The sequence below is a fragment of the Platalea leucorodia genome, assembly GCF_965183815.1.
Source record: "Platalea leucorodia genome assembly, chromosome: 12".
In the NCBI taxonomy this organism is placed as follows: Eukaryota; Metazoa; Chordata; class Aves; order Pelecaniformes; family Threskiornithidae; genus Platalea; species Platalea leucorodia.
The window spans coordinates 11442755-11513211 of record NC_138834.1 but is presented as its reverse complement, the minus strand read 5'-3'; the positions used below and the strand labels follow the sequence as shown (position 1 = coordinate 11513211).

Below are 70457 nucleotides of genomic sequence, written 5' to 3'. Positions count from 1 at the left end.
CCCGGAGTGTTTTCACCTCAGCTGAAGGGACCTGAGACCCCAGGTAGCAGCCCCAGACTCCTCCAAGGAAGCTACCCGAGAGGATTTTCCCTTTCTGGAGTAAGCTACCCTCTGTGGGATCTACCCGAGACTCCTCCCAGGCACCTCCCGCAGTATTTTGACCCCATCTTTAGGGACCTGAGACCCCAGGTAGCAGCCCCAGACTCCTCCAAGGAAGCTACCCAAGAGGATTTTCCTTTTTGGGAGGAAGCTGTCTCCTCAGGGATCCACCCGAGACTCCTCCCAGGCATCTCCCGGAGTGTTTTCACCTCATCTTTAGGGACCCGAGACCCCAGGTAGCAGCCCCAGACACCTCCAAGGAAGCTACCCAAGAGGATTTCACTTTGTTGCAGGAAGCTGTCTCCTCCGGGATCCACCCGAGACTCCTCCCAGGCATCTCCCGGAGTGTTTTCACCTCGGCTGAAGGGACCTGAGACCCCAGGTAGCAGCCCCAGACTCCTCCAAGGAACATACCTGAGAGGATTTTCCCTGTCTGGAGGAAGCTGTCTCCTCCGGGATCCACCCGAGACTCCTCCCAGGCACCTCCCGGAGTATTTTGACCCCATCTTTAGGGACCTGAGACCCCAGGTAGCAGCCCCAGACTCCTCCAAGGAAGCTACCCAAGAGGATTTTCCTTTTTGGGAGGAAGCTGTCTCCTCCGGGATCCACCCGAGACTCCTCCCAGGCACCTCCCGGAGTATTTTCACCTCTTCGTTAGGGACCTGAGTCCCCAGGTAGCAGCCCCAGACTCCTCCAAGGAAGCTACCCGAGAGGATTTTCCCTTTCTGGAGGAAGCTGTCTCCTCCGGGATCCACCCAAGACTCCTCTCAGGCATCTCCCGGACTGATTTCACCTCATCTTTAGGGACCTGAGACCCCAGGTAGCAGCCCCACACTCCTCCAAGGAAGCTACCCGAGAGGATTTTCCTTTTTGGCAGGAAGCTGTCTCCTCCGGGATCCACCCGAGACTCCTCCCAGGCACCTCCTGGAGTGTTTTCACCTCATCTTTAGGGACCTGAGACCCCAGGTAGCAGCCCCAGACTCCTCCAAGGAAGCTACCCGAGAGGATTTTCCCTTTCTGGAGTAAGCTACCCTCTGTGGGATCTACCCGAGACTCCTCCCAGGTACCTCCCGGAGTATTTTGACCCCATCTTTAGGGACCTGAGACCCCAGGTAGCAGCCCCAGACTCCTCCAAGGAAGCTACCCAAGATGATTTCACTTTGTTGCAGGAAGCTGTCTCCTCCGGGATCCACCCAAGACTCCTCCCAGGCATCTCCCGGAGTGTTTTCACCTCATCTTTAGGGACCTGAGACCCCAGGTAGCAGCCCCAGACACCTCCAAGGAAGCTACCCAAGAGGATTTCACTTTGTTGCAGGAAGCTGTCTCCTCCGGGATCCACCCGAGACTCCTCCCAGGCATCTCCCGGAGTGTTTTCACCTCGGCTGAAGGGACCTGAGACCCCAGGTAGCAGCCCCAGACTCCTCCAAGGAAGCTACCCGAGAGGATTTTCCCTTTCTGGATTAAGCTACCCTCTCTGGGATCTACCCGAGACTCCTCCCAGGTACCTCCCGGAGTATTTTGACCTCTTCCTTAGGGACCTATACCCCAGATAGCAGCCCCAGACTCCTCCAAGGAAGCTACCCGAGAGGATTTTCCCTTTCTGGAGGAAGCTGTCTCCTCCGGGATCCACCGAAGACTCCTCCCAGGCATCTCCCGGACTGATTTCACCTCATCTTTAGGGACCTGACACCCCAGGTAGCAGCCCCAGACTCCTCCAAGGAAGCTACCCAAGAGGATTTTCCTTTTTGGGAGGAAGCTGTCTCCTCAGGGATCCACCCGAGACTCCTCCCAGGCATCTCCCGGAGTGTTTTCACCTCATCTTTAGGGACCTGAGACCCCAGGTAGCAGCCCCAGACTCCTCCAAGGAAGCTACCCAAGAGGATTTCACTTTGTTGCAGGAAGCTGTCTCCTCCGGGATCCACCCGAGACTCCTCCCAGGCATCTCCCGGAGTGTTTTCACCTCGGCTGAAGGGACCTGAGACCCCAGGTAGCAGCCCCAGACTCCTCCAAGGAAGCTACCCAAGAGGATTTTCCCTTTCTGGAGGAAGCTGTTTCCTCCGGGATCCACCGAAGACTCCTCCCAGGCATCTCCCGGAGTGTTTTCACCTCATCTTTAGGGACCTGAGACCCCAGGTAGCAGCCCCACACTCCTCCAAGGAAGCTACCCAAGAGGATTTTCCTTTTTGGGAGGAAGCTGTCTCCTCCGGGTTCCACCCAAGCCTCCACCATGGTGTCTTGACGAATACTTTCTCCTCTGCACTAGGGACTTGAGACCTCAGGTATCAGCCCCAGACTCCTCCAAGGAAGCTACCCAAGAGGATTTTCTTTTTCTGGAGGAAGCTGTCTCCTCCGGGATCCACCCGAGACTCCTCCCAGGCACCTCCTGGAGTGTTTTCACCTCATCTTTAGGGACCTGAGACCCCAGGTAGCAGCCCCAGACACCTCCAAGGAAGCTACCCAAGATGATTTCACTTTGTTGCAGTGAGCTGTCTCCTCCGGGATCCACCCGAGACTCCTCCCAGGCATCTCCCGGAGTGTTTTCACCTTGGCTGAAGGGACCTGAGACCCCAGGTAGCAGCCCCAGACTCCTCCAAGGAAGCTACCCGAGAGGATTTTCCCTTTCTGGAGTAAGCTACCCTCTCTGGGATCTATACGAGACTCCTCCCAGGTACCTCCCAGAGTATTTTGACCTCTTCCTTAGGGACCTATACCCCAGATAGCAGCCCCAGACTCCTCCAAGGAAGCTACCCGAGAGGATTTTCCCTTTCTGGAGGAAGCTGTCTCCTCCGGGATCCACCGAAGACTCCTCCCAGGCATCTCCCGGACTGATTTCACCTCATCTTTAGGGACCTGAGACCCCAGGTAGCAGCCCCACACTCCTCCAAGGAAGCTACCCGAGAGGATTTTCCTTTTTGGCAGGAAGCTGTCTCCTCCGGGATCCACCCGAGACTCCTCCCAGGCACCTCCTGGAGTGTTTTCACCTCATCTTTAGGGACCTGAGACCCCAGGTAGCAGCCCCAGACTCCTCCAAGGAAGCTACCCGAGAGGATTTTCCCTTTCTGGAGGAAGCTGTCTCCTCCGGGATCCACCCAAGACTCCTCCCAGGCACCTCCCAGAGTGATTTCACCTCGGCTCAAGGGACCTGAGACCCCAGGTAGCAGCCCCAGACTCCTCCAAGGAAGCTACCCGAGAGGATTTTCCCTTTCTGGAGGAAGCTGTCTCCTCCGGGATTCACCCGAGACTCCACCAAGGTGTCTTGCCGAATCCTTTCACCTCTTCATTAGGGACCTGAGACCCCAGGTAGCAGCCCCAGACTCCTCCAAGGAAGCTGCCCAAGAGGATTTTCCCTTTCTGGAGGAAGCTGTCTCCTCCGGGATCCACCCAAGACTCCTCCCAGGCACCTCCCGAAGTATTTTCACCTCAGCTGAAGGGACCTGAGACCCCAGGTAGCAGCCCCATACTCCTCCAAGGAAGCTACCCAAGAGGATTTCACTTTATTGCAGGAAGCTGTCTCCTCCGGGATCCACCCGAGACTCCTCCCAGGCACCTCCCGGAGTGTTTTCACCTCGGCTGAAGGGACCTGAGACCCCAGGTAGCAGCCCCAGACTCCTCCAAGGAAGCTACCCGAGAGGATTTTCCCTTTCTGAAGGAAGCTGTCTCTTCCGGGATCCACCCGAGACTCCTCCCAGGTACCTCCCGAAGTATTTTCACCTCTTCCTTAGAGACCTGAGACCCCAGGTAGCAGCCCTAGACTCCTCCAAGGAAGCTACCCGAGAGGATTTTCCCTTTCTGGAGGAAGCTGTCTCCTCCGGGATCCACCCAAGACTCCTCCCAGGCATCTCCCGGACTGATTTCACCTCATCTTTAGGGACCTGAGACCCCAGGTAGCAGCCCCAGACTCCTCCAAGGAAGCTACCCAAGAGGATTTTCCATTTCTGGAGGAAGCTGTCTCCTCCGGGTTCCACCCAAGACTCCTTCCAGGCACCTCCCGGAGTGTTTTCACCTCAGCTGAAGGGACCTGAGACCCCAGGTAGCAGCCCCAGACTCCTCCAAGGAAGCTACCCGAGAGGATTTTCCCTTTCTGGAGTAAGCTACCCTCTGTGGGATCTACCCGAGACTCCTCCCAGGCACCTCCCGGAGTATTTTGACCCCATCTTTAGGGACCTGAGACCCCAGGTAGCAGCCCCAGACTCCTCCAAGGAAGCTACCCAAGAGGATTTTCCTTTTTGGGAGGAAGCTGTCTCCTCAGGGATCCACCCGAGACTCCTCCCAGGCACCTCCCGGAGTGTTTTCACCTCATCTTTAGGGACCCGAGACCCCAGGTAGCAGCCCCAGACACCTCCAAGGAAGCTACCCAAGAGGATTTCACTTTGTTGCAGGAAGCTGTCTCCTCCGGGATCCACCCGAGACTCCTCCCAGGCATCTCCCGGAGTGTTTTCACCTCGGCTGAAGGGACCTGAGACCCCAGGTAGCAGCCCCAGACTCCTCCAAGGAACATACCTGAGAGGATTTTCCCTGTCTGGAGGAAGCTGTCTCCTCCGGGATCCACCCGAGACTCCTCCCAGGCACCTCCCGGAGTATTTTGACCCCATCTTTAGGGACCTGAGACCCCAGGTAGCAGCCCCACACTCCTCCAAGGAAGCTACCCGAGAGGATTTTCCTTTTTGGCAGGAAGCTGTCTCCTCCGGGATCCACCCGAGACTCCTCCCAGGCACCTCCTGGAGTGTTTTCACCTCATCTTTAGGGACCTGAGACCCCAGGTAGCAGCCCCAGACTCCTCCAAGGAAGCTACCCGAGAGGATTTTCCCTTTCTGGAGTAAGCTACCCTCTGTGGGATCTACCCGAGACTCCTCCCAGGTACCTCCCGGAGTATTTTGACCCCATCTTTAGGGACCTGAGACCCCAGGTAGCAGCCCCAGACTCCTCCAAGGAAGCTACCCAAGATGATTTCACTTTGTTGCAGGAAGCTGTCTCCTCCGGGATCCACCCGAGACTCCTCCCAGGCATCTCCCGGAGTGTTTTCACCTTGGCTGAAGGGACCTGAGACCCCAGGTAGCAGCCCCAGACTCCTCCAAGGAAGCTACCCGAGAGGATTTTCCCTTTCTGGAGGAAGCTGTCTCCTCCGGGATCCACCCAAGACTCCTCCCAGGCATCTCCCGGACTGATTTCACCTCATCTTTAGGGACCTGAGACCCCAGGTAGCAGCCCCAGACTCCTCCAAGGAAGCTACCCAAGAGGATTTTCCATTTCTGGAGGAAGCTATCCTCTCTGGGATCCACCCGAGACTCCTTCCAGGCACCTCCCGGAGTGTTTTCACCTCAGCTGAAGGGACCTGAGACCCCAGGTAGCAGCCCCAGACTCCTCCAAGGAAGCTACCCGAGAGGATTTTCCCTTTCTGGAGTAAGCTACCCTCTGTGGGATCTACCCGAGACTCCTCCCAGGCACCTCCCGGAGTATTTTGACCCCATCTTTAGGGACCTGAGACCCCAGGTAGCAGCCCCAGACTCCTCCAAGGAAGCTACCCAAGAGGATTTTCCTTTTTGGGAGGAAGCTGTCTCCTCAGGGATCCACCCGAGACTCCTCCCAGGCATCTCCCGGAGTGTTTTCACCTCATCTTTAGGGACCCGAGACCCCAGGTAGCAGCCCCAGACACCTCCAAGGAAGCTACCCAAGAGGATTTCACTTTGTTGCAGGAAGCTGTCTCCTCCGGGATCCACCCGAGACTCCTCCCAGGCATCTCCCGGAGTGTTTTCACCTCGGCTGAAGGGACCTGAGACCCCAGGTAGCAGCCCCAGACTCCTCCAAGGAACATACCTGAGAGGATTTTCCCTGTCTGGAGGAAGCTGTCTCCTCCGGGATCCACCCGAGACTCCTCCCAGGCACCTCCCGGAGTATTTTGACCCCATCTTTAGGGACCTGAGACCCCAGGTAGCAGCCCCAGACTCCTCCAAGGAAGCTACCCGAGAGGATTTTCCTTTTTGGCAGGAAGCTGTCTCCTCCGGGATCCACCCGAGACTCCTCCCAGGCACCTCCTGGAGTGTTTTCACCTCATCTTTAGGGACCTGAGACCCCAGGTAGCAGCCCCAGACTCCTCCAAGGAAGCTACCCGAGAGGATTTTCCCTTTCTGGAGTAAGCTACCCTCTGTGGGATCTACCCGAGACTCCTCCCAGGTACCTCCCGGAGTATTTTGACCCCATCTTTAGGGACCTGAGACCCCAGGTAGCAGCCCCAGACTCCTCCAAGGAAGCTACCCAAGATGATTTCACTTTGTTGCAGGAAGCTGTCTCCTCCGGGATCCACCCGAGACTCCTCCCAGGCACCTCCTGGAGTGTTTTCACCTCATCTTTAGGGACCTGAGACCCCAGGTAGCAGCCCCAGACTCCTCCAAGGAAGCTACCCGAGAGGATTTTCCCTTTCTGGAGTAAGCTACCCTCTGTGGGATCTACCCGAGACTCCTCCCAGGTACCTCCCGGAGCATTTTGACCCCATCTTTAGGGACCTGAGACCCCAGGTAGCAGCCCCAGACTCCTCCAAGGAAGCTACCCAAGATGATTTCACTTTGTTGCAGGAAGCTGTCTCCTCCGGGATCCACCCAAGACTCCTCCCAGGCATCTCCCGGAGTGTTTTCACCTCATCTTTAGGGACCTGAGACCCCAGGTAGCAGCCCCAGACACCTCCAAGGAAGCTACCCAAGAGGATTTCACTTTGTTGCAGGAAGCTGTCTCCTCCGGGATCCACCCGAGACTCCTCCCAGGCATCTCCCGGAGTGTTTTCACCTCGGCTGAAGGGACCTGAGACCCCAGGTAGCAGCCCCAGACTCCTCCAAGGAAGCTACCCGAGAGGATTTTCCCTTTCTGGATTAAGCTACCCTCTCTGGGATCTACCCGAGACTCCTCCCAGGTACCTCCCGGAGTATTTTGACCTCTTCCTTAGGGACCTATACCCCAGATAGCAGCCCCAGACTCCTCCAAGGAAGCTACCCGAGAGGATTTTCCCTTTCTGGAGGAAGCTGTCTCCTCCGGGATCCACCGAAGACTCCTCCCAGGCATCTCCCGGACTGATTTCACCTCATCTTTAGGGACCTGAGACCCCAGGTAGCAGCCCCAGACTCCTCCAAGGAAGCTACCCAAGAGGATTTTCCTTTTTGGGAGGAAGCTGTCTCCTCAGGGATCCACCCGAGACTCCTCCCAGGCATCTCCCGGAGTGTTTTCACCTCATCTTTAGGGACCTGAGACCCCAGGTAGCAGCCCCAGACTCCTCCAAGGAAGCTACCCAAGAGGATTTCACTTTGTTGCAGGAAGCTGTCTCCTCCGGGATCCACCCGAGACTCCTCCCAGGCATCTCCCGGAGTGTTTTCACCTCGGCTGAAGGGACCTGAGACCCCAGGTAGCAGCCCCAGACTCCTCCAAGGAAGCTACCCAAGAGGATTTTCCCTTTCTGGAGGAAGCTGTTTCCTCCGGGATCCACCGAAGACTCCTCCCAGGCATCTCCCGGAGTGTTTTCACCTCATCTTTAGGGACCTGAGACCCCAGGTAGCAGCCCCACACTCCTCCAAGGAAGCTACCCAAGAGGATTTTCCTTTTTGGGAGGAAGCTGTCTCCTCCGGGTTCCACCCAAGCCTCCACCATGGTGTCTTGACGAATACTTTCTCCTCTGCACTAGGGACTTGAGACCTCAGGTATCAGCCCCAGACTCCTCCAAGGAAGCTACCCAAGAGGATTTTCTTTTTCTGGAGGAAGCTGTCTCCTCCGGGATCCACCCGAGACTCCTCCCAGGCACCTCCTGGAGTGTTTTCACCTCATCTTTAGGGACCTGAGACCACAGGTAGCAGCCCCAGACACCTCCAAGGAAGCTACCCAAGATGATTTCACTTTGTTGCAGTGAGCTGTCTCCTCCGGGATCCACCCGAGACTCCTCCCAGGCATCTCCCGGAGTGTTTTCACCTTGGCTGAAGGGACCTGAGACCCCAGGTAGCAGCCCCAGACTCCTCCAAGGAAGCTACCCGAGAGGATTTTCCCTTTCTGGAGTAAGCTACCCTCTCTGGGATCTATACGAGACTCCTCCCAGGTACCTCCCAGAGTATTTTGACCTCTTCCTTAGGGACCTATACCCCAGATAGCAGCCCCAGACTCCTCCAAGGAAGCTACCCGAGAGGATTTTCCCTTTCTGGAGGAAGCTGTCTCCTCCGGGATCCACCGAAGACTCCTCCCAGGCATCTCCCGGACTGATTTCACCTCATCTTTAGGGACCTGACACCCCAGGTAGCAGCCCCAGACTCCTCCAAGGAAGCTACCCGAGAGGATTTTCCTTTTTGGCAGGAAGCTGTCTCCTCCGGGATCCACCCGAGACTCCTCCCAGGCACCTCCTGGAGTGTTTTCACCTCATCTTTAGGGACCTGAGACCCCAGGTAGCAGCCCCAGACTCCTCCAAGGAAGCTACCCGAGAGGATTTTCCCTTTCTGGAGGAAGCTGTCTCCTCCGGGATCCACCCAAGACTCCTCCCAGGCACCTCCCAGAGTGATTTCACCTCGGCTCAAGGGACCTGAGACCCCAGGTAGCAGCCCCAGACTCCTCCAAGGAAGCTACCCGAGAGGATTTTCCCTTTCTGGAGGAAGCTGTCTCCTCCGGGATTCACCCGAGACTCCACCAAGGTGTCTTGCCGAATCCTTTCACCTCTTCATTAGGGACCTGAGACCCCAGGTAGCAGCCCCAGACTCCTCCAAGGAAGCTACCCAAGAGGATTTTCCCTTTCTGGAGGAAGCTGTCTCCTCCGGGATCCACCGAAGACTCCTCCCAGGCACCTCCCGAAGTATTTTCACCTCAGCTGAAGGGACCTGAGACCCCAGGTAGCAGCCCCATACTCCTCCAAGGAAGCTACCCAAGAGGATTTCACTTTATTGCAGGAAGCTATCTCCTCCGGGATCCACCCGAGACTCCTCCCAGGCACCTCCCGGAGTGTTTTCACCTCAGCTGAAGGGACATGAGACCCCAGGTAGCAGCCCCAGACTCCTCCAAGGAAGCTACCCGAGAGGATTTTCCCTTTCTGAAGGAAGCTGTCTCTTCCGGGATCCACCCGAGACTCCTCCCAGGTACCTCCCGAAGTATTTTCACCTCTTCCTTAGAGACCTGAGACCCCAGGTAGCAGCCCTAGACTCCTCCAAGGAAGCTACCCGAGAGGATTTTCCCTTTCTGGAGGAAGCTGTCTCCTCCGGGATCCACCCAAGACTCCTCCCAGGCATCTCCCGGACTGATTTCACCTCATCTTTAGGGACCTGAGACCCCAGGTAGCAGCCCCAGACTCCTCCAAGGAAGCTACCCAAGAGGATTTTCCATTTCTGGAGGAAGCTATCCTCTCTGGGATCCACCCGAGACTCCTTCCAGGCACCTCCCGGAGTGTTTTCACCTCAGCTGAAGGGACATGAGACCCCAGGTAGCAGCCCCAGACTCCTCCAAGGAAGCTACCCGAGAGGATTTTCCCTTTCTGGAGTAAGCTACCCTCTGTGGGATCTACCCGAGACTCCTCCCAGGCACCTCCCGGAGTATTTTGACCCCATCTTTAGGGATCTGAGACCCCAGGTAGCAGCCCCAGACTCCTCCAAGGAAGCTACCCAAGAGGATTTTCCTTTTTGGGAGGAAGCTGTCTCCTCAGGGATCCACCCGAGACTCCTCCCAGGCACCTCCCGGAGTGTTTTCACCTCATCTTTAGGGACCCGAGACCCCAGGTAGCAGCCCCAGACACCTCCAAGGAAGCTACCCAAGAGGATTTCACTTTGTTGCAGGAAGCTGTCTCCTCCGGGATCCACCCGAGACTCCTCCCAGGCATCTCCCGGAGTGTTTTCACCTCGGCTGAAGGGACCTGAGACCCCAGGTAGCAGCCCCAGACTCCTCCAAGGAACATACCTGAGAGGATTTTCCCTGTCTGGAGGAAGCTGTCTCCTCCGGGATCCACCCGAGACTCCTCCCAGGCACCTCCCGGAGTATTTTGACCCCATCTTTAGGGACCTGAGACCCCAGGTAGCAGCCCCACACTCCTCCAAGGAAGCTACCCGAGAGGATTTTCCTTTTTGGCAGGAAGCTGTCTCCTCCGGGATCCACCCGAGACTCCTCCCAGGCACCTCCTGGAGTGTTTTCACCTCATCTTTAGGGACCTGAGACCCCAGGTAGCAGCCCCAGACTCCTCCAAGGAAGCTACCCGAGAGGATTTTCCCTTTCTGGAGTAAGCTACCCTCTGTGGGATCTACCCGAGACTCCTCCCAGGTACCTCCCGGAGTATTTTGACCCCATCTTTAGGGACCTGAGACCCCAGGTAGCAGCCCCAGACTCCTCCAAGGAAGCTACCCAAGATGATTTCACTTTGTTGCAGGAAGCTGTCTCCTCCGGGATCCACCCGAGACTCCTCCCAGGCATCTCCCGGAGTGTTTTCACCTCATCTTTAGGGACCTGAGACCCCAGGTAGCAGCCCCAGACACCTCCAAGGAAGCTACCCAAGAGGATTTCACTTTGTTGCAGGAAGCTGTCTCCTCCGGGATCCACCCGAGACTCCTCCCAGGCATTTCCCGGAGTGTTTTCACCTCGGCTGAAGGGACCTGAGACCCCAGGTAGCAGCCCCAGACTCCTCCAAGGAACATACCTGAGAGGATTTTCACTGTCTGGAGGAAGCTGTCTCCTCCGGGATCCACCCGAGACTCCTCCCAGGCACCTCCCGGAGTATTTTCACCTCTTCGTTAGGGACCTGAGACCCCAGGTAGCAGCCCCAGACTCCTCCAAGGAAGCTACCCGAGAGGATTTTCCCTTTCTGGAGGAAGCTGTCTCCTCCGGGATCCACCGAAGACTCCTCTCAGGCATCTCCCGGACTGATTTCACCTCATCTTTAGGGACCTGAGACCCCAGGTAGCAGCCCCACACTCCTCCAAGGAAGCTACCCGAGAGGATTTTCCTTTTTGGCAGGAAGCTGTCTCCTCCGGGATCCACCCGAGACTCCTCCCAGGCACCTCCCGGAGTGTTTTCACCTTGGCTGAAGGGACCTGAGACCCCAGGTAGCAGCCCCAGACTCCTCCAAGGAAGCTACCCGAGAGGATTTTCCCTTTCTGGAGTAAGCTACCCTCTCTGGGATCTACCCGAGACTCCTCCCAGGTACCTCCCGGAGTATTTTCACCTCTTCCTTAGGGACCTATACCCCAGATAGCAGCCCCAGACTCCTCCAAGGAAGCTACCCGAGAGGATTTTCCCTTTCTGGAGGAAGCTGTCTCCTCCGGGATCCACCGAAGACTCCTCCCAGGCATCTCCCGGACTGATTTCACCTCATCTTTAGGGACCTGAGACCCCAGGTAGCAGCCCCAGACTCCTCCAAGGAAGCTACCCAAGAGGATTTTCCTTTTTGGGAGGAAGCTGTCTCCTCAGGGATCCATCCGAGACTCCTCCCAGGCATCTCCCGGAGTGTTTTCACCTCATCTTTAGGGACCTGAGACCCCAGGTAGCAGCCCCAGACTCCTCCAAGGAAGCTACCCAAGAGGATTTCACTTTGTTGCAGGAAGCTGTCTCCTCCGGGATCCACCCGAGACTCCTCCCAGGCATCTCCCGGAGTGTTTTCACCTCGGCTGAAGGGACCTGAGACCCCAGGTAGCAGCCCCAGACTCCTCCAAGGAAGCTACCCGAGAGGATTTTCCCTTTCTGGAGGAAGCTGTTTCCTCCGGGATCCACCGAAGACTCCTCCCAGGCATCTCCCGGAGTGTTTTCACCTCATCTTTAGGGACCTGAGACCCCAGGTAGCAGCCCCACACTCCTCCAAGGAAGCTACCTGAGAGGATTTTCCTTTTTGGGAGGAAGCTGTCTCCTCCGGGTTCCACCCAAGCCTCCACCATGGTGTCTTGACGAATCCTTTCTCCTCTGCACTAGGGACTTGAGACCTCAGGTATCAGCCCCAGACTCCTCCAAGGAAGCTACCCAAGAGGATTTTCTTTTTCTGGAGGAAGCTGTCTCCTCCGGGATCCACCCGAGACTCCTCCCAGGCACCTCCTGGAGTGTTTTCACCTCATCTTTAGGGACCTGAGACCACAGGTAGCAGCCCCAGACACCTCCAAGGAAGCTACCCAAGATGATTTCACTTTGTTGCAGTGAGCTGTCTCCTCCGGGATCCACCCGAGACTCCTCCCAGGCATCTCCCGGAGTGTTTTCACCTTGGCTGAAGGGACCTGAGACCCCAGGTAGCAGCCCCAGACTCCTCCAAGGAAGCTACCCGAGAGGATTTTCCCTTTCTGGAGGAAGCTACCCTCTCTGGGATCTATACGAGACTCCTCCCAGGTACCTCCCAGAGTATTTTGACCTCTTCCTTAGGGACCTATACCCCAGATAGCAGCCCCAGACTCCTCCAAGGAAGCTACCCGAGAGGATTTTCCCTTTCTGGAGGAAGCTGTCTCCTCCGGGATCCACCGAAGACTCCTCCCAGGCATCTCCCGGACTGATTTCACCTCATCTTTAGGGACCTGAGACCCCAGGTAGCAGCCCCAGACTCCTCCAAGGAAGCTACCCAAGAGGATTTTCCTTTTTGGGAGGAAGCTGTCTCCTCCGGGATCCACCCGAGACTCCTCCCAGGCACCTCCCGGAGTGTTTTCACCTCATCTTTAGGGACCTGAGACCCCAGGTAGCAGCCCCAGACACCTCCAAGGAAGCTACCCAAGATGATTTTACTTTGTTGCACGAAGCTGTTTCCTCCGGGATCCACCGAACACTCCACCCAGGCATCTCCCGGAATGATTTCACCTCATCTTTAGGGACCTGAGACCCCGGGTAGCAGCCCCAGACTCCTCCAAGGAAGCTACCCGAGAGGATTTTCCCTTTCTGGAGGAAGCTGTCTCCTCTGGGATCCACCCAAGACTCCTCCCAGGCACTCCCAGAGTGATTTCACCTCGGCTGAAGGGACCTGAGACCCCAGGTAGCAGCCCCAGACTCCTCCAAGGAAGCTACCCGAGAGGATTTTCCCTTTCTGGAGGAAGCTGTCTCCTCCGGGATCCACCCAAGACTCCACCAAGGTGTCTTGCCGAATCCTTTCACCTCTTCATTAGGGACCTGAGACCCCAGGTAGCAGCCCCAGACTCCTCCAAGGAAGCTACCCAAGAGGATTTTCCCTTTCTGGAGGAAGCTGTCTCCTCCGGGATCCACCGAAGACTCCTCCCAGGTACCTCCCGAAGTATTTTCACCTCAGCTGAAGGGACATGAGACACCAGGTAGCAGCCCCATACTCCTCCAAGGAAGCTACCCAAGAGGATTTCTCTTTATTGCAGGAAGCTGTCTCCTCCGGGATCCACCCGAGACTCCTCCCAGGCACCTCCCGGAGTGTTTTCACCTCGGCTGAAGGGACCTGAGACCCCAGGTAGCAGCCCCAGACTCCTCCAAGGAAGCTACCCGAGAGGATTTTCCCTTTCTGAAGGAAGCTGTCTCTTCCGGGATCCACCCGAGACTCCTCCCAGGTACCTCCCGAAGTATTTTCACCTCTTCCTTAGAGACCTGAGACCCCAGGTAGCAGCCCTAGACTCCTCCAAGGAAGCTACCCGAGAGGATTTTCCCTTTCTGGAGGAAGCTGTCTCCTCCGGGATCCACCCAAGACTCCTCCCAGGCATCTCCCGGACTGATTTCACCTCATCTTTAGGGACCTGAGACCCCAGGTAGCAGCCCCAGACTCCTCCAAGGAAGCTACCCAAGAGGATTTTCCATTTCTGGAGGAAGCTATCCTCTCTGGGATCCACCCGAGACTCCTTCCAGGCACCTCCCGGAGTGTTTTCACCTCAGCTGAAGGGACATGAGACCCCAGGTAGCAGCCCCAGACTCCTCCAAGGAAGCTACCCGAGAGGATTTTCCCTTTCTGGAGTAAGCTACCCTCTGTGGGATCTACCCGAGACTCCTCCCAGGCACCTCCCGGAGTATTTTGACCCCATCTTTAGGGATCTGAGACCCCAGGTAGCAGCCCCAGACTCCTCCAAGGAAGCTACCCAAGAGGATTTTCCTTTTTGGGAGGAAGCTGTCTCCTCAGGGATCCACCCGAGACTCCTCCCAGGCACCTCCCGGAGTGTTTTCACCTCATCTTTAGGGACCCGAGACCCCAGGTAGCAGCCCCAGACACCTCCAAGGAAGCTACCCAAGAGGATTTCACTTTGTTGCAGGAAGCTGTCTCCTCCGGGATCCACCCGAGACTCCTCCCAGGCATCTCCCGGAGTGTTTTCACCTCGGCTGAAGGGACCTGAGACCCCAGGTAGCAGCCCCAGACTCCTCCAAGGAACATACCTGAGAGGATTTTCCCTGTCTGGAGGAAGCTGTCTCCTCCGGGATCCACCCGAGACTCCTCCCAGGCACCTCCCGGAGTATTTTGACCCCATCTTTAGGGACCTGAGACCCCAGGTAGCAGCCCCACACTCCTCCAAGGAAGCTACCCGAGAGGATTTTCCTTTTTGGCAGGAAGCTGTCTCCTCCGGGATCCACCCGAGACTCCTCCCAGGCACCTCCTGGAGTGTTTTCACCTCATCTTTAGGGACCTGAGACCCCAGGTAGCAGCCCCAGACTCCTCCAAGGAAGCTACCCGAGAGGATTTTCCCTTTCTGGAGTAAGCTACCCTCTGTGGGATCTACCCGAGACTCCTCCCAGGTACCTCCCGGAGTATTTTGACCCCATCTTTAGGGACCTGAGACCCCAGGTAGCAGCCCCAGACTCCTCCAAGGAAGCTACCCAAGATGATTTCACTTTGTTGCAGGAAGCTGTCTCCTCCGGGATCCACCCGAGACTCCTCCCAGGCATCTCCCGGAGTGTTTTCACCTCATCTTTAGGGACCTGAGACCCCAGGTAGCAGCCCCAGACACCTCCAAGGAAGCTACCCAAGAGGATTTCACTTTGTTGCAGGAAGCTGTCTCCTCCGGGATCCACCCGAGACTCCTCCCAGGCATTTCCCGGAGTGTTTTCACCTCGGCTGAAGGGACCTGAGACCCCAGGTAGCAGCCCCAGACTCCTCCAAGGAACATACCTGAGAGGATTTTCACTGTCTGGAGGAAGCTGTCTCCTCCGGGATCCACCCGAGACTCCTCCCAGGCACCTCCCGGAGTATTTTCACCTCTTCGTTAGGGACCTGAGACCCCAGGTAGCAGCCCCAGACTCCTCCAAGGAAGCTACCCGAGAGGATTTTCCCTTTCTGGAGGAAGCTGTCTCCTCCGGGATCCACCGAAGACTCCTCTCAGGCATCTCCCGGACTGATTTCACCTCATCTTTAGGGACCTGAGACCCCAGGTAGCAGCCCCAGACTCCTCCAAGGAAGCTACCCGAGAGGATTTTCCCTTTCTGGAGTAAGCTACCCTCTCTGGGATCTACCCGAGACTCCTCCCAGGTACCTCCCGGAGTATTTTCACCTCTTCCTTAGGGACCTATACCCCAGATAGCAGCCCCAGACTCCTCCAAGGAAGCTACCCGAGAGGATTTTCCCTTTCTGGAGGAAGCTGTCTCCTCCGGGATCCACCGAAGACTCCTCCCAGGCATCTCCCGGACTGATTTCACCTCATCTTTAGGGACCTGAGACCCCAGGTAGCAGCCCCAGACTCCTCCAAGGAAGCTACCCAAGAGGATTTTCCTTTTTGGGAGGAAGCTGTCTCCTCAGGGATCCACCCGAGACTCCTCCCAGGCATCTCCCGGAGTGTTTTCACCTCATCTTTAGGGACCTGAGACCCCAGGTAGCAGCCCCAGACTCCTCCAAGGAAGCTACCCAAGAGGATTTCACTTTGTTGCAGGAAGCTGTCTCCTCCGGGATCCACCCGAGACTCCTCCCAGGCATCTCCCGGAGTGTTTTCACCTCGGCTGAAGGGACCTGAGACCCCAGGTAGCAGCCCCAGACTCCTCCAAGGAAGCTACCCGAGAGGATTTTCCCTTTCTGGAGGAAGCTGTTTCCTCCGGGATCCACCGAAGACTCCTCCCAGGCATCTCCCGGAGTGTTTTCACCTCATCTTTAGGGACCTGAGACCCCAGGTAGCAGCCCCACACTCCTCCAAGGAAGCTACCTGAGAGGATTTTCCTTTTTGGGAGGAAGCTGTCTCCTCCGGGTTCCACCCAAGCCTCCACCATGGTGTCTTGACGAATCCTTTCTCCTCTGCACTAGGGACTTGAGACCTCAGGTATCAGCCCCAGACTCCTCCAAGGAAGCTACCCAAGAGGATTTTCTTTTTCTGGAGGAAGCTGTCTCCTCCGGGATCCACCCGAGACTCCTCCCAGGCACCTCCTGGAGTGTTTTCACCTCATCTTTAGGGACCTGAGACCACAGGTAGCAGCCCCAGACACCTCCAAGGAAGCTACCCAAGATGATTTCACTTTGTTGCAGTGAGCTGTCTCCTCCGGGATCCACCCGAGACTCCTCCCAGGCATCTCCCGGAGTGTTTTCACCTTGGCTGAAGGGACCTGAGACCCCAGGTAGCAGCCCCAGACTCCTCCAAGGAAGCTACCCGAGAGGATTTTCCCTTTCTGGAGGAAGCTACCCTCTCTGGGATCTATACGAGACTCCTCCCAGGTACCTCCCAGAGTATTTTGACCTCTTCCTTAGGGACCTATACCCCAGATAGCAGCCCCAGACTCCTCCAAGGAAGCTACCCGAGAGGATTTTCCCTTTCTGGAGGAAGCTGTCTCCTCCGGGATCCACCGAAGACTCCTCCCAGGCATCTCCCGGACTGATTTCACCTCATCTTTAGGGACCTGAGACCCCAGGTAGCAGCCCCAGACTCCTCCAAGGAAGCTACCCAAGAGGATTTTCCTTTTTGGGAGGAAGCTGTCTCCTCCGGGATCCACCCGAGACTCCTCCCAGGCACCTCCTGGAGTGTTTTCACCTCATCTTTAGGGACCTGAGACCCCAGGTAGCAGCCCCAGACACCTCCAAGGAAGCTACCCAAGATGATTTTACTTTGTTGCACGAAGCTGTTTCCTCCGGGATCCACCGAACACTCCACCCAGGCATCTCCCGGAATGATTTCACCTCATCTTTAGGGACCTGAGACCCCGGGTAGCAGCCCCAGACTCCTCCAAGGAAGCTACCCGAGAGGATTTTCCCTTTCTGGAGGAAGCTGTCTCCTCTGGGATCCACCCAAGACTCCTCCCAGGCACCTCCCAGAGTGATTTCACCTCGGCTGAAGGGACCTGAGACCCCAGGTAGCAGCCCCAGACTCCTCCAAGGAAGCTACCCGAGAGGATTTTCCCTTTCTGGAGGAAGCTGTCTCCTCCGGGATCCACCCAAGACTCCACCAAGGTGTCTTGCCGAATCCTTTCACCTCTTCATTAGGGACCTGAGACCCCAGGTAGCAGCCCCAGACTCCTCCAAGGAAGCTACCCAAGAGGATTTTCCCTTTCTGGAGGAAGCTGTCTCCTCCGGGATCCACCGAAGACTCCTCCCAGGTACCTCCCGAAGTATTTTCACCTCAGCTGAAGGGACATGAGACACCAGGTAGCAGCCCCATACTCCTCCAAGGAAGCTACCCAAGAGGATTTCTCTTTATTGCAGGAAGCTGTCTCCTCCGGGATCCACCCGAGACTCCTCCCAGGCACCTCCCGGAGTGTTTTCACCTCGGCTGAAGGGACCTGAGACCCCAGGTAGCAGCCCCAGACTCCTCCAAGGAAGCTACCCGAGAGCATTTTCCCTTTCTGGAGGAAGCTGTCTCCTCCGGGATCCACCCGAGACTCCTCCCAGGCACCTCCCGGAGTGTTTTCACCTCAGCTGAAGGGACCTGAGACCCCAGGTAGCAGCCCCATACTCCTCCAAGGAAGCTACCCGAGAGGATTTGACTTTCTTGCAGGAAGCTGTCTCCTCCGGGATCCACCCGAGACTCCTCCCAGGCACCTCCCAAAGTATTTTCACCTCTTCCTTAGGGACCTGAGACCCCAGGTAGCAGCCCTAGACTCCTCCAAGGAAGCTACCCGAGAGCATTTTCCATTTCTGGAGGAAGCTGTCTCCTCCGGGTTCCACCCAAGACTCCTTCCAGGCACCTCCCGGAGTGTTTTCACCTCAGCTGAAGGGACCTGAGACCCCAGGTAGCAGCCCCAGACTCCTCCAAGGAAGCTACCCGAGAGGATTTTCCCTTTCTGGAGTAAGCTACCCTCTCTGGGATCTACCCGAGACTCCTCCCAGGTACCTCCCAGAGTATTTTGACCTCTTCCTTAGGGACCTATACCCCAGATAGCAGCCCCAGACTCCTCCAAGGAAGCTACCCGAGAGGATTTTCCCTTTCTGGAGGAAGCTGTCTCCTCCGAGATCCACCCGAGACTCCTCCCAGGCATCTCCCGGAGTGTTTTCACCTCGGCTGAAGGGACCTGAGACCCCAGGTAGCAGCCCCAGACTCCTCCAAGGAAGCTACCCGAGAGGATTTTCCCTTTCTGGAGGAAGCTGTCTCCTCCGGGATCCACCGAAGACTCCTCCCAGGCATCTCCCGGAGTGTTTTCACCTCATCTTTAGGGACCTGAGGCCCCAGGTAGCAGCCCCAGACTCCTCCAAGGAAGCTACCCGAGAGGATTTTCCCTTTCTGGAGGAAGCTGTCTCCACCGGATTCCACTCAAGACTCCACCAAGGTGCTTGACGAATCCTTTCTCCTCTGCACTAGGGACGTGAGACCTCAGGTATCAGCCCCAGACTCCTCCAAGGAAGCTACCCGAGAGGATTTTCCCTTTCTGGAGGAAGCTGTCTCCTCCGGGATCCACCCGAGACTCCTCCCAGGCATCTCCCGGAGTGTTTTCACCTTGGCTGAAGGGACCTGAGACCCCAGGTAGCAGCCCCAGACTCCTCCGAGGAAGCTACCCAAGAGGATTTTCCCTTTCTGGAGGAAGCTGTCTCCTCCGGGATCCACCGAAGACTCCTCCCAGGCACCTCCCGGAGTATTTTCACCTCTTCGTTAGGGACCTGAGACCCCAGGTAGCAGCCCCAGACTCCTCCAAGGAAGCTACCCGAGAGGATTTTGCCTTTCCTCAGGAAGCTGTCTCCTCCGGGATCCACCCGAGACTCCTCCCAGGCATCTCCCGGAGTGTTTTCACCTCATCTTTAGGGACCTGAGACCCCAGGTAGCAGCCCCAGACACCTCCAAGGAAGCTACCCAAGAGGATTTCACTTTGTTGCAGGAAGCTGTCTCCTCCGGGATCCACCCGAGACTCCTCCCAGGCATCTCCCGGAGTGTTTTCACCTCGGCTGAAGGGACCTGAGACCCCGGGTAGCAGCCCCAGACTCCTCCAAGGAAGCTACCCGAGAGGATTTTCCCTTTCTGGAGGAAGCTGTTTCCTCCGGGATCCACCGAAGACTCCTCCCAGGCATCTCCCGGAGTGTTTTCACCTCATCTTTAGGGACTTGAGACCTCAGGTATCAGCCCCAGACTCCTCCAAGGAAGCTACCCGAGAGGATTTTCCCTTTCTGGAGGAAGCTGTCTCCTCTGGGATCCACCCGAGACTCCTCCCAGGCACCTCCCGGAGTGTTTTCACCTCGGCTGAAGGGACCTGAGACACCAGGTAGCAGCCCCAGACTCCTCCAAGGAAGCTATCCGAGATTATTTTCCCTTTCTGGAGGAAGCTGTCTCCTCCGGGATCCACCCGACACTCCTCCCAGGCACCTCCCAAAGTATTTTCACCTCTTCCTTAGGGACCTGAGGCCCCGGGTAGCAGCCCCAGACTCCTCCAAGGAAGCTACCCAAGAGGATTTTCCCTTTCTGGAGGAAGCTGTCTCCACCGGATTCCACTCAAGACTCCACCAAGGTGCTTGACGAATCCTTTCTCCTCTGCACTAGGGACGTGAGACCTCAGGTATCAGCCCCAGACTCCTCCAAGGAAGCTACCCGAGAGGATTTTCCCTTTCTGGAGGAAGCTGTCTCCTCCGGGATCCACCCGAGACTCCTCCCAGGCATCTCCCGGAGTGTTTTCACCTTGGCTGAAGGGACCTGAGACCCCAGGTAGCAGCCCCAGACTCCTCCAAGGAAGCTACCCGAGAGGATTTTCCCTGTCTGGAGGAAGCTGTCTCCTCCGGGATCCATCGAAGACTCCTCCCAGGCACCTCCCGGAGTATTTTCACCTCTTCGTTAGGGACCTGAGACCCCAGGTAGCAGCCCCAGACTCCTCCAAGGAAGCTACCCGAGAGGATTTTCCCTTTCTGGAGGAAGCTGTCTCCACCGGATTCCACTCAAGACTCCACCAAGGTGCTTGACGAATCCTTTCTCCTCTGCACTAGGGACGTGAGACCTCAGGTATCAGCCCCAGACTCCTCCAAGGAAGCTACCCGAGAGGATTTTCCCTTTCTGGAGGAAGCTGTCTCCTCCGGGATCCACCCGAGACTCCTCCCAGGCATCTCCCGGAGTGTTTTCACCTTGGCTGAATGGACCTGAGACCCCAGGTAGCAGCCCCAGACTCCTCCAAGGAAGCTACCCAAGAGGATTTTCCCTGTCTGGAGGAAGCTGTCTCCTCCGGGATCCACCGAAGACTCCTCCCAGGCACCTCCCGGAGTATTTTCACCTCTTCGTTAGGGACCTGAGACCCCAGGTAGCAGCCCCAGACTCCTCCAAGGAAGCTACCCGAGAGGATTTTGCCTTTCCTCAGGAAGCTGTCTCCACCGGATTCCACTCAAGACTCCACCAAGGTGCTTGACGAATCCTTTCTCCTCTGCACTAGGGACGTGAGACCTCAGGTATCAGCCCTAGACTCCTCCAAGGAAGCTACCCAAGAGGATTTTCCCTTTCTGGAGGAAGCTGTCTCCTCCGGGATCCACCCGAGACTCCTCCCAGGCACCTCCCGGAGTGTTTTCACCTCGGCTGAAGGGACCTGAGACCCCAGGTAGTAGCCCCAGACTCCTCCAAGGAAGCTACCCGAGAGGATTTTCCCTTTCTGGAGGAAGCTGTCTCCTCCGGGATCCACCCGAGACTCCTTCCAGGCACCTCCCAGAGTGTTTTCACCTCAGCTGAAGGGACCTGAGACCCCAGGTAGCAGCCCTAGACTCCTCCAAGGAAGCTACCCGAGAGCATTTTCCCTTTCTGGAGGAAGCTGTCTCCTCCGGGTTCCACCCAAGACTCCACCAAGGTGCTTGACGAATCCTTTCTCCTCTGCACTAGGGACGTGAGACCTCAGGTATCAGCCCCAGACTCCTCCAAGGAAGCTACCCGAGAGGATTTTCCCTTTCTGGAGGAAGCTGTCTCCTCCGGGATCCACCCGAGACTCCTCCCAGGCATCTCCCGGAGTGTTTTCACCTTGGCTGAAGGGACCTGAGACCCCAGGTAGCAGCCCCAGACTCCTCCAAGGGAGCTACCCGAGAGGATTTTCTGTTTCTGGAGGAAGCTGTCTCCTCCGGGATCCACCGAAGACTCCTCCCAGGCATCTCCCGGACTGATTTCACCTCATCTTTAGGGACCTGAGACCCCAGGTAGCAGCCCCAGACTCCTCCAAGGAAGCTACCCAAGAGGATTTTCCTTTTTGGGAGGAAGCTGTCTCCTCTGGGATCCACCCGAGACTCCTCCCAGGCACCTCCCGAAGTATTTTCACCTCTTCCTTAGGGACCTGAGACCCCAGGTAGCAGCCCCAGACACCTCCAAGGAAGCTACCCAAGATGATTTTACTTTGTTGCACGAAGCTGTTTCCTCCGGGATCCACCGAACACTCCTCCCAGGCATCTCCCGGAATGATTTCACCTCATCTTTAGGGACCTGAGACCCCAGGTAGCAGCCCCAGACTCCTCCAAGGAAGCTACCCGAGAGGATTTTCCCTTTCTGGAGGAAGCTGTCTCCTCCGGGATCCACCCAAGACTCCTCCCAGGCACCTCCCAGAGTGTTTTCACCTCGGCTGAAGGGACCTGAGACCCCAGGTAGCAGCCCCAGACTCCTCCAAGGAAGCTACCCGAGAGGATTTTCCCTTTCGGGAGGAAGCTGTCTTTTCCAGGATCCACCCGAGACTCCTCCCAGGCACCTCCCGGAGTGTTTTCACCTCGGCTGAAGGGACCTGACACCCCAGGTAGCAGCCCCAGACTCCTCCAAGGAAGCTACCCGAGAGGATTTGACTTTCTTGCAGGAAGCTGTCTCCTCCGGGATCCACCCGAGACTCCTCCCAGGCACCTCCCAAAGTATTTTCACCTCTTCCTTAGGGACCTGAGACCCCAGGTAGCAGCCCTAGAATCCTCCAAGGAAGCTACCCGAGAGCATTTTCCATTTCTGGAGGAAGCTGTCTCCTCCGGGTTCCACCCAAGACTCCACCAAGGTGCTTGACGAATCCTTTCTCCTCTGCACAAGGGACGTGAGAGCTCAGGTAGCAGCCCCAGACTCCTCCAAGGAAGCTACCCGAGAGGATTTTCCCTTTCTGGAGGAAGCTGTCTCCTCCGGGATCCACCCAAGACTCCTCCCAGGCACCTCCCAGAGTGATTTCACCTCGGCTCAAGGGACCTGAGACCCCAGGTAGCAGCCCCAGACTCCTCCAAGGAAGCTACCCAAGAGGATTTTCCCTTTCTGGAGGAAGCTGTCTCCTCCGGGATCCACCCAAGACTCCACCAAGGTGTCTTGCCGAATCCTTTCACCTCTTCATTAGGGACCTGAGACCCCAGGTAGCAGCCCCAGACTCCTCCAAGGAAGCTACCCGAGAGGATTTTCCCTTTCTGGAGGAAGCTGTCTCCTCCGGGATCCACCTGAGACTCCTTCCAGGCACCTCCCGGAGTCTTTTCACCTCAGCTGAAGGGACCTGAGACCCCAGGTAGCAGCCCCAGACTCCTCCAAGGAAGCTACCCGAGAGGATTTTCCCTTTCTGGAGGAAGCTGTCTCCTCCGGGATCCACCCGAGACTCCTCCCAGGCACCTCCCGGAGTGTTTTCACCTCGGCTGAAGGGACCTGAGACCCCAGGTAGCAGCCCCAGACTCCTCCAAGGAAGCTACCCGAGAGCATTTTCCCTTTCTGGAGGAAGCTGTCTCCTCCGGGATCCACCCGAGACTCCTCCCAGGCACCTCCCGGAGTGTTTTCACCTCGGCTGAAGGGACCTGACACCCCAGGTAGCAGCCCCAGACTCCTCCAAGGAAGCTACCCGAGAGGATTTCACTTTCTTGCAGGAAGCTGTCTCCTCCGGGATCCACCCGAGACTCCTCCCAGGCACCTCCCAAAGTATTTTCACCTCTTCCTTAGGGACCTGAGACCCCAGGTAGCAGCCCTAGACTCCTCCAAGGAAGCTACCCGAGAGCATTTTCCATTTCTGGAGGAAGCTGTCTCCTCCGGGTTCCACCCAAGACTCCTTCCAGGCACCTCCCGGAGTGTTTTCACCTCAGCTGAAGGGACCTGAGACCCCAGGTAGCAGCCCCAGACTCCTCCAAGGAAGCTACCCGAGAGGATTTTCCCTTTCTGGAGTAAGCTACCCTCTCTGGGATCTACCCGAGACTCCTCCCAGGTACCTCCCAGAGTATTTTGACCTCTTCCTTAGGGACCTATACCCCAGATAGCAGCCCCAGACTCCTCCAAGGAAGCTACCCGAGAGGATTTTCCCTTTCTGGAGGAAGCTGTCTCCTCCGAGATCCACCCGAGACTCCTCCCAGGCATCTCCCGGAGTGTTTTCACCTCGGCTGAAGGGACCTGAGACCCCAGGTAGCAGCCCCAGACTCCTCCAAGGAAGCTACCCGAGAGGATTTTCCCTTTCTGGAGGAAGCTGTCTCCTCCGGGATCCACCCGAGACTCCTCCCAGGCATCTCCCGGAGTGTTTTCACCTCATCTTTAAGGACTTGAGACCTCAGGTATCAGCCCCAGACTCCTCCAAGGAAGCTACCCAAGAGGATTTCACTTTGTTGCAGGAAGCTGTTTCCTCCGGGATCCACCCGAGACTCCTCCCAGGCACCTCCCAAAGTATTTTCACCTCTTCCTTAGGGACCTGAGGCCCCAGGTAGCAGCCCCAGACTCCTCCAAGGAAGCTACCCGAGAGGATTTTCCCTTTCTGGAGGAAGCTGTCTCCACCGGATTCCACTCAAGACTCCACCAAGGTGCTTGACGAATCCTTTCTCCTCTGCACTAGGGACGTGAGACCTCAGGTATCAGCCCCAGACTCCTCCAAGGAAGCTACCCGAGAGGATTTTCCCTTTCTGGAGGAAGCTGTCTCCTCCGGGATCCACCCGAGACTCGTCCCAGGCATCTCCCGGAGTGTTTTCACCTTGGCTGAAGGGAACTGAGACCCCAGGTAGCAGCCCCAGACTCCTCCGAGGAAGCTACACAAGAGGAATTTCCCTTTCTGGAGGAAGCTGTCTCCTCCGGGATCCACCGAAGACTCCTCCCAGGCACCTCCCGGAGTATTTTCACCTCTTCGTTAGGGACCTGAGACCCCAGGTAGCAGCCCCAGACTCCTCCAAGGAAGCTACCCGAGAGGATTTTGCCTTTCCTCAGGAAGCTGTCTCCTCCGGGATCCACCCGAGACTCCTCCCAGGCACCTCCTGGAGTGTTTTCACCTCATCTTTAGGGACCTGAGACCCCAGGTAGCAGCCCCAGACACCTCCAAGGAAGCTACCCAAGAGGATTTCACTTTGTTGCAGGAAGCTGTCTCCTCCGGGATCCACCCGAGACTCCTCCCAGGCATCTCCCGGAGTGTTTTCACCTCGGCTGAAGGGACCTGAGACCCCGGGTAGCAGCCCCAGACTCCTCCAAGGAAGCTACCCGAGAGGATTTTCCCTTTCTGGAGGAAGCTGTTTCCTCCGGGATCCACCGAAGACTCCTCCCAGGCACCTCCCGGAGTGTTTTCACCTCATCTTTAGGGACTTGAGACCTCAGGTATCAGCCCCAGACTCCTCCAAGGAAGCTACCCGAGAGGATTTTCCCTTTCTGGAGGAAGCTGTCTCCTCTGGGATCCACCCGAGACTCCTCCCAGGCACCTCCCGGAGTGTTTTCACCTCGGCTGAAGGGACCTGAGACACCAGGTAGCAGCCCCAGACTCCTCCAAGGAAGCTATCCGAGATTATTTTCCCTTTCTGGAGGAAGCTGTCTCCTCCGGGATCCACCCGACACTCCTCCCAGGCACCTCCCAAAGTATTTTCACCTCTTCCTTAGGGACCTGAGGCCCCAGGTAGCAGCCCCAGACTCCTCCAAGGAAGCTACCCGAGAGGATTTTCCCTTTCTGGAGGAAGCTGTCTCCTCCGGGATCCACCCAAGACTCCTCCCAGGCATCTCCCGGAGTGTTTTCACCTTGGCTGAAGGGACCTGAGACCCCAGGTAGCAGCCCCAGACTCCTCCAAGGAAGCTACCCAAGAGGATTTTCCCTGTCTGGAGGAAGCTGTCTCCTCCGGGATCCACCGAAGACTCCTCCCAGACACCTCCCGGAGTATTTTCACCTCTTAGTTAGGGACCTGAGACCCCAGGTAGCAGCCCCAGACTCCTCCAAGGAAGCTACCCGAGAGCATTTTCCCTTTCTGGAGGAAGCTGTCTCCTCCGGGATCCACCCGAGACTCCTCCCAGGCACCTCCCGGAGTGTTTTCACCTCGGCTGAAGGGACCTGAGACCCCAGGTAGCAGCCCCAGACTCCTCCAAGGAAGCTACCCGAGAGGATTTGACTTTCTTGCAGGAAGCTGTCTCCTCCGGGATCCACCCGAGACTCCTCCCAGGCACCTCCCGGAGTATTTTCACCTCTTCCTTAGGGACCTGAGACCCCAGGTAGCAGCCCCAGACTCCTCCAAGGAAGCTACCCGAGAGGATTTTCCCTTTCTGGAGGAAGCTGTCTCCTCCGGGTTCCACCCAAGACTCCTTCCAGGCACCTCCCGGAGTGTTTTCACCTCAGCTGAAGGGACCTGAGACCCCAGGTAGCAGCCCCAGACTCCTCCAAGGAAGCTACCCGAGAGGATTTTCCCTTTCTGGAGTAAGCTACCCTCTCTGGGATCTACCCGAGACTCCTCCCAGGTACCTCCCAGAGTATTTTGACCTCTTCCTTAGGGACCTATACCCCAGATAGCAGCCCCAGACTCCTCCAAGGAAGCTACCCGAGAGGATTTTCCCTTTCTGGAGGAAGCTGTCTCCTCCGAGATCCACCCGAGACTCCTCCCAGGCATCTCCCGGAGTGTTTTCACCTCGGCTGAAGGGACCTGAGACCCCAGGTAGCAGCCCCAGACTCCTCCAAGGAAGCTACCCGAGAGGATTTTCCCTTTCTGGAGGAAGCTGTCTCCTCCGGGATCCACTGAAGACTCCTCCCAGGCATCTCCCGGAGTGTTTTCACCTCATCTTTAGGGACTTGAGACCTCAGGTATCAGCCCCAGACTCCTCCAAGGAAGCTACCCAAGAGGATTTCACTTTGTTGCAGGAAGCTGTCTCCTCTGGGATCCACCCGAGACTCCTCCCAGGCACCTCCCAAAGTATTTTCACCTCTTCCTTAGGGACCTGAGGCCCCAGGTAGCAGCCCCAGACTCCTCCAAGGAAGCTACCCGAGAGGATTTTCCCTTTCTGGAGGAAGCTGTCTCCACCGGATTCCACTCAAGACTCCACCAAGGTGCTTGACGAATCCTTTCTCCTCTGCACTAGGGACGTGAGACCTCAGGTATCAGCCCCAGACTCCTCCAAGGAAGCTACCCGAGAGGATTTTCCCTTTCTGGAGGAAGCTGTCTCCTCCGGGATCCACCCGAGACTCCTCCCAGGCATCTCCCGGAGTGTTTTCACCTTGGCTGAAGGGAACTGAGACCCCAGGTAGCAGCCCCAGACTCCTCCGAGGAAGCTACCCAAGAGGATTTTCCCTTTCTGGAGGAAGCTGTCTCCTCCGGGATCCACCGAAGACTCCTCCCAGGCACCTCCCGGAGTATTTTCACCTCTTCGTTAGGGACCTGAGACCCCAGGTAGCAGCCCCAGACTCCTCCAAGGAAGCTACCCGAGAGGATTTTGCCTTTCCTCAGGAAGCTGTCTCCTCCGGGATCCACCCGAGACTCCTCCCAGGCATCTCCCGGAGTGTTTTCACCTCATCTTTAGGGACCTGAGACCCCAGGTAGCAGCCCCAGACACCTCCAAGGAAGCTACCCAAGAGGATTTCACTTTGTTGCAGGAAGCTGTCTCCTCCGGGATCCACCCGAGACTCCTCCCAGGCATCTCCCGGAGTGTTTTCACCTCGGCTGAAGGGACCTGAGACCCCGGGTAGCAGCCCCAGACTCCTCCAAGGAAGCTACCCGAGAGGATTTTCCCTTTCTGGAGGAAGCTGTTTCCTCCGGGATCCACCGAAGACTCCTCCCAGGCACCTCCCGGAGTGTTTTCACCTCATCTTTAGGGACTTGAGACCTCAGGTATCAGCCCCAGACTCCTCCAAGGAAGCTACCCAAGAGGATTTTCCCTTTCTGGAGGAAGCTGTCTCCTCTGGGATCCACCCGAGACTCCTCCCAGGCACCTCCCGGAGTGTTTTCACCTCGGCTGAAGGGACCTGAGACACCAGGTAGCAGCCCCAGACTCCTCCAAGGAAGCTACCCGAGAGGATTTTCCCTTTCTGGAGGAAGCTGTCTCCACCGGATTCCACTCAAGACTCCACCAAGGTGCTTGACGAATCCTTTCTCCTCTGCACTAGGGACGTGAGACCTCAGGTATCAGCCCCAGACTCCTCCAAGGAAGCTACCCGAGAGGATTTTCCCTTTCTGGAGGAAGCTGTCTCCTCCGGGATCCACCCGAGACTCCTCCCAGGCATCTCCCGGAGTGTTTTCACCTTGGCTGAAGGGACCTGAGACCCCAGGTAGCAGCCCCAGACTCCTCCAAGGAAGCTACCCAAGAGGATTTTCCCTGTCTGGAGGAAGCTGTCTCCTCCGGGATCCACCGAAGACTCCTCCCAGGCACCTCCCGGAGTATTTTCACCTCGGCTGAAGGGACCTGAGACCCCAGGTAGCAGCCCCAGACTCCTCCAAGGAAGCTACCCGAGAGGATTTTCCCTTTCTGGAGGAAGCTGTCTCCTCCGGGATCCACCCGACACTCCTCCCAGGCACCTCCCGGAGTGTTTTCACCTCGGCTGAAGGGACCTGAGGCCCCAGGTAGTAGCCCCAGACTCCTCCAAGGAAGCTACCCGAGAGGATTTTCCCTTTCTGGAGGAAGCTGTCTCCTCCGGGATCCACCTGAGACTCCTTCCAGGCACCTCCCGGAGTCTTTTCACCTCAGCTGAAGGGACCTGAGACCCCAGGTAGCAGCCCCACACTCCTCCAAGGGAGCTACCCGAGAGGATTTTCCGTTTCTGGAGGAAGCTGTCTCCTCCGGGATCCACCGAAGACTCCTCCCAGGCATCTCCCGGACTGATTTCACCTCATCTTTAGGGACCTGAGACCCCAGGTAGCAGCCCCAGACACCTCCAAGGAAGCTACCCAAGATGATTTTACTTTGTTGCACGAAGCTGTTTCCTCCGTGATCCACCGAACACTCCTCCCAGGCATCTCCCGGAATGATTTCACCTCATCTTTAGGGACCTGAGACCCCAGGTAGCAGCCCCAGACTCCTCCAAGGAAGCTACCCGAGAGGATTTTCCCTTTCTGGAGGAAGCTGTCTCCTCCGGGATCCACCCAAGACTCCTCCCAGGCACCTCCCAGAGTGTTTTCACCTCGGCTGAAGGGACCTGAGACCCCAGGTAGCAGCCCCAGACTCCTCCAAGGAAGCTACCTGAGAGGATTTAACCTTTCTGGAGGAAGCTGTCTCTTCCAGGATCCACCCGAGACTCCTCCCAGGCACCTCCCGGAGTGTTTTCACCTCGGCTGAAGGGACCTGACACCCCAGGTAGCAGCCCCAGACTCCTCCAAGGAAGCTACCCGAGAGGATTTGACTTTTTTGCAGGAAGCTGTCTCCTCCGGGATCCACCCGAGACTCCTCCCAGGCACCTCCCAAAGTATTTTCACCTCTTCCTTAGGGACCTGAGACCCCAGGTAGCAGCCCTAGAATCCTCCAAGGAAGCTACCCGAGAGCATTTTCCATTTCTGGAGGAAGCTGTCTCCTCCGGGTTCCACCCAAGACTCCACCAAGGTGCTTGACGAATCCTTTCTCCTCTGCACAAGGGACGTGAGAGCTCAGGTAGCAGCCCCAGACTCCTCCAAGGAAGCTACCCGAGAGGATTTTCCCTTTCTGGAGGAAGCTGTCTCCTCCGGGATCCACCCGAGACTCCTTCCAGGCATCTCCCGGAGTGTTTTCACCTCAGCTGAAGGGACCTGAGACCCCAGGTAGCAGCCCCAGACTCCTCCAAGGAAGCTACCCGAGAGGATTTTCCCTTTCTGGAGTAAGCTACCCTCTCTGGGATCTACCCGAGACTCCTCCCAGGTACCTCCCAGAGTATTTTGACCTCTTCCTTAGGGACCTATACCCCAGATAGCAGCCCCAGACTCCTCCAAGGAAGCTACCCAAGATGATTTCACTTTGTTGCAGGAAGCTGTCTCCTCCGGGATCCACCCGAGACTCCTCCCAGGCACCTCCCGGAGTGTTTTCACCTCGGCTGAAGGGACCTGAGACCCCAGGTAGCAGCCCCACACTCCTCCAAGGAAGCTACCCAAGAGGATTTTCCTTTTTGGGAGGAAGCTGTCTCCTCCGGGATCCACCCGAGACTCCTCCCAGGCATCTCCCGGAGTGTTTTCACCTCATCTTTAGGGACCTGAGACCCCAGGTAGCAGCCCCAGACACCTCCAAGGAAGCTACCCAAGAGGATTTCACTTTGTTGCAGGAAGCTGTCTCCTCCGGGATCCACCAGAGACTCCTCCCAGGCATCTCCCGGAGTGTTTTCACCTCGGCTGAAGGGACCTGAGACCCCGGGTAGCAGCCCCAGACTCCTCCAAGGAAGCTACCCGAGAGGATTTTCCCTTTCTGGAGGAAGCTGTCTCCTCCGGGATCCACCCAAGACTCCTCCCAGGCATCTCCCGGACTGATTTCACCTCATCTTTAGGGACCTGAGACCCCAGGTAGCAGCCCCAGACTCCTCCAAGGAAGCTACCCAAGAGGATTTTCCTTTTTGGGAGGAAGCTGTCTCCTCTGGGATCCACCCGAGACTCCTCCCAGGCATCTCCCGGAGTGTTTTCACCTCATCTTTAGGGACCTGAGACCCCAGGTAGCAGCCCCAGACACCTCCAAGGAAGCTACCCAAGATGATTTTACTTTGTTGCACGAAGCTGTTTCCTCCGGGATCCACCGAACACTCCTCCCAGGCATCTCCCGGAATGATTTCACCTCATCTTTAGGGACCTGAGACCCCAGGTAGCAGCCCCAGACTCCTCCAAGGAAGCTACCCGAGAGGATTTTCCCTTTCTGGAGGAAGCTGTTTCCTCCGGGATCCACCGAAGACTCCTCCCAGGCATATCCCGGAGTGTTTTCACCTCATCTTTAGGGACTTGAGACCTCAGGTATCAGCCCCAGACAGCTCCAAGGAAGCTACCCGAGAGGATTTTCCCTTTCTGGAGGAAGCTGTCTCCTCTGGGATCCACCCGAGACTCCTCCCAGGCACCTCCCGGAGTGTTTTCACCTCGGCTGAAGGGACCTGAGACACCAGGTAGCAGCCCCAGACTCCTCCAAGGAAGCTATCCGAGATTATTTTCCCTTTCTGGAGGAAGCTGTCTCCTCCGGGATCCACCCGACACTCCTCCCAGGCACCTCCCAAAGTATTTTCACCTCTTCCTTAGGGACCTGAGGCCCCAGGTAGCAGCCCTAGAATCCTCCAAGGAAGCTACCCAAGAGCATTTTTCCATTTCTGGAGGAAGCTTTCTCCTCCGGGTTCCACCCAAGACTCCACCAAGGTGCCTGACGAATCCTTTCTCCTCTGCACTAGGGACGTGAGACCTCAGGTAGCAGCCCCAGACTCCTCCAAGGAAGCTACCCAAGAGGATTTTCCCTGTCTGGAGGAAGCTGTCTCCTCCGGGATCCACCGAAGACTCCTCCCAGGCACCTCCCGGAGTATTTTCACCTCTTCGTTAGGGACCTGAGACCCCAGGTAGCAGCCCCAGACTCCTCCAAGGAAGCTACCCAAGAGGATTTTCCCTGTCTGGAGGAAGCTGTCTCCTCCGGGATCCACCCGAGACTCCTCCCAGGCACCTCCCGGAGTGTTTTCACCTCGGCTGAAGGGACCTGAGACACCAGGTAGCAGCCCCAGACTCCTCCAAGGAAGCTATCCGAGATTATTTTCCCTTTCTGGAGGAAGCTGTCTCCTCCGGGATCCACCCGACACTCCTCCCAGGCACCTCCCAAAGTATTTTCACCTCTTCCTTAGGGACCTGAGGCCCCAGGTAGCAGCCCTAGAATCCTCCAAGGAAGCTACCCAAGAGCATTTTTCCATTTCTGGAGGAAGCTTTCTCCTCCGGGTTCCACCCAAGACTCCACCAAGGTGCTTGACGAATCCTTTCTCCTCTGCACTAGGGACGTGAGACCTCAGGTAGCAGCCCCAGACTCCTCCAAGGAAGCTACCCAAGAGGATTTTCCCTGTCTGGAGGAAGCTGTCTCCTCCGGGATCCACCGAAGACTCCTCCCAGGCACCTCCCGGAGTATTTTCACCTCTTCGTTAGGGACCTGAGACCCCAGGTAGCAGCCCCAGACTCCTCCAAGGAAGCTACCCGAGAGCATTTTCCCTTTCTGGAGGAAGCTGTCTCCACCGGATTCCACTCAAGACTCCACCAAGGTGCTTGACGAATCCTTTCTCCTCTGCACTAGGGACGTGAGACCTCAGGTATCAGCCCCAGACTCCTCCAAGGAAGCTACCCAAGAGGATTTTCCCTTTCTGGAGGAAGCTGTCTCCTCCGGGATCCACCCGACACTCCTCCCAGGCACCTCCCGGAGTGTTTTCACCTCGGCTGAAGGGACCTGAGGCCCCAGGTAGTAGCCCCAGACTCCTCCAAGGAAGCTACCCGAGAGGATTTTCCCTTTCTGGAGGAAGCTGTCTCCTCCGGGATCCACCCGAGACTCCTTCCAGGCACCTCCCGGAGTGTTTTCACCTCAGCTGAAGGGACCTGGGACCCCAGGTAGCAGCCCCAGACTCCTCCAAGGAAGCTACCCGAGAGCATTTTCCCTTTCTGGAGGAAGCTGTCTCCTCCGGGTTCCACCCAAGACTCCACCAAGGTGCTTGACGAATCCTTTCTCCTCTGCACTAGGGACGTGAGACCTCAGGTATCAGCCCCAGACTCCTCCAAGGAACATACCCGAGAGGATTTTCCCTTTCTGGAGGAAGCTGTCTCCTCCGGGATCCACCCGACACTCCTCCCAGGCACCTCCCGGAGTGTTTTCACCTCGGCTGAAGGGACCTGAGGCCCCAGGTAGCAGCCCCAGACTCCTCCAAGGAAGCTACCCGAGAGGATTTTCCCTTTCTGGAGGAAGCTGTCTCCTCCGGGATTCACCCGACACTCCTCCCAGGCACCTCCCGGAGTGTTTTCACCTCGGCTGAAGGGACCTGAGACCCCAGGTAGCAGCCCCAGACTCCTCCAAGGAAGATACCTGAGAGGATTTTCCCTTTCTGGAGGAAGCTGTCTCCTCCGGGATCCACCCGAGACTCCTCCCAGGTACCTCCCGGACTGATTTCCCCTCGTCTTTAGGGACCTGAGACCACAGGTAGCAGCCCCAGACTCCTCCAAGGAAGCTACCCGAGAGGATTTTCCTTTTTGGTAGGAAGCTGTCTCCTTCGGGTTCCACCCAAGACTCCTCCCAGGCACCTCCCAAAGTATTTTCACCTCTTCCTTAGGGACCTGAGGCCCCAGGTAGCAGCCCCAGACTCCTCCAAGGAAGCTACCCGAGAGGATTTTCCCTTTCTGGAGGAAGCTGTCTCCACCGGATTCCACTCAAGACTCCACCAAGGTGCTTGACGAATCCTTTCTCCTCTGCACTAGGGACGTGAGACCTCAGGTATCAGCCCCAGACTCCTCCAAGGAAGCTACCCAAGAGGATTTTCCCTTTCTGGAGGAAGCTGTCTCCTCCGGGATCCACCCGAGACTCCTCCCAGGCATCTCCCGGAGTGTTTTCACCTTGGCTGAAGGGACCAGAGACCCCAGGTAGCAGCCCCAGACTCCTCCAAGGAAGCTACCCAAGAGGATTTTCCCTGTCTGGAGGAAGCTGTCTCCTCCAGGATCCACCCAAGACTCCTCCCAGGCACCTCCCGGAGTGTTTTCACCTCGGCTGAAGGGACCTGAGACACCAGGTAGCAGCCCCAGACTCCTCCAAGGAAGCTACCCGAGAGGATTTTCCCTTTCTGGAGGAAGCTGTCTCCACCGGATTCCACACAAGACTCCACCAAGGTGCTTGACGAATCCTTTCTCCTCTGCACTAGGGACGTGAGACCTCAGGTATCAGCCCCAGACTCCTCCAAGGAAGCTACCCAAGAGGATTTTCCCTTTCTGGAGGAAGCTGTCTCCTCCGGGATCCACCCGAGACTCCTCCCAGGCACCTCCCGGAGTGTTTTCACCTCGGCTGAAGGGACCTGAGGCCCCAGGTAGTAGCCCCAGACTCCTCCAAGGAAGCTACCCGAGAGGATTTTCCCTTTCTGGAGGAAGCTGTCTCCTCCGGGATCCACCCGAGACTCCTCCCAGGCACCTCCCGGAGTGTTTTCACCTCAGCTGAAGGGACCTGAGACCCCAGGTAGCAGCCCTAGACTCCTCCAAGGAAGCTACCCGAGAGCATTTTCCCTTTCTGGAGGAAGCTGTCTCCTCCGGGTTCCACCCAAGACTCCAGCAAGGTGCTTGACGAATCCTTTCTCCTCTGCACTAGGGACGTGAGACCTCAGGTATCAGCCCCAGACTCCTCCAAGGAAGCTACCCGAGAGGATTTTCCCTTTCTGGAGGAAGCTGTCTCCTCCGGGATCCACCCGAGACTCCTCCCAGGGACCTCCCGGAGTGTTTTAACCTCGGCTTTAGGGACCTGAGACCCCAGGTAGCAGCCCCAGACTCCTCCAAGGAAGCTACCCGAGAGGATTTTCCCTTTCTGGAGGAAGCTGTCTCCTCCGGGATCCACCCGACACTCCTCCCAGGCACCTCCCGGAGTGTTTTCACCTCGGCTGAAGGGACCTGAGACCCCAGGTAGCAGCCCCAGACTCCTCCAAGGAAGATACCTGAGAGGATTTTCCCTTTCTGGAGGAAGCTGTCTCCTCCGGGATCCACCCGAGACTCCTCCCAGGTACCTCCCGGACTGATTTCCCCTCATCTTTAGGGACCTGAGACCCCAGGTAGCAGCCCCAGACTCCTCCGAGGAAGCTACCCAAGAGGATTTTCCCTTTCTGGAGGAAGCTGTCTCCTCCGGGATCCACCGAAGACTCCTCCCAGGCACCTCCCGGAGTATTTTCACCTCTTCGTTAGGGACCTGAGACCCCAGGTAGCAGCCCCAGACTCCTCCAAGGAAGCTACCCGAGAGGATTTTGCCTTTCCTCAGGAAGCTGTCTCCTCCGGGATCCACCCGAGACTCCTCCCAGGCATCTCCCGGAGTGTTTTCACCTCATCTTTAGGGACCTGAGACCCCAGGTAGCAGCCCCAGACACCTCCAAGGAAGCTACCCAAGAGGATTTCACTTTGTTGCAGGAAGCTGTCTCCTCCGGGATCCACCCGAGACTCCTCCCAGGCATCTCCCGGAGTGTTTTCACCTCGGCTGAAGGGACCTGAGACCCCGGGTAGCAGCCCCAGACTCCTCCAAGGAAGCTACCCGAGAGGATTTTCCCTTTCTGGAGGAAGCTGTTTCCTCCGGGATCCACCGAAGACTCCTCCCAGGCACCTCCCGGAGTGTTTTCACCTCATCTTTAGGGACTTGAGACCTCAGGTATCAGCCCCAGACTCCTCCAAGGAAGCTACCCAAGAGGATTTTCCCTTTCTGGAGGAAGCTGTCTCCTCTGGGATCCACCCGAGACTCCTCCCAGGCACCTCCCGGAGTGTTTTCACCTCGGCTGAAGGGACCTGAGACACCAGGTAGCAGCCCCAGACTCCTCCAAGGAAGCTACCCGAGAGGATTTTCCCTTTCTGGAGGAAGCTGTCTCCACCGGATTCCACTCAAGACTCCACCAAGGTGCTTGACGAATCCTTTCTCCTCTGCACTAGGGACGTGAGACCTCAGGTATCAGCCCCAGACTCCTCCAAGGAAGCTACCCGAGAGGATTTTCCCTTTCTGGAGGAAGCTGTCTCCTCCGGGATCCACCCGAGACTCCTCCCAGGCATCTCCCGGAGTGTTTTCACCTTGGCTGAAGGGACCTGAGACCCCAGGTAGCAGCCCCAGACTCCTCCAAGGAAGCTACCCAAGAGGATTTTCCCTGTCTGGAGGAAGCTGTCTCCTCCGGGATCCACCGAAGACTCCTCCCAGGCACCTCCCGGAGTATTTTCACCTCTTCGTTAGGGACCTGAGACCCCAGGTAGCAGCCCCAGACTCCTCCAAGGAAGCTACCCGAGAGGATTTTCCCTTTCTGGAGGAAGCTGTCTCCTCCGGGATCCACCCGAGACTCCTCCCAGGCACCTCCCGGAGTGTTTTCACCTCGGCTGAAGGGACCTGAGGCCCCAGGTAGTAGCCCCAGACTCCTCCAAGGAAGCTACCCGAGAGGATTTTCCCTTTCTGGAGGAAGCTGTCTCCTCCGGGATCCACCTGAGACTCCTTCCAGGCACCTCCCGGAGTCTTTTCACCTCAGCTGAAGGGACCTGAGACCCCAGGTAGCAGCCCCACACTCCTCCAAGGGAGCTACCCGAGAGGATTTTCCGTTTCTGGAGGAAGCTGTCTCCTCCGGGATCCACCGAAGACTCCTCCCAGGCATCTCCCGGACTGATTTCACCTCATCTTTAGGGACCTGAGACCCCAGGTAGCAGCCCCAGACACCTCCAAGGAAGCTACCCAAGATGATTTTACTTTGTTGCACGAAGCTGTTTCCTCCGTGATCCACCGAACACTCCTCCCAGGCATCTCCCGGAATGATTTCACCTCATCTTTAGGGACCTGAGACCCCAGGTAGCAGCCCCAGACTCCTCCAAGGAAGCTACCCGAGAGGATTTTCCCTTTCTGGAGGAAGCTGTCTCCTCCGGGATCCACCCAAGACTCCTCCCAGGCACCTCCCAGAGTGTTTTCACCTCGGCTGAAGGGACCTGAGACCCCAGGTAGCAGCCCCAGACTCCTCCAAGGAAGCTACCTGAGAGGATTTAACCTTTCTGGAGGAAGCTGTCTCTTCCAGGATCCACCCGAGACTCCTCCCAGGCACCTCCCGGAGTGTTTTCACCTCGGCTGAAGGGACCTGACACCCCAGGTAGCAGCCCCAGACTCCTCCAAGGAAGCTACCCGAGAGGATTTGACTTTTTTGCAGGAAGCTGTCTCCTCCGGGATCCACCCGAGACTCCTCCCAGGCACCTCCCAAAGTATTTTCACCTCTTCCTTAGGGACCTGAGACCCCAGGTAGCAGCCCTAGAATCCTCCAAGGAAGCTACCCGAGAGCATTTTCCATTTCTGGAGGAAGCTGTCTCCTCCGGGTTCCACCCAAGACTCCACCAAGGTGCTTGACGAATCCTTTCTCCTCTGCACAAGGGACGTGAGAGCTCAGGTAGCAGCCCCAGACTCCTCCAAGGAAGCTACCCGAGAGGATTTTCCCTTTCTGGAGGAAGCTGTCTCCTCCGGGATCCACCCGAGACTCCTTCCAGGCATCTCCCGGAGTGTTTTCACCTCAGCTGAAGGGACCTGAGACCCCAGGTAGCAGCCCCAGACTCCTCCAAGGAAGCTACCCGAGAGGATTTTCCCTTTCTGGAGTAAGCTACCCTCTCTGGGATCTACCCGAGACTCCTCCCAGGTACCTCCCAGAGTATTTTGACCTCTTCCTTAGGGACCTATACCCCAGATAGCAGCCCCAGACTCCTCCAAGGAAGCTACCCAAGATGATTTCACTTTGTTGCAGGAAGCTGTCTCCTCCGGGATCCACCCGAGACTCCTCCCAGGCACCTCCCGGAGTGTTTTCACCTCGGCTGAAGGGACCTGAGACCCCAGGTAGCAGCCCCACACTCCTCCAAGGAAGCTACCCAAGAGGATTTTCCTTTTTGGGAGGAAGCTGTCTCCTCCGGGATCCACCCGAGACTCCTCCCAGGCATCTCCCGGAGTGTTTTCACCTCATCTTTAGGGACCTGAGACCCCAGGTAGCAGCCCCAGACACCTCCAAGGAAGCTACCCAAGAGGATTTCACTTTGTTGCAGGAAGCTGTCTCCTCCGGGATCCACCAGAGACTCCTCCCAGGCATCTCCCGGAGTGTTTTCACCTCGGCTGAAGGGACCTGAGACCCCGGGTAGCAGCCCCAGACTCCTCCAAGGAAGCTACCCGAGAGGATTTTCCCTTTCTGGAGGAAGCTGTCTCCTCCGGGATCCACCCAAGACTCCTCCCAGGCATCTCCCGGACTGATTTCACCTCATCTTTAGGGACCTGAGACCCCAGGTAGCAGCCCCAGACTCCTCCAAGGAAGCTACCCAAGAGGATTTTCCTTTTTGGGAGGAAGCTGTCTCCTCTGGGATCCACCCGAGACTCCTCCCAGGCATCTCCCGGAGTGTTTTCACCTCATCTTTAGGGACCTGAGACCCCAGGTAGCAGCCCCAGACACCTCCAAGGAAGCTACCCAAGATGATTTTACTTTGTTGCACGAAGCTGTTTCCTCCGGGATCCACCGAACACTCCTCCCAGGCATCTCCCGGAATGATTTCACCTCATCTTTAGGGACCTGAGACCCCAGGTAGCAGCCCCAGACTCCTCCAAGGAAGCTACCCGAGAGGATTTTCCCTTTCTGGAGGAAGCTGTTTCCTCCGGGATCCACCGAAGACTCCTCCCAGGCATATCCCGGAGTGTTTTCACCTCATCTTTAGGGACTTGAGACCTCAGGTATCAGCCCCAGACAGCTCCAAGGAAGCTACCCGAGAGGATTTTCCCTTTCTGGAGGAAGCTGTCTCCTCTGGGATCCACCCGAGACTCCTCCCAGGCACCTCCCGGAGTGTTTTCACCTCGGCTGAAGGGACCTGAGACACCAGGTAGCAGCCCCAGACTCCTCCAAGGAAGCTATCCGAGATTATTTTCCCTTTCTGGAGGAAGCTGTCTCCTCCGGGATCCACCCGACACTCCTCCCAGGCACCTCCCAAAGTATTTTCACCTCTTCCTTAGGGACCTGAGGCCCCAGGTAGCAGCCCTAGAATCCTCCAAGGAAGCTACCCAAGAGGATTTTCCCTTTCTGGAGGAAGCTGTCTCCTCCGGGATCCACCCGAGACTCCTCCCAGGCACCTCCCGGAGTGTTTTCACCTCGGCTGAAGGGACCTGAGGCCCCAGGTAGTAGCCCCAGACTCCTCCAAGGAAGCTACCCGAGAGGATTTTCCCTTTCTGGAGGAAGCTGTCTCCTCCGGGATCCACCCGAGACTCCTCCCAGGCACCTCCCGGAGTGTTTTCACCTCAGCTGAAGGGACCTGAGACCCCAGGTAGCAGCCCTAGACTCCTCCAAGGAAGCTACCCGAGAGCATTTTCCCTTTCTGGAGGAAGCTGTCTCCTCCGGGTTCCACCCAAGACTCCAGCAAGGTGCTTGACGAATCCTTTCTCCTCTGCACTAGGGACGTGAGACCTCAGGTATCAGCCCCAGACTCCTCCAAGGAAGCTACCCGAGAGGATTTTCCCTTTCTGGAGGAAGCTGTCTCCTCCGGGATCCACCCGAGACTCCTCCCAGGGACCTCCCGGAGTGTTTTAACCTCGGCTTTAGGGACCTGAGACCCCAGGTAGCAGCCCCAGACTCCTCCAAGGAAGCTACCCGAGAGGATTTTCCCTTTCTGGAGGAAGCTGTCTCCTCCGGGATCCACCCGAGACTCCTCCCAGGTACCTCCCGGACTGATTTCCCCTCATCTTTAGGGACCTGAGACCCCAGGTAGCAGCCCCAGACTCCTCCAAGGAAGCTACCCGAGAGGATTTTCCTTTTTGGTAGGAAGCTGTCTCCTTCGGGTTCCACCCAAGACTCCACCAAGGTGTCTTAACGAATCCTTTCTCCTCTGCACTAGGGAGTTGAGACCCCAGGTAGCAGCCCCAGACTCCTCCAAGGAAGCTACCCGAGAGGATTTTCCCTTTCCTCAGGAAGCGGTCTCCTCCGGGATCCACCCGAGACTCCTCCCAGGCACCTCCCGCAGTGTTTTCACCTCAGCTGAAGGGACCTGAGACCCCAGGTAGCAGCCCCAGACTCCTCCAAGGAAGCTACCCAAGAGGATTTTCCATTTCTGGAGGAAGCTATCCTCTCTGGGATCCACCCGAGACTCCTCCCAGGCACCTCCCGGAGGATTTTGACCTCTTCCTTAGGGACCTAAGACCCCGGATAGCAGCCCCAGACTCCTCCAAGGAAGCTACCCGAGAGAATTTTCCCTCTCTGGAGGAAGCTGTCTCCTCCAGGATCCACCCGAGACTCCACCAAGGTGTCTTGCGAATCCTTTCACCTCTTCATTACGGATTTGAGACCCCAGGTAGCAGCCCCAGAGTCCTCCAAGGAAGCTACCGGAGAGGATTTTCCTTTTTTGGAGGAAGCTGTCTCCTCTGGGATCCAACAGAGATGCCTCCATGGCATCTCCTGGAGTGTTTTGACTCATGCTTTAGGGAATAGAGATCTCGGGTAGCAGCCCCAGACTCCTCCAAGGAAGCTACCCGAGAGGATTTTCCCTTTCTGGAGGAAGCTGTCTCCTCCGGGATCCACCCGAGACTCCTTCCAGGCACCTCCCGGAGTGTTTTCACCTCAGCTGAAGGGACCTGAGACCCCAGGTAGCAGCCCTAGACTCCTCCAAGGAAGCTACCCGAGAGCATTTTCCCTTTCTGGAGGAAGCTGTCTCCTCCGGGTTCCACCCAAGACTCCACCAAGGTGCTTGACGAATCCTTTCTCCTCTGCACTAGGGACGTGAGACCTCAGGTATCAGCCCCAGACTCCTCCAAGGAAGCTACCCGAGAGGATTTTCCCTTTCTGGAGGAAGCTGTCTCCTCCGGGATCCACCCGACACTCCTCCCAGGCACCTCCCGGAGTGTTTTCACCTCGGCTTTAGGGACCTGAGGCCCCAGGTAGCAGCCCCAGACTCCTCCAAGGAAGCTACCCGAGAGGATTTTCCCTTTCTGGAGGAAGCTGTCTCCTCCGGGATCCACCCGACACTCCTCCCAGGCACCTCCCGGAGTGTTTTCACCTCGGCTGAAGGGACCTGAGACCCCAGGTAGCAGCCCCAGACTCCTCCAAGGAAGATACCTGAGAGGATTTTCCCTTTCTGGAGGAAGCTGTCTCCTCCGGGATCCACCCGAGACTCCTCCCAGGTACCTCCCGGACTGATTTCCCCTCATCTTTAGGGACCTGAGACCACAGGTAGCAGCCCCAGACTCCTCCAAGGAAGCTACCCGAGAGGATTTTCCTTTTTGGTAGGAAGCTGTCTCCTTCGGGTTCCACCCAAGACTCCACCAAGGTGTCTTAACGAATCCTTTCTCCTCTGCACTAGGGAGTTGAGACCCCAGGTAGCAGCCCCAGACAGCTCCAAGGAAGCTACCCGAGAGGATTTTCCCTTTCTGGAGGAAGCTGTCTCCTCCGGGATCCACCCGAGACTCCTCCCAGGCACCTCCCGGAGTGTTTTCACCTCAGCTGAAGGGACCTGAGACCCCAGGTAGCAGCCCCAGACTCCTCCAAGGAAGCTACCCAAGAGGATTTTCCATTTCTGGAGGAAGCTATCCTCTCTGGGATCCACCCGAGACTCCTCCCAGGCACCTCCCGGAGGATTTTGACCTCTTCCTTAGGGACCTAAGACCCCGGATAGCAGCCCCAGACTCCTCCAAGGAAGCTACCCGAGAGAATTTTCCCTCTCTGGAGGAAGCTGTCTCCTCCAGGATCCACCCGAGACTCCACCAAGGTGTCTTGCCGAATCCTTTCACCTCTTCATTACGGACCTGAGACCCCAGGTAGCAGCCCCAGAGTCCTCCAAGGAAGCTACCGGAGAGGATTTTCCTTTTTTGGAGGAAGCTGTCTCCTCTGGGATCCAACAGAGATGTCTCCATGGCATCTCCTGGAGTGTTTTGACTCATGCTTTAGGGATTAGAGATCTCGGGTAGCAGCCCCAGACTCCTCCAAGGAAGCTACCTGAGAGGATTTTCTCTTTCTGGAGGAAGTCGTGTCCTCCGGGATACTCCTGAGACTCCTCCTAGGCATTTCCCGGAGTGTTTTTACCTCGGCTTTATTGACCTGAGGCCACAGGCAGCAGTTCCAGACTCCTCCAAGGAAGCTATCCGAGAGGATTTTCCTGTTTTGGAGGAATCGTCCTCCTCCAAGATCCACCCGAGACTCCTCCCAGTCATGTCCCATAGTCTTACAACCTGTATTTATGTAACAGAGATCACAGGTAGCAGCCCCAGATTCTTCTTAAGAAGCTTCCTGGGATTTTTTTTGTCCTTTAAAGCAATCTCTCTCCTCCAGGATCCACCCAAGACTCCTTCCATGCATCTCCCAGAGTCTTCTGACCTCTGTTTTAGGGACCTCAGATCCTGGGTAGCAGCCCCAGACTTCTCTAAGGAAGCCCCCAGTAATGAGGTTTTTCCCCAGGGTTGTAGTAGCTACAGCGCCTTTCCCTGGGCCTGGACTACCCGCAGCTAATTGCAGTGTATTTTCCCTACCTCGTGCTTCGTATATTCTAACTAGGGCCCTGCACAGTGCCATGAATGCTCTCTCTTTGGAAGAACCACCACATTTCCCTTTCAAGCATTCTATTACTCCTTCAGGATCCTCTAGTTGTTCGGGAGGGAACTTCCAGATCATCGGAGGTGAGACTTTCTCTAAGTACCTGCCCGTACTCTCCCACAGGCTGTGCCACCCATGAGTGTCCAGCCTCACAGCGGGTCTCTGGACAATGGTTTGAAACAGTTGTTTGAACCCACACAAGACCTGAAACACATTCAAGGAGACACAGCAATAGCAGCACACTGGCTTGAACATCCCAAGGAGATCCAAAATTCTCCAGAGCTGCTGTAACTAGCAGGAAGGAGAAAAGGAAGGTGAAAGAAGGGGGGAAAGCATCCCCCCTGTCTTCCCCATCGATTCCGAGAAGGGGAACAGTGTCATTATTCATAATTTGCAAGAGAGGGCGGCCAAGGTACGGAGATGACGGCAACACCAACTACCCATCCCAAAGGAGGGTTTTGACTGGTAATATCATCGTATCGGAAGTCAATGTTACACAGTGCAGTAAAATGATAATCCTGATCCATCTCCCAGAGGTGATTAACAGCACCGCAGGGAATGCATACGGCAAGTGAGGAAGCGAATAATGCAACCATGCAGACAAATACAACAGCGTTGTGGGCAGCGACTACTGAACTAATATAAAGAATGCTTAGAACTAATGTATTTTAACATGCTCTGGTCAGATCTGTCGTTATCTCAACCCTTCGTGGCCCACCTTGGGCACCAAAAAGGACTGTCGTGGTTTAACCCCAGCCAGCAACTAAGCACCACCCAGCCACTCGCTCACCCTCCCCTCCCGGTGGGATGGGGGAGAGAATCGGAAGGGCAAAAGGGAGAAAACTCGTGGGTTGAGAGAAGAACAGTTAAACAATTGAAATAAAAATAATAATAACAAAAAAAAAATTTAGTGAAAAGGAAAACAACAACAACGAGAGGAAGAAAACCCAGGAAAAACAAGCCATGCAGCTGCTTGCCACCCACCAACCGACACCAAGCCAGTCCCCGAGCAGCAATCGATGCCCCCTGGCCAACTCCCCCAGTTTATATACTGGCCATGACGTCACATGGTATGGAATAGCCCTTTGGCCAGTTTGGGTCACCTGTCCCGGCTGTGCTCCCTCCCAGCTTCTTGGGCACCTGGCAGAGCATGGGAAGCTGAAAAGTCCTTGACCAGTATGAACACTACTGAGCAACAACTAAAACATCAGTGTGTTGTCAGAATTAGCATTACTAGCATTATCAGCATTAGCATTATCAGCATTATTATCCCATACCAAACCCAAAACACAGCACATTACCAGCTGCTAGGAAGACAAATAACTCCATACCAGCGTAGCCAGGACAGTGGCCCAGAGGGGTGGTAGATGCCCCATCCCTGGAAACACTCAAGGTCAGGCTGGACGGGGCTGTCAGCAACCTCCTCCCGTTGAAAATGTCCCTGCGCATTGCATGGGGGCTGGACTAGAGGACCTGTAAAGGTCCCTTCCAACCCAGACGATGATGCGGTGATGTCACTGGTGTTTCCCTGCTGGCCCCTATGACCTCAGGAGCCCCTGGCCCATCTCCCCAAGACTTCCAGCTGCAGGGTACCCAGCACGTCTCAGAGCAACAGGCCGAGGGCCCTCGCTAGCACCCTGTTCCTCTGACCTTGGCACGTCAGCCCACAGCTTGCCATGGGCAAGCCCCATATGGTCCTCCTCCCCGGCCAGGTCTCTTCAAAGCTCTGCCAAGGAGCCCCGCCAGCTCCTGAGCACAGAGCCCCTTCCCCCTGTGGCAAGGGCCAGTCCCACCCGACACCAGCAGGCCTGCTGCCGGGGAGGCCACCCCAGGACCGAAACGCCCCACGCTGCCGCGCTGACACCAGCCACGGAGCCGGGGCTGAACGGGCCGGACGCAGAGGCTCCTTCGCAGAGGGCGATGGCCGCCAACGGAGCTCACCTCTGGAGCCGGGCGGGGGGCGACGCCCTCCCACGCCCGCTGCCGCGCCGCGCTCTCCTTGCCCGCCCTGCTCGCAGCGCTCCCGCTCGCCAGCGCTGCCCAGGCTGCTGGGGAGAGCCGCGGGGGTGGCCGCGGCCCCGGGCGCCGACACCTGCCGCTCCGCTGCGGCTCGGCCCGGCTCCGGAGCGGCTCCCCTCGGCCACCGGCCGCTCCGCGCCGTTACCGCGCCTTTGAACCTCCCGCCGTTGCCCCGGCAACGCCCAGGCCTCCTCGGCGTCTCTCGCCAGAGCTGCCGCCTGCCGGCGGGTCTCTCCGCTGCCCGGGCCTTCCCCGCCTGAGGAGACCCCGCTCACTAAAATAACACACGGTGCCAAGCTCATGCCTGCTTCCAAGCTGAAGCCAAACAGACCATGTGTTGCATTATCTGACCCATTTACAGCATCATCTCATTCTGGCAGACAAGTCACCCCTGAGACGCACTTAAACAGCCGCATGTTGCTACTGCTAAAGTACCAACCACCCCCTGTTATGTGTCAGACTAACGTTGCACATGTACGTGCTTACCGTGTCTCAGCTCAGCAGACGGCTGAAGAATGACCGTTTATTGTAAATGCACTAGCGTGATGGCAAAAAGCTGCCTGAGCATGCCCTAGACACGTCTCAAATCTTAACTCCCAGCCTTGTCCCACTACATATCGAAGGTATAAATAATTACACAAGTTGTAGTGCAGTGGTAAAACCTAATCCAAGATTTTCACCCATTTTAACCTCTTTCATGCTGTCAAGCATAGGACAGGAGTCCACTGAATACTAGAAACCTCTGTTTCTTCTTGGAGGATGCTTCTTCAGTGTTTTCTGCCAGGGTAAGACTGATTAAAATAACACGCAGTTCCAAGCTGATGCTTGCTTTATTAGAATCTCAGAGAATGATTTGCAAATGTAAAATTCTCCATTTAGGACACCCAAGGATCAAAATCCTAAAGATGGGTGCTCTTTTTCCAAAAACTCTCAGTCGTGAAGAAAAAGACATTCTAACCCAACAACTTCAGGATGTTCATTAGAAAATGTAAACAAAGTAGAAGTTCATTTAAAGCATTTAGTAGCCGAGACCAGCGATGGGAAAAGCTGAATTACAAAAGAAACAACACAACCCAACATTCAGGCTACAAGTTTACCTTTGCACAACTATCAGTACTTCCAGGTCACTTCTTTCCACCAAAAAGATGCTGTAGTGGCGCAAAGATTATGCTGGGGAAACAACAACAACAACAACAACAAAAAGAGCACGTTATACTTACAATACTTCTCTGAGAATTGTAATAACAAGGTCATTGCTGTCCACCGCAAAGACACAACCCCAGCACAAAATTATACAGAGGAAGACTGAAAAAAGAGAGGCAACAGAAAGGAGAACTTGTGCCCTAACGGTCTAGTCTCAATAGTTAAAGGGACTGGCATACACGATGGTTAACGAGGAGTTTTATTTCTTCCCGAACTAACTCACCCATCAAACAAACAGTTACCGCCGATGTCCAGCTTGGGCTGTGCAGGGAACAGACTGCTCTTGCGGGATACAGCTTCAACACCTTTAGAGCACTCCTTTAGTCAGCAATGCCCAACAACTCTTTGCATGCTTACTTTAATTTCCGTTTAAAATGGTGTCTTTGGGAGTCAAAGTTACAAAGGCCACAGCTGCTAAGAGGCCAACTAAAGGTCACACTTCCCTTAAGGGGACTGAAGGTCCCTCCCCAGGAAGGCCCTGGTAGAAGGGGGAGTGTTTAAGTCCGTTAGAAATTGGGCTGGATGGAGGTGGCACTCCTCAGCTGATAAAAGCCACATTGTACGAGGGCTATGACTGATGTCAGTAACCCCGACCCCCGTGAGGAGGTTTTTTCCCAAAGATAGCTCAGAAGAGGAACATTGATTGGGAATGTTGCACCTTACCACAAGACACAAGGACATCCCTGAATGTTCCTTTGCCTTGGAGATTTGGGGTTAACCACAGAAAAGAGGTATCCATTCTTCAAGACAATGTAGAATCACCTGAACCGCCACAATCAGGCACAGGCTCGGACACAGGCTCGCACATGGCCACGACTGCATCCACTCAGAGCTCCAGTATTCGTACCTTCTCCAGAACTTTGAGAGACCTCTTCCTTCTGACTCCATGTTTCCTTTGGTCACCATTTGGTCCATTTGCTGCAGCAGCTGCACTGCACCCTCAGCCTGACTGGTTGCTGTTCTTTGTTCAAGCTTGCATTCCACAGGTGCCCCTGTAAGAAACACCAGCAAGAACAAAATCACAAGCTCCCTCTCTCCACACTCCCTGCAGACCCAACGGCAGACCCTGACACTGAGAGGTGGGTCCAGACTCTGACTGACGTGACGCCTGGCAGCTTTCAAAGCAACCACAATGCAGACTGGTCTGGAGGCACGCTCCCATCTCACAGTTCAGCTCTGAAAGAGCTACGTAGCCTAGCTCTGTGGGGGGGAATTCGTTACGTGGGAAGAGAGTCTCGGCCAAAATCAGTGGTGACCTACCGCTTTATGGTGGTTCTAATTCCTAATCTCACATGCTGGAAAATACCAAACACCATTTGTAAAGGAAAACAAATATCAATGTAAGCCTTGCAGCTTTTCATTTAAGATGACCAATTGAAGGAAACAATCCAGGAATTCCTTACTTACAGAAACTCACTTGGTTACAGCCCACGGTAAGGGACGCTGGACTAAACTCACGCTCATTTTCTTTGGAGGAATTCTGAAAGGAAAAGGCACCCAAGAACTGTTACACCATGTAAAATTCTATTCTAGAGGAGATTTTTGTTTGCTTGCTTGAAGAACTAAAAGGCAAGGCCTACTCTCTTGTTCTGTGAGTTTGTTTGTTTTCCTGCTCCTATGAGGACTTTCTTCACCAATAGATTTCTACTCCTCCCTCCTCAGGACATTCACGGGCCTAACATGAAGCTGCCATTCATTGAGTAGACTTTCACAGAGCAGAGAGTGAAAGAATAACAGCAGCTATGGCACAGACAGAGATTTTTAAAAACATCAACAGAGGTGCTGTGGGAAATAACAGCCACTGGACAATACAGGCCCCTAGACACTAGCCCTGCTAAGGCATCGTCATAGGAAACAGAGTAACGGGCAAAGGACAAAAGTCAGAAGTGCCAGAAGCAAGAGGTGAGCCAGCAATACCCATGAGGAAGGCCAGCAGCAATACAAAGGACCACAAACAACAAAATGAGCATGTGAGCTTCTTTAAGAGAGAGCAGAAAAACTTTGTCATAGAGAGAAGACAAGAGAAGAGTAGACCCACTCCCCGATGGTGTTTCTCTTGCACTAAGCTCAGGTTCACACAAAAGTCCAAACTTTAGATGGCCTGAGATCTTTGCAGTTTAGTCTCACGGCATTAACTAAATCAGGAAAATTATCTGCAGTGACAGGCTGAGCGTCTCTCAGTTCTCTTTCTTTCTTTCTTTCTTTGACTTCTACTCATGCACTTGGTAAGAGGAAAGATGCGCAGGCTCGACTCCAGTCATCCTGACCAGAGAGCCTGAAGAAAAATTACCTGAAGGCATTTTTATGCTTGCCGCTTGAAGAAGCTAGGACTAAACAGATGCTCTTGTCTCTTTCTCAATATTCTGGAGCTTACCGTTTCAAATCCATGCTTTGCTTTACTCATGTGGTGGACGCACTCGGCTCCAGTTCTAAAAAATAAGTGAAATAAGTAAGAACTGAGTAAGAACAAAAAGTCACAAAAAGGAAGCAATCTTGTAAATGCCTACTCCAAGTATTAGAAAATTAGAAATCGGGATTTTAGTACCTCTAGCCAACCAGATAGATACCCTTCATCTATACTTGGACTCGTGTTTCAAAGTCTCATTTAAAAAATGAAAATATGCACTCATTCCAGTATTAGGCTTTCTGCTTTTCTAGCAAAACCAACAAGCAGTTAGAGAGAAAAAGGGTGTTACACGACATGGAAAGGGGGATGAGCAGCGAGTTGAGAAAGCTTGCAAATCCTACAAGGTTACTGACACAAAGAGAAGGGCAGGTAGCAAAGAACCATAGAAAGATCTTACAAGACTCGGTCACGGAGCAATAAAATGGCAGAGGAAACTCTGTACAGAGAGGCACAAAGTGATGTACGTGGGGAAAACAGCCCTGGCTTCACACACAAAATTGGGCTCTTTGAGCTGATTGGTATCACTGGGGAGTGACACCTGGAGATTCTGATAGCTCAACACTCAATAGCACCCCAAGAAAACCCAAATCCAAATCCCCCGTGAGGACTTAGGAGCAAAAGAGCTTGTCCAAAAAGAAAAAAGATCAAGAGGTGGTCTGATTACAGTAGACAAACTCCTTCCCAGGGCGGGAATGCTCCGACTGAATGAACTCTTCAGTCTCACAGAGTCACCAGAAGAAAATGACAGAAGGCCTGAAGTCGATGTAAGTTTGAAATCAGGAATACACTTGAAAATGATTTACTCTTTTAATCTTGTCTGGAACAGCATAACTTCTGGGGCAAGACACAGGACTAAGAGAGAACTGCCACACTGGATCATGAAATAGCCCTTTCTGGCCTTGTATTTTATGAATCTACAACACACATCTTGGCTAACGGAGATCAGAAAGCATTCTGGATCCTGGTCTCATTCTTCACTCATTTCCAGCAGTTTTGTTGTGACTAGAAACTGATGGAGGGGGGAGGAAAATGAAAGGACCACATTTGTACGAGCAGGAAAAGAACTGGCTTCAGACTTCTCTCGTTATAATCTCTGCGTGAAATACTTTTGGGAATTGGGTAGAATATAAGGCAACAAGGGAGATGATTTGACATGGTCTGTACATCACCATGGAAGGGGAAAGGTCAGCATAAACACTTCCGATCACAACGCTGGATCTGAGACTCTCTGACACATACTTGTGAATATTAAGTACAGACACCAATTTTCTTTTTTTAAAAGCTACACTCCATGAAAGAAAGAAGCCTGCTGGACTAGAACTAATAACGGGCCTGCCTCTGAAAGGTCATCAAGAACTAAGCTTGAAGTTAGCCACCATGAGACAGCATTGCACCCTTGTGCTGAAGGCGGCCAACACCATCCTGAGCTGCGTTAGGAAGAGATCTGCCAGCAGCTCGAGGGAGGTGATCCTTCCCCTCTGCTCAGGGCTGCTAAGGCCAGTCTGTGTGCTCTCTCCAGAGTGGGCTCCCCAGCACAAGACTGGGACGCACTGGGGTGAGCCCTGCAAAGGGCCACAAAGATGACAAAGGGACTGGAGCACTTTTCATATGTGCAGAGGCTGGGAGAGCAAGGACTGTTCAGCCTGGAGAAGGCTCAGGGGGGATCTTATCAACGTACACCCAATGGGAGGGAATGAAGAAGAGGGAGCCGGGCTCTCCTCAGCAGCGCCTTCTGGCAGGCAAAGGGCACAAATTGCAAAACATGAAATTAAATCTGAATGCAAGAAAAAACTTTTTGACTGCAACTGTGGGCAAGCACTGCAACCAGTTGCCTGCAGAAGCTTTGGCATCCGCACCCTTGCAGTCCACTCAAAACCTGAGGGGACACGTCCTGGGCAACCTGCTCTGGGTGACCCTGCTTGAGCAGGAGGGGTTGGACTCGATGATATCAAAGGTCCCAAAAACCTCAATGGTTCTGTGAAATCCACAGACAGACATCTCAGACTCAAGCTGAGAGGCAGCATTCATCAGCTGACTCAGAGGAACAGGCTGGGATGCAGCTAGAAAACTGTTCCCAGTTCTTCCCTTGTCATCCCCGGCTCAGCTGTGCAAGCCAGTGCACTGCTTTGTCTAGCTGCTGAGTTCTCATCCCGCTGTGATTCTACAGATAACGTTAACACAAAGGAGATAAGCAGGAAGACCTCTAGTCAATGGCATGGCTACCTGAAAGCATAGGGCAACTTTTCTCTAAATATGGGCAATGCTGCTCAGATTCTGTCACCACCTCTCTAGAAGAGAAGGAAGAAGACCAGTGGGGCAAAGGATTACACAGGAATGAAATATGGGGAAGCTACAAGAGACATTAAAAATATTGGTATGTGCCCTGGAAGACTATTTTGTAGTCAACTCACCTGTCCCTACCCGACTGTGGGCATGAGGTCTCTGCCCCGACTTCCACTCTTCTCCTCTTCACCGTCTCTTCCACTGCAGTACTTGCTGACACTTCATTTCTTCTCTTGACCTTCAAAACATCACAAACTTGTTACTGATCAAATTGGATTTTGACTTTTCTGTTTTACAGCAAAATTCAGAGTTTACATACATTCATATTTTGCAAAATGGTTCATGTTTAAAACCAAAAAGTGATTCAGGAATAAAACATTAACTGCCTTATTCAAACAGAAGACAAGCACTGAGAGGCCATCCAGAGAATTATGCTCCACAGTTTTAAACAACAAATACTGCTCTCCAGGACACCCTGTGTGCTCCAGTTTTAGAGGAGGGCCCAGGAATGTAATTAGCAGGAATGTAATGCCAGCAGAGGGAGTGGGATTTCCTTTGGGGGAATCTGGACACAACATCTTCACTCATTCACTCCATCTTCAGACACTTGCCCATACTGAAAACAAACCTACCCTGAGCTCTCATGAAAACAAAAATTTTCCAAAGCAGCTTAACTTTGTTGTTTATGACACAGACAGCACCAAGGAAACAACTTAATTATTCGGCAATCTTGACCTCATACAGACACTCACAGTGAAGAAACCATTGCACAGCTCAGCTCACACTTGTAGTAAAGACATTTAACTGAGGCCAGTGGGGCTCTTGGGTCCTGAGGCAGGACTTCACTCCAAGTCCAATGGAACTGACAGCAAGATTTCTCTCAACTTGCATCGTTCTAGGGGAGAATTCAGTGCCATCTTACATTGCCTGACTGACACCTAGAAACAGGGGAACTAAAGCATTGCCTGGATATATATATTCTGCTTCTCCAGACTATTTAGAATATAACATTAAAAAACAAAACAAAATAAACACACACACACAACTTACAAGCTCACCACTGCCCTGGTTTCTTGCTTTACCTGTAACAGAGGTCATATAAAATTTGGTGAATATTTGGTGACTGGACTGTCTTTAACCAACTTACAAGTACATTTTTGCATTGCACCTCACATTCCAAGAACAAGAGAAACTACTTAGAAGCCATGCTGGACTTGTCTATGTTATGTTGAAATTGAAAAACTGCCAATACAGCTCTTTCAGAACTAGAATTCCTGGCTATGAATGCCACATGTCGATGAGATGGGGACAACTGCTTTTCTTGAAGAAGTCAAAGGAGCCTTCAGAGGAGAAGAAGGAACTGAACAACAGTTGGCATCACCCTGTTTTGGGCACCACGTGGAAGATGCAAGGACATCTGGAGCACAGCCTCCAGACAATCTTGGCCAGCTAACCTTGGATGCATGGGATCCATACCTATTTTCCTGCAGAAAAATCCCTGCCAAGAGAAACTTGAAACATCACTGCCTGAAAGTAACAGCACGTTATGCTGTGCATCATTTTAGAATAGAAACGCTGTACAACTGTTTGGGGAGGGCAATTAAGTACTGGAGCAAGGCGTACAGCGAAGCGAGTGACTTCTCCACGTTTAGAAGTTTTGACATCCAAGCATGGTATATTTGATAGGGGATGCTACACGCAAGCAAAAGACTTGGTGAGACTAAGAAATCACCACTTGTCCATTTTATAAAGGAGACCAGAATATCTATTAAGCAGTCGTAACAATACCCAGCAGCTTTTCCCAGGGACCAAGAATCAGAACAGGAAATAGTAAGAATAAACACTCCATTTTCACAACAGAGGAGGTTAAATGCAGAGTCCCACAGAGGTCTCAGCTGGGGCCAGAGGCTGTTCAGGGAATTCACAGAAAACCTGGAAAAGGAGACACTAGGGAGGTGACAACATTAGCCAAAGAGTCAGCAGTGGTTGAAAAGGCAAAGAGAGATTCAGGACATTTTAGAAAAGCAATACAGGACAAAAGAGAACACACTCTTCTGCTTGATTTCAAATCCATGGTACAGCCATACTGCACGCAGTTCTGCTCCCTCTCATTCAAAGACACAGCAGAGGAAGGGAAAGGGAAAAGCAAGACATAGGTCATAGATGTTCCCAGAAAGTCTCCAAACATAACCACACAGACTTACCACGAGATACGTTCTGCTGAAATGAGTTGAGTTCCAGATACATAGTGCAAATGTAGGGATAAGGCACAAGATGGACATCCTCATGTTTGAATCTCATCTTCGATACTCTCTCCCATTTACTCAAATCTGAGAACGACGATAAGACTTAAGAACATAGCGCTAACATTTCAAAGGAGCAGGAGTCCTCACAATGTCTTCTTGTAAAGCTTCAGAAGTCCTACCACACTGCACATGTGTAGAAGGGAGCAAATACAATCTGTCGGTATGAACTTTGTGAAAAAACACAAGTAACACACTACAAGAAAGACTCATCCAGCTGATACTCTCCCATCAGGCACTTGTATTAAAAGCATTGTGTTTCCTTAACTGTATTTCACTTCAGTACTGACATTCTCCCACAAGAAACAACAGGCCAGGCTCTCCCAACCCTACGCATAAAACCTCATCAGCTTTTCTAACTGAAAAGGAATTCTTTTAAAAACTGAAAAGGACTAGGATTCATAGGAGTAGCATCATTACATTTACTTTGCAGTTCAAAATGAGAGGAACAATGATAAGTGATATGAAAACCGCCACAGTTACAGGCGTTCCTCCCTGTGGGTGCAGTTCTGACACCTCGGAGCTCATGCACGCAAGAATGGATGACGCTAGACAGCAGTCTCGGAGGATCTTCAGCTAACGTAAAACCCCAAAGCTCAAAGGAGTCATACTCCAGCTAAAGATCTGCACGCTACGAGACATGAAGGTCGAATTCAGCAATGCCCAACAGATACAAGTCATTGCATCTTTTCTTTTACGAGTAGGAAAGAAAGGATACACGGAAAGATAGTGAAGTGGTCTGTACAAAATGGATGTAAATCATCAAGATTTCCAAGGATCACTCGAATGGCTTCCTGGAGAGGCCAAAAAAAGAAACGAAGGAAGAATATTAACGAGATAGCCACAACTCCCCTGTGAAGTAGTTTCAAGGACTGGAAAAAATTTTAAATTACTTTACAGTTTGCACGAATCACGGACAAGCAGGTTCTAGACCTTTGGCTTTTAAACTGAAGTGAATTAAGATTTTAAGCTTGAATTAACACAGAAGCACTCCTATGGAGAGTGGACCTGTGCTTTTAAATTTAGGAAGTTCTAAATTTAACAAGTCTCCTTTTTGCCTGCAAAACACATGTAGCATTGACCTGTTCCAAAAATAAACATATTCCTCTTTTTCGGAATATTGACCTAATCCAGTGACAAAGGAACTGTCATTCAGCCCCAACAAACTCCTGCTTTACAAACAGGAAACTTTTTCTAGCAATACCTTTCAGTATTTCCAAAAGTGAAAAAGAAAAAAAAAATAAACAATCATTTCCCATATCAATTAAAATCAGCACATTTTCTCCAGTAATATTTACAATGCTATTCCTGTACTCTGAACATCTTTTAAAATTGAGTCATAGGAGCATTTCTAAGCAGGCAGTGTATTTGTCTCATTTCCTCGGGATTGGTAGGGGCTTCCTTCTGTCTCAGGAAGCAGAGGACAACAACAGAGCTCATCGCTTGCAACCAAGCTTGGTCACAAAGCATTCAAAGAACGTCCGCTGGTTCCACTAGCTCCACAGCTACGAGGAAAGCATGTGCAATTTAGCATTAGATTAGCCTCTGCCAAGTGAGCTCACCAGTACTGCCACAGCTCCGGAAAAAACAGGAGGCTTTGACAGCTAGGCAAGCCTGAGAAGTTAAAAGCACTGGTCAGGTCTGGGGCTGAGAGTGAAACCATGGGAAAGTGCTACTGCAGAATGAACCTGAACAGGAATCAGAAAGGAACGGAGTGCAACTAGCTCGACAAATAGGAGTTTTCATTTGTCCAATTCTAACAGTCAGTAGCTTCTTTCAAATATTTCAAATAAAAGCTCTGCTACGCTAATGCTGCCTGTTGATGACAGTTTTCATTTACGTCATTTTTTTCACCCTCGTACTCTCCAGAGAAGTTCCCCATTCCTCTCACTTGAAATGTTGCATTTGACAAAGTGCCCTCAGTCCCATAACAAACAAAAGATTTGCTCAGCTGAACATTCAGCTAAGGGACCGTGGACCCGCTTCATCTCCTACCTCTAACTCCTTGGCAGCACTTTCAGTGTTGTCGAGATCAGGAGCACTGTGAGACAAACAGAGAGTTAGTCCCACCCCAATCAAAAAGCAAGGCAGCTACATTCCTTCTAAGAGTTTAAACAGCAACAAAACATCATTCCCATTGCACACAGAAAATACTCAGCAGGCAGATGAATTCCTAATTCATTGGTCTTAAAAAACATCCAGTATTCCACAGGGACTGTTTCTTGTGAATTTTCTGCCCATTTGTATTTTGTGTGTCTGAGGATACAACGGATGAGAGACCAGATCTTTTCAGGCGATCCTCAGGAACCTTTAGGACTGCTTTTTTGACAAGGTGCCCTCAAACCAGCACCTCCGTCTTCCAGCCCATCGCGATGCCATTCTACTCAAGGGACTAAAAGAAGGAACCGGCACGACACGTCTCTAATCTCCTCCACAGTGCAAACCTGCAGAGGAACGGGTCCTCACAGCGTTGGAGCTACGCCCTGTGATGCTGGGAGCTGGGCACTGCCTGCATCAAACTCTCTTCCCAAATATTAACTACATCTGTTGTAAGCCAGCTTCTCAAAAGTTGTTTGTTGCTAGGTATCGGCCAACAATAAAATGCACAGGGAAAGAGAAGGTCTTAAAGAAAATCCGAACCCATCAAAAAGTAAGCAAATGACATAACAGTTACTTGGAAATAAGTAAATGCAGTGGAGTGCAAGCACTTATGGCATGCAAGTATTCTCTGCTATATGGTCTGGTAGGCAGCCATGCTCATATCCTCCACATTCAGGGTCCCCAGCCAGAACCTGGTCAGAGATGAGAGCTTTCCTTCCTCTTTGGAAAGGCTCTCTCCTTGCTTGATACGCAACAAGTTAAGGAAAGGAATTACACAGCGCACCACAGCAGAAGGACAGATATCGCCCACCCAAGGCTCATGCTGTGCTCAGGAGTCTTCATGAATCAGCAGGGAAACACAAGTACGATTCAGGAAGGGACGCTGCCCTGCTGATGAGGAAATGAGGGTGGAAAGAATGGAAGAAAGCAAGGCACCATCCAGGGTCTCATGACAAGGATGTCAGACCTGCTATCTGACTGCGAGAGATTCCTTGCTCGGGTTGGGGGGGCTTGGGGAGGAGGAGGGAATTATTTTCTTTTAAGCCTGGAGCGTAGAGATGCAAAACCAGAGTCATCTCTGAATCGTTAAAGAAGGGAAGAACCTTCATTGTTACCGGGCTTTCCCTGGGGATTCAGGAGACTTGCAGTGAAGATGACCTTGCTCAAGCAAAAGCCTGTAGGCACGGGTAGATAATCCGCTCTATGATCAGCCGGGATCAGCTCTTGCAATTCTTTCAACGCTCTTTTGGGAACCTGTCCTCAGATCGGTCACCATCTTCTTGTGGGGAAAAGGAGTTTCACTTCCCAAATCTGCCGGCTGACTGACAGCGTTGCTTTGGGCATAAGGCTCTGTATGCACTTAGGACTTACTCCTTTACTCTCTCTTATCGATTGGGAGTGAATCCAGATGCGTTGAATAAGCACCCCCTACTCGCCAGAACCATGACACGATGGGGAAGAGTTTCACAAGTTTCACTGTAAAAAGAGTTGCTTTTGCTGTGTTTGACCATGTTGATGTGAAGACTGACTTGATGAGCTCACAACCAATTCCAGAAGTTATTATGAAACAAAAAAGGTGCTGCACAAGTCTCATGCCCTGTTCCCTCAAGTATGACAGTGAATTGCAAGAACTGATGTTGCAATGCACACAAACCGTGAGACGTGCAGGGACAATGACAGACGCCAAACTCCAACAAATGCAGTGCTCTCTTTACCATCAGGAGATCAAACACCTCCAGGCTGTTCAGAAATATACACACACTACTGGCAGTGCCTTCCAAAGGGATTATGCTGCGGGAAAGAGCTTACTCACAGACGAGCAACATTTCAAGGATCTTCGGAACACTACGCGATACCACAAGACAGGCAACACACCTTCCTCTCCAAAATCAACACAGACAACAAAACAAGGAGGAAGGTTCATCCGCCTGGATCAGACACTATTCCAGCAAACTGCTCATCAGCAAAGCTAAAGAAACAATTGCGTTTCAAGTCATCCCAAAGTAAAGTCATGCAACAAAATTTCAAAGAGCCAGCCTACAAAGGAAAAAGGAGACAAGTGCGGCGTGAGATTTAACAGAGCTTCAGGTCCGGAGACAGCCTAACTGGCACGATGTTCATAGCACATTCTCTTCCATTCTTCTGCAGCTAACAACAGTTACCTCCAGAGTAAACCCAGGCTCTGGCAATGCCAGCAGGCACATCTGATTGCAAAAGGAAACTCCCTCACACTCATAAAACCACTCTATAGGCAGACGCTCAAGTCACTGCCAACGGCGTTCTAGCCCTGCTGCAACCTCACTGCCATGAAAACAGGTTTTCCGGGATGGCACAACTCTGTTCTGTTTCTCCGATGCAGGGAGACTTGCTGACTCAAAAGGATCGCAGTCCTAGTTTCTGCAGGGTTGCCACCATCTGAAAAGAGATTTAGCCTCAACAGTTTGTAAGACCTTCCAAAAGCCTGTGAGGGTATCAGCCTTGAACTGCTGTCTGCTGCTGATCACAGCCTTGAAGGATGTACACAGGGAGAGAGATTATGCTGAGCCACTGCTCTGAAGGGTTTTTATTAATAACTATGAACACTATCATTATAAATTATTTATCAGAGGCTGAGACAGCAACAAATCATCAAGTTGCAGACCAAGTGTGAGCTCTACAGGACACTCCTTCAGCAGGACACAATCTATAAGCACCTGCTTTGGAATACTACCCTTCAAACTGAGCAGCTCCAGATCCTGTTGCCGGAGTACCTCAAACTTCTGGGATTATTATCGAGCGCAGCCTCCAGGATTCTCAGGCCCCTCTCAAACTCAAAGCTACAGAGCTCCTTGAGGGAGCTGCTCAAGGTTTTGCCCACTCCCAAAACCACTTGCCCATCACCTCTGTGTGTCTGACCAGCAGACACAAGCAGATTCCTCCAGGCCAATACCCTCAGGGAAAGTCTTTCTTTCACCTCTAAAACATCATCCTCTTTACTTCTTTCACATCTTCCCCACCTGACCAGACTACTCAGCACCCTGTGCTTTAGTTACTTTGCTGGCTACTAACTACAACTTCCTATTTCAGGCCTACCACACAACTGGTACCTCCCACAGCCCTCCTATTCATTGTCCCCTGCACGCTCAAAGGCTCTTTGCCTTTCTCTTCCTTGCCTGCCAGCAGTACCATACGCTAAAATACTCTCCCTTCATTCCCATTTCTCAGGCTTGCCACTACAGGGCCTTCTTGAAACTCAGGGAGGCGGTTATCCTAAAAGTCCTGTTCAGCCCCTCTGCCTGCAGGACTGTTTCAAAACCACACCACAGGTTTGTCACAAACACATTTGGAAGAGGAGTGCCACTGGAAAGGGAACCTTGAGAGAAAAAGTCCCAGCAGCACAGCAGACATCTACTGCCAGCAGCCAGTGAGAGCTTCCAAAGACTCCTTCTGCAGCCACACTTGAGCGCCAGACTGCAAGGCCAGCGAAAGGCACATTGCTAACAGCAGGCAGCCCAAGAAATAAGAACATACTTTGAGCACAGAGCTCCAAGGCGGGGCTGGTTCTCACTGGGATAGAGTGAATTTTCTCCACACTAGCTTGGATGGGGCTATGTTTGGGATTTGTGCTGAAAACAGTGCCGATAACACAGGGATGTTTTCGTTACTGCTGAGCAGTGCTTGCACAGCATCAAGGCCTTTTCTGCTCCTCACACCGCCCCACCAGCGAGCAGGCTGGGGGTGCACAAGAAGTTGGGAGGGGACAAGGCTGGGACGGCTGACCCCAACTGACCAAAGGGATATTCCAGGCCACAGGATGTCACGCTCAGCAATAAAACCCAGGGAAGAAGTACGAAGGGGGGATGCTCGGAGTGATCGCGTTTGTCTTCCCAAGTAACCGTCACACGTGATGGAGCCCTGCTTTCCTGGAGATGGCTGAACACCTGCCCGCCGATGCCAAGCACTGGATGAATTCTTTATTTTGCTTTGCTTGCGCACACGGCTTTTGCTTTACTTATTAAACTGTCTTCATCTCAACCCACCAGTTTTCTTACTTTTACCCTGCCCATTCTCTCCCTCATCCCACTGTGGGGCAGTGAGTGAGCGGCCCTGTGGGGCTTAGCTGCCGGCTGGGGTTAAACCACTACAAAGGCTCTAGAGCTTCTCAGCAAAAAACTGACAAACTTTCCAAATACTGTCAGTAAAAACAGCCTCTTTTTCTACTGAAGCACAAAATCCACACACGGCAGTGACACAGGAGCGTTTTTTTCAGCTCACGTCACTCTCTCGGGCCAATGCTCAGCCTGTGCAAGTGCAGTAGCAGCTCTGAAGCGACCGCTTTCACGGCCAGGGAAAGAAGGCAGCAGATGAGCAGCCCCCAACAGCTGAATTGAGGGTCTCGTATTAACTCACTGCTCCAGGCAGGCATCAAACTGCAGGCTGACTTTGCAGCTTTAACATGCTTACCTCTTCAAGTTGCCATACCGCATTTTAAACTTGTACACCAGCCTGCCTGCATGAAGAAACCTTGTTTCAGGCAATGGATAGGTAAACGGCTTCAACGACATCTTTCTCTCTCCCTGAACGCCAGCCTAGGGAAGCAGAGAGGCAAAGCTCAGTTACTGCAACCCTTTGCCAGATCTCTCCTACAAGAAGAAAAGAGGACAGGCGGTTTTTCCCCTCGAGGACAGACTTCCCACCAGTATCTCCTCCAAGGCAGAAGGTCGCCGATTCAAGTGGCTGTGCCCATGAAGCAGGGTATGTCTGAGCAGGATCAGAGGACAGACTTGGAGCTGATGGCTACCTGCCTCCAGCTGCCCTGCTCTGGACATGGCAGCACCAACCCCCCCGAGGCTTCCCAGGCCTCTTGCCCCGGGGGCTGCCAAGAAAGCCCGGCCAGCACCGCGTCGCAGCCCGGGACCGAGCCCAGGCTGTGCGGGACAGCCCCGGCTGCTGGGGGGCCCCGCGGCCCCTGCGCCCGCAGCCAGGAGCAGCTCCTTTCTCTCCACACCCGCACGGCTCCGCGGGGCCCCCCGGCCTCCGCCGGACAGCCGCCAGCGGGAGGCGGTCCCCTGCTGCCCCCGCAGCCCCCCCGCCGGGACAGACGGAGGGAGGGAGGAGGGAGCGGCCGGGGCTGGCCGGGCCTGCTGGGGGAAGGCCGGCACCCGCCGCCGCCGCCGGCCCAGGGCCCCGGCCTGCCCAGAGGGGAGATGGCGCCGCCGCCGCCTGCTCAGCCCCGCTGCCGGCCTGCGGGGCCCCCGGGCAGGCCCGGCGCTGGCGACCCCCGGGCAGCCCACGGCTCCCCTCAAGGGGAGCAGCCCCCGCCACGGCCACCGGCCCCGCCGAGCCCGCCGCCCGCCCTTGCCTCAGGCGGGGCCGGGCCGGGCCGGGGCCGCGGCCGGAGCCGAGCCGAGCCGAGGCGAGCAGCGGGAGCGGCGCTGGGCCCGGGCCGGTGCCCGCCTGGGGCGGCGGGTCCCGGCGGCGGTGCCAGAGCGGGGGGCGGCTGCAGGCGAGGCCGGGCTCTCCTCGGGCTGCTGGCGGTGAGGAGGGACTGGCGGGCAGGACTGCGCTGCCCGGGGCTGGCTTTGCACCCCTGCGGACCCGCCTGCTTCCCCTAGGCACGGCCCTGCCGCTGCTCGGGGGGAGACCCCCCGCCTGGCGTGGCCGTGCCTGGAGCTGATCGGGTGGCTCCGAGCGCCACCGCCTCCTGGCCGTGTGCCCCGGGACGTGGCCCAGCTCTGAGCAGCGGGGCCAGGGAGGGGCCTCTGCGGCGCCTCTGATGAGAGGTGCCCCGTGGGGACGCCGGGGGGTCTCCCGATCCAGGCAGAGATGCCTCCTGAGGAGGCCTGTGGAGGGGACCCCCGCCAGCACCCCTCGGGCGGGGCCGGGACAGCTGGTTGGGGAGCTTCCTGACCAAGGGGGACCCTGTTGCAGAGAGCCTGGCGACGCTCGCTTGGCAGCACCTGGCTGCCTCCTCGGCACAGCAGGACTCGGGGCAAGTCCCTGGGGACGCCGGGGCCTGACCCCGCTGCAGAGGGGAAGGCTGGCCGTGGCTGTGGCGTGGCGTGGCCCCGAGTGCCCCGTGCGCCCCAGCACGGCAACCCCTTTGCAGCCCTGGCGCAGGCGTGGGAGGGGGCAGAGGGGCAGGAGGTGCTGGTGGTGGGTGCTGGAGCGCTTTGGGTTCCAGTGGGAGCGCAGAGCATCAGAGGCATTGGCCTTCCCTCGTGGCAGGTCTTGCAACTGCTTGCAAAGGGGTCTGGGCTCTGCCCAGGCCTCTCAAGTCAATGTTCACTCTGGAGCCTAATGACAGTCCCTTGACAGTGGCCCTGGGAGCTCATCCCTTTTTTTCCCAAACTGCGATGATGTCAGCTTTGCCTTTTCTTGGTTTAGGCACCTTTCATGCAAAGATTCCCAGAGCTTCTTTCCTTCCCCTGCTGCACGCACAGGGTGCGATTCCTGGAGGGCCACAGAAGTGCAGGAGGACTAACTCAGCAGCGTTAGTCTCATCTGGGGTTTTTGAGGGGAAACACCCTCTCAGAGAGCTGTCTTGAGCCTTTCTGGCAGCCACGTTGTACTTCTAAAACGGACACAACTGAAAAGCTCCGATGATCAGCTGAGCAATGGTCAAAAACCAGCCACTTGTTATCCCATGAAAGCCTAACAGTGATGCTTGCAGGAAAAACCACATCCCAGTGAGTTCTCTTGTGCCAACCACAAAACCAGATCTTGGTCTAAAAAAAAAAACCACCCCAGTAGAGTGTAAGCAGAGTCAGGAGACAAACAAAGTTAACGTGGGGCACAAATCTTGACAAAACCGGGGGGCAGAGGGGGAAAGCCCATCCCGGCCCCTCAGGAGCTCCAAGTGTCCCCGGGGAGCACAAAGCCTGGCAGCTGCCCTTCCTCACGTTCCTGCCCAGCTCCTTCTGCCAGCTCCTCCGCTCCTCCCTGGAAAAGCAGGCACCGGCACCCTCAGCCATGCCGGGGGCCGGGCCGGGAAGATCCCCATCAGGGCCAGCCCCGGGTGCTGCTGCCCAGAGCCCACCCAGCCCCGCTGTTCTCCCGCGGCACCCACCCTCACCCCAGCCCACCCCTGCTCCCCCGTGGCTTTGGCCCCGCGGCAGCTGCAGCAGGATTGCGCCGCTTTCCACTCGCAGCATGCGGGGCAGGGCTGCACCAACGGAGCCCGAGTGGTCCTGTCCTGCGGGCAGAGACCAGCGGGGCCCTGGGAGGGAAACCGCTGCGTCCCAGGCACCAACGGCAGCGGCGGCAGCAGCAGGAGGAAACACTCCAGAGCTGCTCCGCTCTCAGGGCAAGCCTGGGCAACACTTCATGCCTGGGATGCAGCAGTCCGAGAGCGGGGCCAGCCCAGCCGCGGCTGGCTACCGAGCCCGGCGGCAGGGACAGGCTGGCCAGCAGTGCCAAGCACAAGGCAAAGGCTGACGTGGGTGCCCCAAGGGCTGGTGCAGGCTTAGTCCTGGCTGGCACTTGACGCCTCTGGAGAGCGCTGGCATCGCCAGAGTCGGCTCCATCCCTTTGCGTCGGTGTCCTCGTCAGCAGGGCGATGGCTGCCAGAGACATGGGGACCCCGGGTCGCTCCCCGGCCTGGGCAGTGTCCCTCTCCATCTGCCCACCTACCCCTGCCCTGGGCAGGAGGTCTCAGGAGGCTGGGCTGGACTGGGCTCAGCTGGGCTGGGCTGGGCTGGGCTTGGATGAACTGGGCTCGGCTGGGCTGGGCACAGTGCCGGACCCCCCCGCCAAGGCGAACCGGCCAAGATGCTGAGCAAGCAGCAGGTCTCCTTAGGTGGGTGCCAGGACACCCCTGCTAAGCTCAGCCGAAACCTCCTCGCTGGGCAGCAGCTGGCAGAACAAAAAACCCTGATGGGTGCAGGACAGAGACACGGAATAACCTGCCCTTCCCGGGGAAGAGGGGATGACCCACGCCCACCCACGCCTCTGCACCAAGCGGGCTGGAAAAGGTACCTGGCTGCTGACCCAAACCCCCCGCAGGAGCGCCCCGGACAGAGCGGGCCCGGGCCGGGGACGCCCGGCTGCTCCAGGCTTGGGATGCACGGCATCTCCCACGGGAGAGCTTCCTGTGGCCAATGAGCCCCGCTGCTGGGAGCAGGGTGGGCAGTGTCCTCCCAGGGACACCCCGCATCGCGGGTGGGCAGCGCGCGCAGGCAGCGGGTCCGGCACCTGGACCTGCTGCCCTGTGGGGATTCCCGAAGACCTTGGCATGTACATCCCTCTGCTTTGCTCTTGTGCCACAGGGATATGTGCTTTCCTAGGGGAAAGTCGCAGGACCCGAGGGGCAAAAATGCCTGGACAACAGGGCCGTGAGTGGGTCCCCACAGGAGCAGGCAGAGGCGCAGCCCTCGGGCATCCCCAGGCTGAGGCGGCGGGTGCCCCTGGGACTGGGTGCAGGGGGCCAGGCTCGAGCGCTCTCCTGGAGAGCAGCAACTCCTGCTGCTGTCAGCACTGAGCAACCCTCCGGGCTGGAGGTCAGCACGGCCATGGCAGAGCCTGCCGCTCCCTGGAGGCAAGGGCTGGATGCTGGCCAGGCTGGCGGGGACAGAGGTGCTCCCCTCCCTCCCCGCAGCCCCTCCGCAGCCCCTGGGCTGCTGCTGGGGACGGGGGTCTGGCAGGGCGGCAGGCACTGGGCTGCCCGCTGGGAAGTGGGGATGCGGAGAGGGGCCAGGCTCTGGCAGCAGGCTCCTGTCCCATCCCTGCCCGCGGGGACAGGCCCTGGGAAACCCAGGCTGCCGGCAGGGCAGAGGCTGCCAGACTCCCCCGGAGTGGGCAGGGCATGCAGGCGCAGCCCTGGACCCAGGGAACGGGATCAGGCCCGGGCCTGTGCGGATGCTCTCGGCTTGCGACCAGGACAAACGAGACACAAACAGCAACTGTGGCAGAGGAGACCAACGCTCCGCTTTTATTCTATGCACAACTGCGTGGCAAATGGCAGCTCCTTTCTGACGGAGCATCGTGCCTGCAGCCTTTCCAAGCAGGCCAGGATTTGCACATGGACGCCCAGGCGACCTAATGCATGGGAGTCCTTGAGGTGCCCCCGCCATCTTGGCACAGGGAAGAGAGGCGGCGCGATGGAGGGCACAGCTGGACTCCTGGTCCTGCAACAGCAGGGAATTGCTGGCCAGAAATGGCCCCGAGGAGCCCTGGAGAGGGGCCGTGCTCAATGCTGCAGAGGAAGGCGAAAAACCCCTGGGGACCTGTGCCAATCTGCCCAGGGGAAAAAATTCCTTCCTGAGCCCAGAACTGGCGATCGGCTGTTCCCTGAGCATGGGAGCAAGAGCTGCCGCCAGGGCTCCTGGGGCTGCCGTGGCACCAGGGAACACCAGCACTGCCCAAGGCCTTCCCTCCCTCCACTGAAGGCATCTCAGGGGCTTCCCCGCATGGACACCTGATGGAGGTTTCTTCTCCTCATAGGTCACTGTAATACAAGGTACAGAGCAAGGCCTCCTCCCAGGCAGCGGCCTCAGTTATCGGGCCTCTCTTCGAGGAAAATCTACTCTCTAGGATCCACCCAAGACTCCTACCAGCCATCTCCTGGAGCATTTTATCCTCTGCTGCAGGGATATGAGACCCCAGGTAGCAGCCCCAGACTCTTCCAAGGAAGCTGCCCAAGAGGATTTTCCCTTTCTAGACGAATCTGTCTCCTGTGGGATTTACCTGAGATGCCTCCGACTTATTTAAAGAGTCTTTTCACTACGGCATAGGCAAGCGAGACATCAGGTAGCAACACAAGACTCCTCCAAGGGAAGTACCGAAGATGAATTCCCTTCTTGGAGGAAGCTGACTCCTCCAAGATCCATCCGAGACTCCTCCCAGGCATCTCCCAGAGTATTTTGACCTCTTCTTTAGGGACCTGAGATGCCAGGTAGCAGCCCCAGACTCCTCCAAGGAACCTACCTGAGAGGATTTTCTCTTTTTGGAAGAAGCTGTCTCCTCTGGGATCCACCCGAGACTCCTCCCAGGCACCTCCCAAAGTATTTTTAACTCGGCTTCTACGGACGTGACACCCCAGGTAGCAGCCCCAGATGCCTCCAAGGAAGCTACCCAAGAGGATTTTCCCTTTCTGGAGGAAGCTGTCTCCTCCGGGATCCACCCGAGACTCCACCAAGGTGTCTTGCCGAATCCTTTCACCGCGGCTGAAGGGACCTGTGACCCCAGGTAGCAGCCCCAGATGCCTCCAAGGAAGCTACCTGAGAGGATTTTCCGTTTCTGGAGGAAGCTGTCTCCTCCGGGATCCACCCGAGACTCCTCCCAGGCACCTCCCGGAGTGTTTTCACATTGGCTTTATAGACCTGAGACCTCAGGTACCAGCCCCAGACGCCTCCAAGGAAGGTACCCGAGAGGATTTTCCCTTTCTGGAGGAAGCTGTCTCCTCCGGGATCCACCCGAGACTCCTCCCAGGAAGCTCCCGGAGTTTTTTCACCTCGGCTTTAGGGACCTGAGACCCCAGGTAGCAGCCCCAGACGCCTCCAAGGAAGCTACCATCGAGAATTTTCCCTTTCTGGAGGAAGCTGTCTCCTCCGGGTTCCACCCAAGCCTCCACCAAGGTGTCTTGCCGAATCCTTTCACCTCTTCATTAGGGACCTAAGACCCCAGGTAGCAGCCCCAGACTCCTCCAAGGAAGCTACCCGAGAGCATTTTCCCTTTCTGGAGGAAGCTGTCTCCTCCGGGTTCCACCCAAGACTCCTCCCAGGTACCTCCCGAAGTATTTTCACCTCAGCTGAAGGGACCTGACACCCCAGGTAGCAGCCCCAGACTCCTCCAAGGAAGCTACCCGAGAGGATTTTCCCTTTCTGGAGTAAGCTATCCTCTCTGGGATCTACCTGAGACTCCTCCCAGGTACCTCCCGGAGTATTTTCACCTCTTCCTTAGGGACCTACACCCTGGATAGCAGCCCCAGACTCCTCCAAGGAAGCTACCCGAGAGGATTTTCCCTTTCTGGAGGAAGCTCTTTCCTCCGGGATCCACCCAAGACTCCTCCCAGGCATCTCCCGGACTGATTTCACCTCATCTTTAGGGACCTGAGACCCCAGGTAGCAGCCCCAGACTCCTCCAAGGAACATACCCGACAAGATTTTCCCATTCTGGAGGAAGCTGTCTCCTCCGGGATCCACCCGAGACTCCTCCCAGGCACCTCCTGCAATGTTTTCACCTCAGCTGAAGGGACCTGAGACCCCAGGTAGCAGCCCCAGACTCCTCCAAGGAAGCTACCCGAGAGGATTTTCCCTTTCTGGAGGAAGCTACCCTCTCTGGGATCTACCCGAGACTCCTCCCAGGTACCTCCCGGAGTATTTTGACCTCTTCCTTAGGGACCTATACCCCAGATAGCAGCCCCAGACTCCTCCAAGGAAGCTACCCGAGAGGATTTTCCCTTTCTGGAGGAAGCTGTCTCCTCCGGGATCCACCCAAGACTCCTCCCAGGCACCTCCCGGAGTGTTTTCACCTCTTCGTTAGGGACCTGAGACCCCAGGTAGCAGCCCCAGACTCCTCCAAGGAAGCTACCCGAGAGGATTTTCCTTTTTGGGAGGAAGCTGTCTCCTCAGGGATCCACCCGAGACTCCTCCCAGGCACCTCCCGGAGTGTTTTCACCTCAGCTGAAGGGACCTGAGACCCCAGGTAGCAGCCCCAGACTCCTCCAAGGAAGCTACCCAAGAGGATTTCACTTTGTTGCAGGAAGCTGTCTCCTCCGGGATCCACCCGAGACTCCTCCCAGGCATCTCCCGGAGTGTTTTCACCTCGGCTGAAGGGACCTGAGACCCCGGGTAGCAGCCCCAGACTCCTCCAAGGAAGCTACCCGAGAGGATTTTCCCTTTCTGGAGGAAGCTGTTTCCTCCGGAATCCACCCAAGACTCCTCCCAGGCATCTCCCGGACTGATTTCACCTCATCTTTAGGGACCTGAGACCCCAGGTAGCAGCCCCAGACTCCTCCAAGGAAGCTACCCGAGAGGATTTTCCCTTTCTGGAGGAAGCTGTCTCCACCGGATTCCACTCAAGACTCCACCAAGGTGCTTGACGAATCCTTTCTCCTCTGCACTAGGGACGTGAGACCCCAGGTAGCAGCCCCAGACTCCTCCAAGGAAGCTATCCGAGATTATTTTCCCTTTCTGGAGGAAGCTGTCTCCTCCGGGATCCACCCGAAACTCCTCCCAGGCACCTCCCGGAGTGTTTTCACCTCAGCTGAAGGGACATGAGACACCAGGTAGCAGCCCCATACTCCTCCAAGGAAGCTACCCGAGAGGATTTCTCTTTATTGCAGGAAGCTGTCTCCTCCGGGATCCACCCGAGACTCCTCCCAGGCACCTCCCGGAGTGTTTTCACCTCGGCTGAAGGGACCTGAGACCCCAGGTAGCAGCCCCAGACTCCTCCAAGGAAGCTACCCGAGAGGATTTTCCCTTTCTGGAGGAAGCTGTCTCCTCCGGGATCCACCCGAGACTCCTCCCAGGCACCTCCCGGAGTGTTTTCACCTCGGCTGAAGGGACCTGAGACCCCAGGTAGCAGCCCCAGACTCCTCCAAGGAAGCTACCCGAGAGGATTTGACTTTCTTGCAGGAAGCTGTCTCCTCCGGGATCCATCCGAGACTCCTCCCAGGCACCTCCCAAAGTATTTTCACCTCTTCCTTAGGGACCTGAGACCCCAGGTAGCAGCCCTAGAATCCTCCAAGGAAGCTACCCGAGAGCATTTTCCATTTTTGGAGGAAGCTGTCTCCTCCGGGTTCCACCCAAGACTCCACCAAGGTGCTTGACGAATCCTTTCTCCTCTGCACAAGGGACATGAGACCCCAGGTAGCAGCCCCAGACTCCTCCAAGGAATCTACCCGAGAGCATTTTCCCTTTCTGGAGGAAGCTGTCTCCTCCGGGATCCACCCGAGACTCCTTCCAGGCATCTCCCGGAGTGTTTTCACCTCAGCTGAAGGGACCTGAGACCCCAGGTAGCAGCCCCAGACTCCTCCAAGGAAGCTACCCAAGAGGATTTTCCCTTTCTGGAGGAAGCTGTCTCCTCCGGGTTCCACCCAAGCCTCCACCAAGGTGTCTTGACGAATCCTTTCTCCTCTGCACTAGGGACTTGAGACCTCAGGTATCAGCCCCAGACTCCTCCAAGGAAGCTACCCGAGAGGATTTTCTCTTTCTGGAGGAAGCTGTCTCCTCAGGGATCCACCCGAGACTCCTCCCAGGCACCTCCCGGAGTGTTTTCACCTCGGCTGAAGGGACCTGAGACACCAGGTAGCAGCCCCAGACTCCTCCAAGGAAGCTATCCGAGATTATTTTCCCTTTCTGGAGGAAGCTGTCTCCTCCGGGATCCACCCGAGACTCCTCCCAGGCACCTCCCAAAGTATTTTCACCTCTTCCTTAGGGACCTGAGGCCCCAGGTAGCAGCCCTAGAATCCTCCAAGGAAGCTACCCGAGAGCATTTTCCCTTTCTGGAGGAAGCTGTCTCCTCCGGGATCCACCCGAGACTCCACCAAGGTGCTTGACGAATCCTTTCTCCTCTGCACTAGGGACGTGAGACCTCAGGTATCAGCCCCAGAATCCTCCAAGGAAGCTACCCAAGAGGATTTTCCCTTTCTGGAGTAAGCTATCCTCTCTGGGATCTACCTGAGACTCCTCCCAGGTACCTCCCGGAGTATATTCACCTCTTCCTTAGGGACCTATACCCCGGATAGCAGACCCAGACTCCTCCAAGGAAGCTACCCGAGAGGATTTTCCCTTACTGGAGGAAGCTCTTTCCTCCGGGATCCACCCAAGACTCCTCCCAGGCATCTCCCGGACTGATTTCACCTCATCTTTAGGGACCTGAGACCCCAGGTAGCAGCCCCAGACTCCTCCAAGGAAGCTACCCGAGAGGATTTTCCCTCTCTGGAGGAAGCTGTCCTCTCTGGGATCCACCCGAGACTCCTCCCAGGTACCTCCCAGAGTATTTTGACCTCTTCCTTAGGGACCTATACCCCAGATAGCAGCCCCAGACTCCTCCAAGGAAGCTACCCGAGAGGATTTTCCCTTTCTGGAGGAAGCTGTTTCCTCCGGGATCCACCGAAGACTCCTCCCAGGCATCTCCCGGAGTGTTTTCACCTCATCTTTAAGGACCTGAGACCCCAGGTAGCAGCCCCAGACTCCTCCAAGGAAGCTATCCGAGATTATTTTCCCTTTCTGGAGGAAGCTGTCTCCTCCGGGATCCACCCGAGACTCCTCCCAGGCACCTCCCAAAGTATTTTCACCTCTTCCTTAGGGACCTGAGGCCCCAGGTAGCAGCCCCAGAATCCTCCAAGGAAGCTACCCAAGAGGATTTTCCCTTTCTGGAGTAAGCTATCCTCTCTGGGATCTACCCGAGACTCCTCCCAGGTACCTCCCGGAGTATTTTCACCTCTTCCTTAGGGACCTATACCCCGGATAGCAGCCCCAGACTCCTCCAAGGAAGCTACCCGAGAGGATTTTCCCTTTCTGGAGGAAGCTGTTTCCTCCGGGATCCACCCAAGACTCCTCCCAGGCATCTCCCGGACTGATTTCACCTCATCTTTAGGGACCTGAGACCCCAGGTAGCAGCCCCAGACTCCTCCAAGGAAGCTACCCGAGAGGATTTTCCATTTCTGGAGGAAGCTATCCTCTCTGGGATCCACCCGAGACTCGTCCCAGGCACCTCCTGCAGTGTTTTCACCTCAGCTGAAGGGACCTGAGACCCCAGGTAGCAGCCCCAGACTCCTCCAAGGAAGCTACCCAAGAGGATTTTCCCTTTCTGGAGGAAGCTATCCTCTCTGGGATCCACCCGAGACTTCTCCAGGCATCTCCCGGAGGATTTTGACCTCTTCCTTAGGGACCTAAGACCCCAGATAGCAGACCCAGACTCCTCCAAGGAAGCTACCCGAGAGGATTTTCCCTTTCTGGAGGAAGCTGTCTCCTCCGGGATCCACCGAATACTCCTCCCAGGCATTTCCTGGACTGATTTCACCTCATCTTTAGGAACCTGAGACCCCAGGTAGCAGCCCCAGACTCCTCCAAGGAAGCTACCTGAGAGGATTTTCCCTTTCTGGAGGAAGCTGTCTCCTCCGGGTTCCACCCAAGACTCCACCAAGGTGTCTTGCCAAATCCTTTCTCCTCTGCACTAGGGACTTGAGACCTCAGGTATCAGCCCTAGACTCCTCCAAGGAAGCTACCCGAGAGGATTTTCCCTCTCTGGAGGAAGCTGTCTCCTCCGGGATCCACCCGAGACTCCTCCCAGGCATCTCCCGGAGTGTTTTCACCTCAGCTGAATGGACCTGAGACCCCAGGTATCAGCCCCAGACTCCTCCAAGGAAGCTACCCGAGAGGATTTTCCCTTTCTGGAGGAAGCTGTCTCCTCCGGGATCCACCCGAGACTCCTCCCAGGTACCTCCCAGAGTGTTTTCACCTCAGCTGAAGGGACCTGAGACCCCAGGTAGCAGCCCCAGACGCCTCCAAGCAAGCTACCTGAGAGGATTTTCTCTTTCTGGAGGAAGCTATCCTCTCTGGGATCTACCCGAGACTCCTCCCAGGCATCTCCCGGAGTATTTTCATCTCTTCCTTAGGGACCTATACCCCGGATAGCAGCCACAGACTCCTCCAAGGAAGCTACCCGAGAGGATTTTCCCTTTCTGGAGGAAGCTGTCTCCTCCGGGATCCACCCGAGACTCCTCCCAGGCACCTCCCGGAGTGTTTTCACCTCAGCTGAAGGGACCTGAGACCCCAGGTAGCAGCCCCATACTCCTCCAAGGAAGCTACCCAAGAGGATTTCACTTTATTGCAGGAAGCTGTCTCCTCCGGGATCCACCCGAGACTCCTCCCAGGGACCTCCCGGAGTGTTTTCACCTCGGCTGAAGGGACCTGAGACCCCAGGTAGCAGCCCCAGACTCCTCCAAGGAAGATACCTGAGAGGATTTTCCCTTTCTGGAGGAAGCTGTCTCCTCCGGGATCCACCCGAGACTCCTCCCAGGTACCTCCCGGACTGATTTCCCCTCATCTTTAGGGACCTGAGACCCCAGGTAGCAGCCCCAGACTCCTCCAAGGAAGCTACCCGAGAGGATTTTCCTTTTTGGTAGGAAGCTGTCTCCTCCGGGATCCACCCAAGACTCCACCAAGGTGTCTTAACGAATCCTTTCTCCTCTGCACTAGGGAGTTGAGACCCCAGGTAGCAGCCCCAGACAGCTCCAAGGAAGCTACCCGAGAGGATTTTCCCTTTCTGGAGGAAGCTGTCTCCTCCGGGATCCACCCGAGACTCCTCCCAGGCACCTCCCGGAGTGTTTTCACCTCAGCTGAAGGGACCTGAGACCCCAGGTAGCAGCCCCAGACTCCTCCAAGGAAGCTACCCAAGAGGATTTTCCATTTCTGGAGGAAGCTATCCTCTCTGGGATCCACCCGAGACTCCTCCCAGGCACCTCCCGGAGGATTTTGACCTCTTCCTTAGGGACCTAAGACCCCGGATAGCAGCCCCAGACTCCTCCAAGGAAGCTACCCGAGAGAATTTTCCCT

The 70457-nt window shown here is 55.3% G+C and overlaps 1 protein-coding gene across 1 annotated transcript; it reads right to left on the bottom strand.

The window, feature by feature from the left end:
* Window positions 1–45327: 45327 nt before the first annotated feature.
* On the bottom strand, window positions 45328–58520 carry MAJIN (membrane anchored junction protein; the record flags this gene model as incomplete). The annotated part of the gene is made up of 6 exons (XM_082324812.1): window positions 45328–45361; window positions 45731–45875; window positions 51778–51903; window positions 52595–52670; window positions 53872–53917; window positions 58420–58520. The coding sequence occupies 6 exons, from the start codon at window positions 58518–58520 to the stop codon at window positions 45328–45330; spliced, it is 528 nt and encodes a 175-aa protein (XP_082180938.1).
* Between the last annotated feature and the right edge of the window lie 11937 nt (window positions 58521–70457).